Raw genomic sequence first — 72,089 nt, forward strand, 5'->3', positions numbered from 1 at the left:
TGCTACTTCGAAAGTTATAGCATTTAATGTATTTTTCCTCCATATTTTCCCATAGTACCAATTTCAAAAAATTTCAAGCGAAGTGGGCGGGGGTCTAAAATTGTCTAAATGATGTGAAATTTGGCATCTGAGCTTACTTTGACATTTGTCACAATATGAGAGGGAGGGCCTTTGAGAATTCAAAAAAAAGTTTTTTTTGCAATGCCCTAACGACCATGCGATCATTCTTCTCCCTTTCTGCTAGCATCAAGCCGTGACGTATGCATTCAATCGACACCAAGCTATCGGTGTCGCACCGATCCTATTGTGATTGAACTACTTATTTATTTTTTCGTTCCGCACACACGGATGGCTGATAGCAATTAATGACACAGCTCAGCTAGCAGAAATCGAATTTTTATCTTCTACTGTATCGATTTTGTTGGCTATTTTCGGCAAATTTGAGACTAAGAGAAACGAAAGCAATGACATTGAAAGACGGATAGGTATTCTAGAGCGAATCAGTTATAAACTTAGAACGGAAAACTAGAACTAGGCAGGCTCATATGGGCATGATCGAAAGGAAATGTGAAGAATTTTTTGCCTTCTGCAGAGTAGGAGTTGGGCGTTCCACCCAAGTCTACCGCATGGTCTATGGTAGAACATAACTCATCATCATGTTTTACCGCCGACGCCGGCAATTGCTATCAGCCATCCGTGTGTGCGGAACGAAAAAATAAATAAGTAGTTCAATCACAATAGGATCGGTGCGACACCGATAGCTTGGTGTCGATTGAATGCATACGTCACGGCTTGATGCTAGCAGAAAGGGAGAAGAATGATCGCATGGTCGTTCTAGGCGAGGATTTGTGAAGAATTTTTTGCCGGCGTCGGCGGTAAAACATGATGATGAGTTATGTTCTACCATAGACCATGCGGTAGACTTGGGTGGAACGCCCAACTACTACTCTGCAGAAGGGAAAAAATTCTTCACATTTCCTTTCGATCATGCCCATATGAGCCTGCCTAGTTCTAGTTTTCCGTTCTAAGTTTATAACTGATTCGCTCTAGAATACCTATCCGTCTTTCAATTTCATTGCTTTCGTTTCTCTTAGTCTCAAATTTGCCGAAAATAGCCAACAAAATCGATACAGTAGAACCTTGCGGCAATTAAAACATAGTAACATATAAAACTAGTTGGTAAAAAAGTAGATAAAAATTCGATTTCTGCTAGCTGAGCTGTGTCATTAATTGCTATCAGCCATCCGTGTGTGCGGAACGAAAAAATAAATAAGTAGTTCAATCACAATAGGATCGGTGCGACACCGATAGCTTGGTGTCGATTGAATGCATACGTCACGGCTTGATGCTAGCAGAAAGGGAGAAGAATGATCGCATGGTCGTTCTAGGCGAGGATTTGTGAAGAATTTTTTGCCGGCGTCGGCGGTAAAACATGATGATGAGTTATGTTCTACCATAGACCATGCGGTAGACTTGGGTGGAACGCCCAACTCCTACTCTGCAGAAGGCAAAAAATTCTTCACATTTCCTTTCGATCATGCCCATATGAGCCTGCCTAGTTCTAGTTTTCCGTTCTAAGTTTATAACTGATTCGCTCTAGAATACCTATCCGTCTTTCAATTTCATTGCTTTCGTTTCTCTTAGTCTCAAATTTGCCGAAAATAGCCAACAAAATCGATACAGTAGAACCTTGCGGCAATTAAAACATAGTAACATATAAAACTAGTTGGTAAAAAAGTAGATAAAAATTCGAGCTTGGTGTCGATTGAATGCATACGTCACGGCTTGATGCTAGCAGAAAGGGAGAAGAATGATCGCATGGTCGTTCTAGGCGAGGATTTGTGAAGAATTTTTTGCCGGCGTCGGCGGTAAAACATGATGATGAGTTATGTTCTACCATAGACCATGCGGTAGACTTGGGTGGAACGCCCAACTCCTACTCTGCAGAAGGCAAAAAATTCTTCACATTTCCTTTCGATCATGCCCATATGAGCCTGCCTAGTTCTAGTTTTCCGTTCTAAGTTTATAACTGATTCGCTCTAGAATACCTATCCGTCTTTCAATTTCATTGCTTTCGTTTCTCTTAGTCTCAAATTTGCCGAAAATAGCCAACAAAATCGATACAGCTAAGGCAACTTGCAGACGACGGGGTGGTCTCTGTTACAGGGCCCAAAGCTTGCAAAGACCATTACAAGATACCTTGGACAATTTGCTTGAGCTCTTCAGCTGGGTATCGAGTTCTCCACGGAGAAAACTGAGTTGGTTGTTTTTTCTAGGAAGCGCGAGTCGGCGTAACTCCAGCTTCTATTAATGGGTGAATCGATCAACCAGGTCTTCACATTTAAATATCTCGGGGTCTGGTTCGACTCTAAAGGTATCTGGGGATGTCACATTAGGTATCTGAAGCAGAAATGCCAACAAAGGATCAATTTTCTTAGGACAATAACTGAAACATGGTGGGGTGCTCACCCAGGAGACCTGATCAGGTTATACCAAACAACGATATTGTCGGTGATGGAGTACGGGTGTTTCTGTTTCCGCTCCGCTGCGAACATACACTTCATCAAACTGGAGAGAATCCAGTATCGCTGCTTGCGCATTGCCTTAGGTTGCATGCACTCGACCCATACGATGAGTCTCGAAGTGCTAGCGGGCGTTCTTCCGCTAAAAAATCGATTTTGGGAACTTTCATATCGATTGCTCATCCGATGCGACATTCTGAACCCGTTGGTGATTCAAAATTTCGAGAGGCTCGTCGAGCTTAATTCTCAAACCCGATTTATGTCCCTGTACTTCGACTACATGGCACAGAGCATTAATCCTTCTCCATATACTCCCAAGCGTGTTCGCTTTCTAGATACTTCTGATTCTACTGTATTCTTCGACACATCCATGAAGGAAGAGATTCGTGGATTCCCGGACCATATACGCCCGCAAGTGATCCCCAATATATTTTATAATAAGTTCCGAGAAATCGACTGTGACAAAATGTTTTACACTGACGGATCAAATCTTGATGGGTCCACTGGCTTCGGTATCTTCAACAATACTATCACCGCTTCATTCAAGCTCAATGATCCCGCTTCAGTTTACGTCGCAAAGTTAGCTGCAATTCAGTACACCCTTGGGATCATCGACACTCTGCCCACAGATCACTACTTCATCGTTTCGGACAGCCTCAGCTCTTTCGAGGCTCTTCGTGCGGTGAAGCCTAAAAAGCAATTCCCGTATTTTCTGGGGAAGATACGAGAGTCCCTGTGTACGTTATCTGAAAAATCTTATCATATCTGAAAAATATTATCATATATTTAGCCCCTCTCTTTTATTTCTCGTTTTTAGAAGTTTCCTCCTGCCTTGTGGAACCGATCAGCTCCAGAGTGCCACTATGTAACCGCCGTTGCCCTTACCACTACGCTTGCATAGAAGGAAACTGAAGCGAGAGCGACTCGAGGTCCGATAACTTTTTGAAGGATTCCCCGCGGGTCCGAAGAATACCATCCGCCAATCCGGTACTCGACGACTTACTAGACTGAGGCGCAAATTTGTTTCGCTGATCTCCCGTTTGCCCGAATGTTGCAAGTTTTGCTCTTCTTTCCCTGTCACCATACGCCTTCTCTCCCTGTCCTTGATACAACTGCTGCTACACTGAGGTGGAAATAAGCCACCCTCTGAATACCAGCATAAGCCTTCGTTAAAAAAATCAAATTTGTATTCTGTAACCCTAGTTTTAAGATAGCTGTAATTTTTACTCTTTATTGAAACTTATGTCCTTCATCTTGTAAATATAATTGTATCCCTAGTTTTAAGATATCTGTGAAATACCTCATAAATATTTGTTCTCCCTTTTGTGTACTAAACTATATTGTTAGTTTTAAGATAACTGTAAAATTTTTCGTAAAATACTATTACTCCCCCTCTTGTATATCAAACTGAATCCCTTATTTTAAAATTTTTCATAAAAAAATCTTTTGGCCCTCTTTTGTATATTGAATCTTATTTCTAGTTTTAAGATAGCTGTAATTTTTTTCTCTTTTATAAACAAAATATATCAACATTATAACCTCCTAGTTTTAAGATATCCAAAATGTAAAAACAAAAGAATTTGGCACCGCCAAGCTAACGCATTTGTGCGTATCAAATAAACGAAATGAATAAAAAAAATTTACGCCTGGAAGATGGCATGGCTTGTCGATTCTATTCTAGACCTTCCTTTTGTTCTTAAAATGCAGACTGGAGTATTTTTAATGTCCTGATCAAGTGTTTTTAATCACACAGGTTACGGCCAGCAACAGGTCTGCAATTGTATATTATTAGGAATGAATAAAACAAACAACAAGAAACATAAATCAGACTTACCCCAATGTATCCGAGAGATATTCGAGCCTAAAATCACTTCCTTACTATTAAAAGTATGTGTAGGTAAGTATTTTTGCCATTTTCTTTACTTAAAATATATGTGTTGGAAATGAAAATTATTTTTGGAACCAAAAATTTCCAAATGTTGCATTTGTCAACAATATGCGAATCGATTTCGTATGTTGAACAATATGACTATATTAAATCTTGTTTAGATTCAACAAAAAATTTTCAACTATTTTTTCAGTTGATTAAGTCGGGTATCAGACTTAAACGGTTAAAATATTTTGATTAATATAGTGACGAAAAGCTTCCCCCGAATAGTAGGTCGATTTCGAAGGCACCCGTTTTCGTCGGCCTAGTGAACATTTTCGCAATTGTCAAATTTTGTAGTAGTGCTTTGTTTCGACGAAGGATTTCGTCAACGTCAATTGAGTTCTTGACGCCTTGTCTCACGAACACTAATGCAGTTTCCTGGTTGAAAACAATCCCTTTTGCCGTGTTTGCTAATTATTTTCCACCAGCTTGTGATGTAGTATTTGTATCATGTGGCGTGTACGTACATGAGCCGTAGAAAAGTCTATGTCTACTCAGCAGACCAACTTCAAGAGACTGACATATTTAAAATCTGTTTATTTAGTATTGAACTATAGTCTGAAATTAAAGCATATTTGAGATGTTTTAGCCTTCTCATTGAACATGTTATTTTCTCGGACTGCTTTATTAATGCAAAATACTAGGGTAAAAACCTGTTTTAATCCACCTAGCGGTGCAATTGTGCCTTTCTCATTTCTCTAAACTATGGCACGGAGGCTTTTTATGTTCAACATAATTGTGGAAATGTCCATTACATTCCTAGTACACTTTGCACTTATACACAATGGCATGCCAGCCACGAACTTGATGAGCTACGTGTCGACGGTGAAACACTTGAAACAAAAAAATATCATACTCCATTAGCCTAATCAGCATTAGATCAATGTTATCTGCTTGCTAACTCATTTTGTCATGCGGGGATGGGTATGTGAGGAGGGCGAAAGTCCCATGAATGAACGACTCCCCAGCTTAAATTGGTTTGCTTTGTAATATAGTGCTGGTTTAAAGATGATGGGGTTGAAAGGGAGGGGTATGAGGTGGTGGTCTGAGGGGTGATTTAAGGAGATTTTTAAAGGAGGGGAGTGAACAGTAGAGGGGGGTGTAACCCCTCTCCGTAAACCATCAACTACGCCCCTGTTAAAATCCAGAAACCTTATGCGAGTCGAAAAAAAATTTTGGCCGGGATTAGGTTGACGTTTTTCAGAGTGATTGCATAACCTTTCTATATGAGAAAGGCAAAAATGTGCAAAATCCAAAAAAGTGAATCTTCGTCAAATTTTTTTCGTGTTTGCATCAAATCTCGACGTTTTATGCACCTTGAATACATTTAGCATCAAAAATAAAAATTCTATTTTTAATTTTTCCTATAGTTTTTATGCGAAATTTCTGTGTGGCCGCACTCTGAAACCCGTAATTCCGGAACCAGAATTCCGATCGATCCAAAATTCAATAGCAGTCGATGGAAAGGTTGCACCTTTCATTTGAGACTAAGTTTGGGCAAATCGGTCCAGCCATCTCTGAGAAAAATGAGTGACATTATTTGACACATACGCACATACATACACACACACATACACACACATACATACACACATACACACACATACAGACTTTTTTCGATCTCGACGAACTGAGTCGAATGGGATATGACACTCGGCCCTCCGGGCCGGGATTAGGTTGACATTTTTCAGAGTGATTGCATAACCTTTCTATATGAGAAAGGCAAAAATGTGCGAAATCCAAAAAAGTGAATCTTCGTCAAATTTTTTTCGTGTTTGCATCAAATCTCGACGTTTTATGCACCTTGAATACATTTAGCATCAAAAATAAAAATTCTATTTTTAATTTTTCCTATAGTTTCTATGCGAAATTTCTGTGTGGCCGCACTCTGAAACCCGTAATTCCGGAACCAGAATTCCGATCGATCCAAAATTCAATAGCAGCCGATGGGAAGGTTGCACCTTTCATTTGAGACTAAGTTTGGGCAAATCGGTCCAGCCATCTCTGAGAAAAATGAGTGACATTATTTGACACATACGCACATACATACACACACATACACACACATACATACACAAACTCCGCTAGCGAATGATGGATATCAATAGTGGCATGTCTGTAATAACATACGTACATGGAACTATTGAGAACCAGAGCTACAGGTCCAAAGCCCTGGTAAAGGAGGATGGTTGTGATGATCCGGGCCGAGATCACCACGTAAAGCAAGGTAGGGCATAACCCCAATTCCAAGGCGTGAAGCGACCCGTGCCGAGGGATGAGTGATCGAGGGGGTGAAAAAGATGCTCGATCGTTAACGGAGCCTGTGGGGTACCTGGGCAACCCCCACAGTAAGCGTCCCTTACCACGCTAATGCGGAGCTCTGGCGTGGCGGACATTTATTTCTCGCGCTACTCGTGGGACTTTACATGGAGATAAATAAAAATAAAAACAAACAGACGGAGATGCCAAACCCCTTCGCTAGAGGTGGTTTGGCGAGGTCTCCCCCCGTGGGGAGAGTAGTGGAGCGATGAGTGCTGCATCCGAAAGCACCAGTGACCCCCCAGCAGCGGTAGGCAATAGCCCTACCAATGTATCGGAGGGGCCAATAGCTGCGATGCGCAAAGTAGCGAAGCAACTCGATTCTATAATCGACTTCGCTAGCGCAAAGCAGAATATAGCCAAGGAGTTGAAGTTGAGCCTCCTGGAGCTCCGGAAAGCTGTTCGTGTCGCAAGACAGGAACAGCAGGCATATGTTGAGAGGGTGGAATGTCGGGAGAGGCCCGACAGAGAAACCCAGACAGTGGCCTCCAATAGAGAGGAAAGAGAGAAGGTCGATAGAGGTTCACAGACAGTGGCCTTTACCTTCTACGGAGCAGCCACGTCGATCGGAGCGGCGACCGAGTTCCCCTCGAAGGGAAAAGGAAAGGGCAATCGCAAGACGGCATCGAATGCGAAGCGCCCTAGGAAGTCGCCAGGCGAGGGTGCCAAAACCGACACCACTCGGCGTGCAACCGTCAAGGTCAAACGCCGCCTGGGTGAGGTAAGCGAGGGCGAGAGTGACCTCGCTGTGGAGAGCGATGGTACCAGCAACCCGGCACGACCGGGGCAGGGGGGCTCAAACCCCTGGACGCTGGTCACCAAGAAAAAACCGGCACCGAAACCGGAGGTACCGCGGCCTGCGAGGAAGGCCAAGGACAGAGGCGAAGCCTTGTGGTTAAAAACCGACAAGGACAAATACGCCGATGTCCTTAAATCGATGAAGGCGGCCGAAAGCCTCTCGGCCCTTGGGCAGGATGTGCGTAGCGTAAGACGCACCAACACGGGAGAGATGCTCCTGGTGCTGAAGCGAGGCGCACAATCAAGTGCAGTATACAAGGCCTTGGCCCAAGAGGTCCTTGGTGAGGGCGCCCAAATCAGGTCGCTAGGTGCGGAAACAACTCTCCAGTGCAAGCACTTGGACGAGTTCACGACCGCAGAAGACGTCGTCGCAGCCGTCAAGGAGCACTGCGACGTCACAATCGAGCGGGCCTCTGTGCGATTGAGAGACGGACCCTCTGGCACCCAAGTAGCCTACCTCAGGCTACTGAAGGCGGATGCCAAAAAGGTAACCGAGAAAGGGAAGCTGAAGATCGGCTGGTCGGTATGCCCTATTAGTATACCCCAGCCGCCTTCAGTGGATAGGTGCTATCGGTGCCTTGAATCCGGCCACAAAGCATACGAATGCAAAGGCATAGATAGGAGCAAGCTATGTCGTCGCTGCGGCGAGGAGGGACATAAAGAGCGGGGGTGCACTAAGGCATATAAGTGCCTTATCTGCACCGCTAAGAAGCAAGCCCATAAACATGCTATGGGCGGACCTTCGTGTCCCTTCGGCGAGTTAAATAAGAAGAAGCCGTGAGAGTCACACAGCTAAATCTTAACCATTGTGCAGCAGCCCAACAGCTGCTGTGGCAGTCGGTCTCGGAGTCGAGGACAGATGTCGCCCTCTTATCAGACCCGTACAGCATCCCTGCCGGCAACGGCAATTGGGTGTCGGACGGGTCTGGAATGGTGGCAATCTGTACAACGGGACGGTTCCCGGTTCAAGAGGTAATACACCCCTCCGCCGAGGGTGTGGCGATTGCCAAGATCAATGGTGTGTTCTATTCCAGCTGCTACGCCCCACCAAGGTGGCCAATAGAACAGTTCTACCAGATGATCGACAGGCTCTCGTCGGACCTCGTGGGCCGGAAACCGGTAGTAATAGCGGGAGACTTTAACGCTTGGGCAGTGGAGTGGGGCAGCCGCTGTACAAATAGCAGGGGTCAAGCGCTAATGGAAGCGCTTGCGAAACTCGATACTGTGCTAGCTAATGATGGCTCCGCTAGTACATTCCGTAGAAACGGAGTGGAGGCGTGGATTGATTTGACCTTTGCCAGCCCGAGTCTGGCTCCAGGCATGGAATGGAGGGTAGACGAAGGCTACACCCATAGCGATCATTTAGCAATCCGCTTTAAGATCAACTATGGTGTGCAGCATCCGAGGGCGGGAGATCCCTGTCAGGTACGCGGGTGGAAGTCCAATCACTTCGACAGCGAAGCTTTCACCGCGGCCCTGGGACTGGAGGCCAACACCGACAGTCTAAGCGGGGATGCGCTGGTAGCTGTTCTATCACGCGCGTGCGACGCCACTATGCCGAGAAAAACACTGCCAAGAAACGGTAGATGCCCGGTATATTGGTGGAGTGCCGAGATTGCAGCTCTACGGTCAGCCTGTCTCAGAGCTAGACGTAGGATGCAAAGAGCTCGCACCGAGGATGCAAGAGAGAACCGCCGTGAAATGTTTCGAGCTGCGAAATTAGCCCTTAACAAGGCTATTAAAAGCAGCAAGAGAGCGTGTTTCGACAACCTGTGTGAGAGTGCCAACGCGAATCCGTGGGGTGACGCCTACAGGACTGTGATGGCCAAGACCAAAGGGGGCTCCTCACCCCCAGAACGGTCTCCGGACCGGTTGGCAACGATTATCGAAGTACTCTTCCCGTCTCGAGCCACAAGCCGGATGGAGTTCCAAACAACGCTCTCAAGGCAGCGATCATAGCGAACCCGAACATGTTCAGGTTAGCTATGCAGAGATGCCTTGACGAGTGCCGTTTCCCCGATAGATGGAAAAGGCAGAAACTGGTGCTGTTGCCGAAGCCCGGGAAGCCGCCAGGCGACCCATCGGCGTACAGACCAATATGTCTGATAGACACGACTGGCAAACTGCTTGAGAGGATCATCCTCAACAGGCTCACCGCGTACGCGGAAGGTACGGACGGTCTGTCAAGCAACCAGTTTGGCTTTCGGAAGGGTAAGTCCACAGTGGACGCTCTCAACTCAGTGATAAATACTGCCGAGATAGCGATCCAACGAAAAAGGCGAGGTATTCGATACTGTGCGTTAGTGACACTCGACGTGAAGAACGCATTCAACAGCGCAAGCTGGGATGCCATCGCGCTCTCGTTACACCGGCTTAGCCTACCGGTGGGTCTGTACCGGATCCTGGAAAGTTACTTCCAAAACCGCGTACTGATATATGAGACCGATGCCGGTCAGAAAAGGGTTCCGATTACCGCCGGAGTCCCGCAGGGCTCGATCCTAGGCCCGGTGCTATGGAACCTCATGTATGACGGGGTTCTGAGACTGAAGTTCCCTCCTGGGGTCAAGATCGTCGGCTTTGCCGACGACGTAACCTTGGAGGTCTACGGGGAGTCAATTCCTGAGGTAGAACTAACCGCAGAACACGCGATTAGCACGGTGGAGGAATGGATGAGCGCGAGAGGCCTGGAGCTCGCTCATCATAAGACGGAGGTAATTATCGTCAACAACCGCAAGTCGGCACATCATGCAGTTATCCACACATACTGTTCGTATGTCATCGGTTCGACGTCGAAAGAAGAGCAATGCTTGACGTCTGTGGCTGGGACACAACCCCTGATACCCTTATTCAGCGGATGTGTCAATCGGTGGAGAAGTGGAACGCAGTCTCGGCTGCTACCATCCAGATTGCCAGTAGGCTACAGGTAATCTGGCGAACCGAGCAACAGACGACGGGCACTGCTAACTAGTGATTGGTTAGCCGGAGCGAAAAGGGCCAAGCGCAAAATAAGAGAGTGAATGGTCTGTTCATGCCGAGGTAGGTTGGCGCAGCGAATGGCAACCGCGTAAGGGGTAAACCCAGCCACCCCGAAGCAAGACAGAAGAGTGAGTGTATAGGCGTATAAGTGGACTGCCTCATGCCAAGACGGGAGGGTCGTATCGATGCCTCATGGCGTGGCAGAGGAGTGAAAGGGTGAGCATCCAAGTCAGTCTCACACTGCATGTTAAGGGTGAGCATAAAAGTCAGCCTCACAGGTTGGTAGAGGCTAGCACAAAAGTCAGCCTAGCAAGGAATGAAAAAGGTGAGCACAAAAGTCAGCCTCGCATGGTATGTCAGAAGTGGGGCCTAAGAAAAATGTCCCACATGGGATGCCAGAGGGAGTGACAAAGGTACAATAGAGTGGCACGATTGAGAGTGAATCAGGTGATAGGGTGAGCACCCAAGTCAGCCTCACATGGTATGGGTAGGGCGAGCACAAAAGTAAGCCTAGCAAGGAATGAGTAAGGTAAGCACACAAGTCAGCCTCGCATGGAACGTAAAAGGTGAGCACAAAAGTCAGCCTCATGTGGGAGTGTTTGAGAGTGAATCAAAGTGCGATTGAGAGAGCACCCAAGTAAGCCTCATACAGGATGTATGAACGCGTGAGTGAGAGTGAATGAGTACATTTAGTACAGCCATCCCCCCAGAAGTAATACCGAGAGGTAGTTCCTGGGAGGAATGATGGCGGAGCCCAATGGAGTTTAGTCGGTATTAATGGCTGGTCACCATTTGAGTTCGACACGCCCCCAGTGCACCCCGTGCGGTAGATTGGACCCTACCAATAGCACGTGTACTGGGCTAGGACATAAAGGTCTTCTCCATTGTAAAAAAAAAACATACATACACACATACACACACATACAGACTTTTTCCGATCTCGACGAACTGAGTCGAATGGGATATGACACTCGGCCCTCCGGGCCGGGATTAGGTTGACATTTTTCAGAGTGATTGCATAACCTTTCTATATGAGAAAGGCAAAAATGTGCAAAATCCAAAAAAGTGAATCTTCGTCAAATTTTTTTCGTGTTTGCATCAAATCTCGACGTTTTATGCACCTTGAATACATTTAGCATCAAAAATAAAAATTCTATTTTTAATTTTTCCTATAGTTTTTATGCGAAATTTCTGTGTGGCCGCACTCTGAAACCCGTAATTCCGGAATCAGAATTCCGATCGATCCAAAATTCAATAGCAGCCGATGGGAAGGTTGCACCTTTCATTTGAGACTAAGTTTGGGCAAATCGGTCCAGCCATCTCTGAGAAAAATGAGTGACATTGTTTGACACATACGCACATACATACACACACACACATACACACACATACACACATATACACACACACATACACACACACATACAGACTTTTTCCGATCTCGACGAACTGAGTCGAATGGGATATGACACTCGGCCCTCCGGGCCGGGATTAGGTTGACATTTTTCAGAGTGATTGCATAACCTTTCTATATGAGAAAGGCAAAAAGGTATTTTGGCCCACTTTAGGACATAGTTTTTAAAATTTTGCGAATAAGACATAAAGACTGCAAAGGTTGGTAAATATACTCATACACAACATCGGCTTACATCTGACCATCAATATAGATCCCTTAAAAACCTGTTTTAATCCACCTATAGGTGCAATTGTGCCTTTCTCATTTCTCCAAACTATGATTTAATAACTGGTTCGTACATTATAACATTATGGAAATGTCTTTCATTCTTATTACACTTGGTAAGTATATATAAGAGCACATTTTTGCATTCATCGAGGTATCGGTTTGAATCGGAGTTTTCTATGTGATCGCGCTCCACAACCCGTAACTCCTGAGCTGGAAGTCGGATGGAGATGGAATTTAATATCAGTTTCCGGGGACGCAACACCTTTCATTTGAGACTAAGTTGATCAAATCGTACTAGCCATTTTCGAAAAACCAATATAACCGTTATTCTGAATTTGGATGCTTCCGGATCCGTCGATGGTGGCCAGTGTGGCCAAAAAGACTTTGAATGACTGTTGGTGACCTAGATCTACAAATTCAACAGTTGTGTTTACATTTTGGAAAAAATTCACCTTTTTACATTGATCGCAGAATTCGTTAGAATCGGGATTTGCTGCGTGATCGTACGTATCACCCTGTAATTCAGGAACCAGAACTCGGATCCACACAAAATTCAACAGCAGCTGTTGGACCTTTCATTTAAAATCAAGTTTGTCAAAATCGGTTCAGAAAATTCCGAGAAACCGATGTGGACAAATCAACAAATTTTGTTTTGTAACCATACTCTTCAACTCGTAATCCGGAACAAGATGTCGGTTGGAAATGAAGTTCAATAGCAACCTATGGGAATATTATACCTTTCATTTGAATCTTAGTTTGTAAAAATCGGTTCAGCCATCTCCAAGAAACCGATGTGGACATTTTGTTAACAAATCCGCACATACACACACATACATACATACATACATACATACATACATACATACATACATACATACATACATACATACATACATACATACATACATACATACATACATACATACATACACATATACATACACACATACATACACACAGATATTTTGCGATCTCGGCGAACTGAGTCGAATGTTATATGAGACTCGGCCCTCCGGGCCTCGGTTAGAAAATCGGTTTTTGGAGCAATTGCATAACCTTTCTATATGAGAAAGGCAAAAGAATAATATTTAATTAGCTTAATAAGCATGAGTTCAATGTTATGTTCATGTGATTATAATTTGGAAAGGTTGGTGGAATGGGTTTGAACGTGTAGGGAATGGGGGGTTAGTAGAGTGGGAGTGGAGGATGCGTCAGAAATCCTTCATCTTATTTCGGTATACGGGATGGATGAAGGAAATGCGGGCGTGAGGGTGGTCCAAGGGGAGGGGAGTGATGAAGGAGGGAGGTGTAAGGGCAAGACGGGGGGGGGGGGGGCGGCGGCGCAATACTCAACTGCATATTTTGCCTTCCATTTGAGACTTGGTTTGAGAAAATCGGTTCAGTCATCACCAAAGAGCCGATTTAACTTTAATTGTGGAATATGCCCGAAATTCCGGACTTCCGGAATCGTCGATAGTGGACAATATATTCAAAGAATGTTTGATTGGCAATCAGTGATCTAGATCTGCGATTAGAAGTTATTTGGTGACCATTTCAATAGTTTTTAGCCTCTGAGGTATTACGATTGTACCGATTTATATGGGAAATTCCAGTGTATCCTTACCAACACCCCTGTAACTCCGGAAGCAAGAGTCAGAACCGAATGAAATTCAGCAGCAGTCAATGGCATTACTGTATCTTTCATTTGAAATCAAGTTTGTAAAAATCGGTAGAGAATTCGTTGGGGAATGGGTGTGATATTAGCTTAGGAACTTGGCGGGTTCCCCGGGGGCGTCATGAACCGTCATAGGTGGCCAATGTGGTCAAAGCTACTTTGATTGATCATTAGTGATCCAGACCCACAAACTAGAGTAATGTTACATTAATTTTAATATGTTTTACATCATTTGAACATCATGGTGGTACCAGTTTATATGGGAATTTGCTGTGTGACCGCACTTTTCAACCCGTAACTCCGGAACCGGAAGTCGGATCAACTAAAAATTCAATAGCAGCTTATGGGAGCGTTATACCTTTCAGATGAAACTAAGTTTGCGAAAATCGGTTCAGCCATCTCTGAGAAAATTGTGTGAGTTTAAATGACACACACACACACATACACACACACACACATACATACACACACACAGACATTTGCCGATCTCGACGAACTGAATCGAATGGTGTATGACACTCGGCCCTCCGGGCCTCGGTTAAAAAGTCGATTTTTACAGTGATTGCATAGCCTTTCTTTATATGAGAAAGGCAAAAAGGTGCGAAATCGGCAAAGTCCCAAAAAGTCAATTTTTATAAAAAAAATTTTTTCGAGATAACATAAAATCTCGACGTTTCATGCATTTTAAAGATGTTTGGCATCAAAAATACGAATTCGATTTCTGAAATTTTATGGGGTCCCCCCTTTGAAAAAAAAATGAGTTCCGGCTTATATGGGAATTTCATGTGTGACCGGACCGTTCAGTCTATATTTCCGGAACCATACAAGCGATCCGTGCGAAATTTTACAGACATCTGTAAGGATAATATAGCTATCATTTGGGACTAAGTTTGTGAAAATCGGCCCAACCATTTCCGAGAAACTGATATGAGTTTGCTAGTTATGAAAGATGGCCGCTTTTCCCGGGCACTTCCGGAACCGTCTATGGTGGTCAATGTAGTCAACGAAAGTTTGTTTGGCCGTCGGTGACCTAGAACTGCAAAGTTAAGTTATTTGAGAGACATTTTAGCGAAATTTTTACCTTTTTTGCTTCCATCGGGGTATCGGTTTGAATCACATTTTGCTATGTGATCGCACGCCACAACCCGTAACTCCGGAACCGGAAGTCGGTTGGGGATAAAATTGAATAGCCATTTACGGGGACGCAACATCTTTCATTTGAGACTAAGTTTGGTTGATTCGGTCTAGCCACCTCCGAGAAACCGATGTGACTGTCACATTGGCCACCATCATCGGTTCCGGAAGCCCCGGCGGAAGTATCCAAATTCAGTTTGGATACTTCCGCCGGGGCTTCCGGAACAGATGATGGTGGCCAATGTGACCAAAGAGACTTTGAATGGCTGTTAATGACCTAGTACTACAAATCGAAGCAGTTGTGGTCACATTTTGGAAAAATTTTCACCATTGCAGAATTTATTAAAATCGACATTTTCTGCGTGATCGTACTCATCACCCTGTAATTCCGGAACCGGAAGTCGGATCCATTAGAAATTCAATAGCAGCCTATGGGAACGTTGCAGATTTGGGACTAAGTTTGTAAAAATCGGTTCATCCATCTCTGAGAAAAGTGAGTGAGATTGTGTTCACGTACACACACACAGACGCACATACACACACACATACATACATACACACATACATACACACACAGACATTTGCCGAACTCGACGAACTGAATCGAATGGTATATGTCACTCGGCCCTCCGGGCCTCCGTTAAAAAGTCGGTTTTCAGAGCAATTGCAATACCTTTCTATTGAGAAAGGCAAAAAGGTGCGAAATCGGCAAAGTCCCAAAAAGTCGACCTTTATAAAAAAAAATTTTTTTTCGAGATAACATAAAATCTCGACGTTTCATGCATTTTAAAGATGTTTGGCATCAAAAATACGAATTCGATTTCTGAAATTTCATGAGGTCCCCCCTTTGAAAAAAAATTTGAGTTCCGGCTTATATGGGAATTTCATATGTGACCGGACGGTTTAGTCTATATTTCCGGAACCATATAAGCGATCCGTACGAAATTTTATAGACATCTATGGGGATATTATAGCTATCATTTGGGACTAAGTTTGTGAAAATTGGCCCAACCATTTCCGGGAAACTGATGTGAGTTCGTAAATTTTGAAAGATGGCCGCTTTTCCCGGGCACTTCCGGAACCGTCTATGGTGGTTAATGTAGTCAACGAAAGTTTGGTTGGCCGTCGGTGACCTAGAACAGCAAATTTAAGTTGTTTGAGAGACATTTTAGCGAAATTTTTACCTTTTTTGCTTTCATCGGAGTATCGGTTTGAATCACAATTTGCTATGTGATCGCACGCCACAACCTGTAACTCCGGAACCGGAAGTCGGATCGGGATGAAATTAAATAGCCATTTACGGGGACGCAATACCTTTCATTTGAGGCCAAGTTTAGTCGAATCGGTCTAGCCATCTCCGAGAAACCGATGTGACTGATATTCTGAATTTAGATACTTCCGCCGGGGCTTCCGGAACCGAGGATGGTGGCCAATGTGGCCAAATAGACTTTGAATGGATGTTAGTGACCTAATACTACAAATCGAAGCAGTTGTGGTCATATTTTGGAAAAATTTTCACCTTTATACATTCATTGCAGAATTTATTAAAATCGACATTTTCTGCGTGTTCGTACTTATCACCCTGTAATTCCGGAACCGGAAGTCGGATCCATTAGAAATTCAATAGCAGCCTATGGGAACGTTGCACCTTTCATTTGAGACTAAGTTTGTCAAAATCGGTTCAGCTATCTCTGAGAAAAATGAGTGACATTTTTGGTCACATACACACACACATACACACACATACATACATACACACATACATACACACAGACATTTGCCGAACTCGACGAACTGAATCGAATGGTATATGTCACTCGGCCCTCCGGGCCTCCGTTAAAAAGTCGGTTTTCAGAGCAATTGCAATACCTTTCTATTGAGAAAGGCAAAACGTATAATTTACTAAGAAATCAATAAAAGTTGTATTTTTCATTAAATACTTTTTTTTCTATTTCCGCCACCCAAATTTCATTTTGGCCCGTGGCGGAAATATATTTTGGCCATGGGAACAATTTTGCAAACATATTGTCGCCAACTTCGTGTATACTCGCAGTAATTTAATATTGGTGTAGTAAACTACCGTCACAGAAATAAAGAATAGAGAATAATCAAATTCTATTTTTATTCCAGCTTTCTCTTTTGATTCATCAATGTTATTCCTATTAATGTGACTGAATCTCTGAATAATGACTCGCCATCTCAATCATTTACCATGTATCTGTCAAGTCATTCCAATCGCATAACATACCATGGGGCCATTGGCACGTCTCGTTCTCGATTGGAATGACACTGTTAGGTAAATGGTAAACAAACAATTGAAATGACAAGTCGTCATACTAGAGATTCAACGTCTTTATTTCTATGGACCATTGCAAGATGACGTCAACTGAATAAAAATACTCGTGTCTAATATGTACATATGGTTATTTTTCTCGTAGAAGGCTATTTGCACAAATTTAGTTGATTTCTAAATCTTACGTCAGTTTCAACTACTGGTCTACTATAGAAAATGTCAGGGTGAACATCCATCTCGAGCTATTGATTTGAGTAAGATCGAATGGATTATTCAAAAGTACTGCCTTTTGACTGTATTGACAGCTTATACCGCTAGTTTGGAATATACTGGTACGGCAGCGAAAGTGTTTCAACGGAATTTCATTCAATTGTTTACGGAAGTATTTTATACATATTTTCTCGAACATGGAAGTCTATTATATGCAACAACAGTATTTATTCAAATGAGCTGAATAATGCCGCGAGCAGCAACAAACACGAGATCAACAACGATCGGGCCCAGTACCACTAAACAAACAGCCATTACCAAGAGTGAAGTAACAATGATAACACCAAATGCCTCCAAACTAACAACCAACACCATCAATAAGCTTCAGTCTATTCTCAACCACCAAAGGCATCACTCACAATACCAGTGTGCTCTCTGCTGCTACCCAAGCCAGCGCAAGCAGATGCTTTTTTCTTGTGTGCTTTGTCTGAAGAACAAAGGGAACCGTTACTATTATTCAATCAAGATGACTGAGTCTCGACAACAAAATGTGATTCTTCGGGCCAACACGGTGGCCATTGACTTCCGGTCTTTCCGCATAAGACCGAGTATTGGTGATGTGGAACATTTGCTGAAGGAGAAAATGCAGCTTCGGTTTTCAGACGTCAGTTTCATTCAGTTGGAGCACGTCAGACACGCGGTGCTGATAACGTTCAACAAATTCGCCCAGGCAAAAAAAATCATTTCGCAAAACAACTTGAAACACGTTCTGGATTGTGACACCGCAAAAATCTAGATCCCTGTGTATATGGATAACGGAAACGTGGAAGTTAAATTACATGATTTGGCACCACGTACTTGCAAAGTGGCCATTAAAAGATTCATGTCGTATTTCGGAGAAGTGGAATCAATTACGGAGGATATGTGGAGGAACTACTTTCCAGGTATTTCAAATGGTGTTTTTGTGGTGAGAATGCGGGTAGACCAACCCATTCCCTCTTACCTTACCCTGCAGTACACAACAGAAGGGGTGATACCATTATACAGCAAACTCTATGTACATATCAAGGACAAACTAACACGTGCCAATTCTGTGAACAAACGGCACATTACGGACAACCCTGCACAGAAACCGCTAAGAAAAGCTCATCTACAGAAAGAAATACCAACACTTAGTCTCCAATATCATTCCATGAGCCACAAACGGTTGCCAAATTTGTGGCTGCTGTTCAAGCAATAATGACAACTGCGAAAGCCGCTTCAAGTACCACAAACTCAACAGTTAATTCCAGCAACGAGGAAGCTACTAGCAATGGCGGAGGGTTCACGGTCGTGACCCGAAAGGGAAAGAAGTTAGGAACAACACCTGATCGCGAACATCAAGGCAGTAACCCTGATGATGACCCGGACAAGTACGAAGACGACAAAGATACAAATGACCCCCTTGATATAGTTGACGTGAATGCAAGGATTTCCCCGACACGAAAACGGATCTCCGCGCGCAATGGCAAGTCGCGCGTACGGCATCGATCTTAACATTAATTGTTTGTTATTTTTATTGTTTACATCATGTAAATATATAAAAGACCCACGGCTCCGTGAAGCTAACGCCTTGACCCGTGCCAAACGAATTAAAAAAAACACCATCAATAAAGAATCAAATGCCGATGGAAACGGATTTACAAAAGCGAGTTATATGTTCAAGAAGCAAATAAAAACATGCGACTGTTAGCATCATGAATGCAGTACCGAAGACGACATGGACGTGAGCAAAAACGCGTGACAAGACGGAACGAATGATCTCCATAGTCCGGGCGACAACACAGAATGTTTCACAGCCAAGGAAGAGAATCTTAACACGCAACGTCGAGCTGTGGCAACAAGACCCGATAGGCAGGCATTTAGAAAGTTAATTTTAATTTTTACATGGTATAAAAATCTAAAAAGTCCCACGACTCATTTATGCTAACACATCGAGCCGTGTCAAATAAACAAGAAGGAAAAATATGCGAAACAACAAGCTTTGCCGCCTACATTCTTCATTGAGTAGCAATAACGTCAAGAAACGGATGAAAAGGTAAATTGCAGAAGATATGGTAGAAATGTGTTTTATCCCTAAATCGTACAATATATTGTGGTCATAGCTTATTGTATGATCTGCGATGTAATTTTTCGTATAATTTACGCAATTTTACTTTCGTCAATTAGTTATGATTACAGTAACATGATTTGTTCAACAAAAAATGACGTATTTTAATAACAATATGTTTTGAAAGTAGTTCGCAACATTGCTACTTCCTCCAGTTTTTCCATCATTCCTGTATAGAGGTTGATGAGTTTCCACAATTTTGCGATTTATAATGGTAATATGTATCTGCAACAATAATGTTGGTATAAAATAACTGTAATAAGAGTTTTCAAGAAAACTGCGACTAGATTTTCAAAATTTTATGTAAATTCGTTTAATAAACATAAAAAAGTGATTGGGTGGCCCAAAATATGTGAGGTGGCCAAAATACCTCTGTTACCCTATGTGGCAACGAAATGAACAATAATACAAAATTTAATAATGTATGGATTTCTACGAAGGTTGATGTTTCACCTGTAATACATTTCTGTGGTAACTTTTTGCTTTATTTGGACTCTAGTTTACATTTTTTACAAAAATCTAAGACAACTGTTAAACATCCAATATGATAACATCATTTGAATAAACGAATAGGTATTACGAAACAGTAACGAATAAGAAATCGTGTCATTTTTACAGAGTACATCGCGTACTTGAGCGCTTGCTTGCTAAACGGATTACAAGAGTCTAGTGTCTGCAAGCATAAGGGGCATCTTCTGGGTCTTCGCAAGTCAGCGAATCTTCGTTGAAGACCTTTCCTTCACCGCAAGTGATTAGACGTGGATGACCATCAACACAGGTGATCAAACGGTGGCAGTCTCCAGGTACTGGGAATCTCGGGTAGGGCAAGAAACGGTGGTTGATTGATTTCGGTGAAATCGATTCCGGACATTTGAATCCAATCACGGCCTCAGGGTTGCACGTTTCTAGCATTAGATCAGGCCACTGGCATCCGTGAATACGATGATCGTACACCAGTCCTGGTTCGCAATGATCTGGGTGTGGTTCGCCATACGCACATTTGGTGTACGATGTGGAGCATTGATTGCTGTCTGGATAAATTCCGAACAAGTACTCACATCCTGGTGTAGAAATAGGAGTTTGATCGGTGGCAAATTTACGATTACCACATTCTACAGCCCAGTTATAGTTGCAGTGGTTATGGACAGCACCCTTGCCATCGAATAGCAATCCATTTTCACATGTCTCTAGAGTTAATGTCCCATTCGTGCACAGGAAGAATTGATCGCAATGGTCTGGATGAAGATACGCCTGCTCACCGTGCGGTTCCGGGCACTGTGGGACCCCGATAGCCCTGCCTAAAAAAAAAATTCGAAATTAACATTGGACCAAAAAAAATTATATCGTATTTTTAGTTTAAGATAGTCGTAAAAAAAATGTTCCTATAAATATTAAAAAATATTTGTGCATTGTAACCTTTTAGTTTTAAGATATTCAAAATGTCAAAAAAAAATTTGGCACCGCCAAGCTAACGCATTTGTTTCTATTATATAAACGAACTGAATAAAAAAAATTATCTCCATTTTTTTTCAATATATTTTCATATAGCGTTCGTTGGCACCCCTTAGCCAGCTTTAGGAAACAAAAAGGAAGCTTTAAATTTTCGATTTTTTGTGGAAGTAATGTTATTTAGTAAACCAACTATTTACTGTAGCAAGCAACTCTTGTTTAAAGAAATTAAACCAAATTTCTAATTTACATATGTGTATTCATTACAGGAACCTTAACGAACTGAAGAAATTTGTGAAATCCTAACTATTTTCTGAAGATGACTTTAACCCTTTATAAGGCCTAGAGCATGGGGCTAATAATGACCATCAGAATATATTGGCTCAAATGGCACGTTCCTCGTACATAGTCGGGGATTTGTGCCTTTTTTCCAAAAAACGCGGTTACTGGCGCCGGTTCGTCGACGGATTAACGAGAGAAACATCGATGAGCACTCTTTGGGGAACAGCCCGACGTATGCGAAATCGAAACAGTACTAATGAGAGCGTGGAATATTCAAACCGTTGGATATTCGATTTCGCCAAGAAGGTTTGTCCGGATTCCGCCCCGGCACAGAAGATCTACCGCGCCGCGTCCCGTCACGATAACGCGAACGAAACACGATTTTCGATGGTGGAGTTCTCACTTGCTCTCTTGTCGTGTAACAATAAAGCTCCAGGGCCAGACAGAATCAAATTCAACTTGTTGAAGAATCTGCCAGACTCTGCCAAGAGACGCTTGTTGAACTTATTTAATAAGTTTCTTGAGGCTAACATTGTCCCACACGATTGGAGGCAAGTGAAGGTCATCGCCATCCAAAAACCAGGAAAACCAGCCTCCGACCACAATTCGTATCGACCGATCGCAATGCTATCTTGTATCCGGAAGTTGTTCGAGAAAATGATCCTATCCCGCCTCGACAATTGGGTCGAAGCAAATGGCTTACTGTCAGATACACAATTTGGCTTTCGCAAAGGCAAAGGGACGAACGATTGTCTTGCGTTGCTCTCAACCGAAATTCAAACGGCCTATGCTAGTAAAGAGCAGATGGCATCAGTGTTCCTAGATATAAAGGGGGCTTTTGATTCAGTTTCTATCAACATTCTTTCAGAGAAGCTGCACCAGCATGGTCTTTCACCGACTTTAAACAACTTTTTACTAAACTTGTTGTCGGAAAAGCACATGCTATTAAGCTGGGTATCGAATTCTCCACGGAGAAAACTGAGCTAGTTGTATTTTCTAGGAAGCGTGAACCAGCACAACTACAGCTTCTATTAATGGTTCAAACTATAGCTCAGGTCTTCACAGTAAAATATCTAGGGGTCTGGTTCGACTCGAAAGGTACTTGGGGATGCCATATTCGGTATCTGAAACAGAAATGCCAACAAAGGATCAACTTTCTTCGTACAATAACTGGAACGTGGTGGGGTACCCATCCCGGAGACCTAATTAGGTTGTATCAAACAACGATACTGTCGGTACTGGAATACGGGTGCTTCTGCTTTCGATCCACCGAACATACATTTCATCAAACTCGAAAGAATTCAGTTTCGTTGTTTGCGTATCGCCTTAGGGTGCATGCAGTCGACCCATACGATGAGTCTCGAAGTCCTGTCGGGCGTTCTCCCGCTGAAAAATCGATTTTGGGAACTCTCACATCGATTGCTCATTCGATGCGATATCTTGAACCCGTTGGTGATTGAAAATTTCGAAAGGCTTGTTGAGCTCAATTCTCAGATCCGTTTTATGTCCCTGTACTTTGACTATATGGCGCAAAATATTAATCCTTCTTCTTACAATCCCAACCGTGTGCATTTCATAAATACTTCTGAATCTACTGTTTTCTTCGACACATCCATGAAAGATGAGATTATTGGAATTCCGGACCACATACGCCCACAAGTGGTTCCAAATATTTTTTATAATAAATTCCGAGAAGTCGACTGTTCTAAGATGTTTTATACTGACGGATCAAACCTCGAAGGGTCCACTGGCTTCGGTATTTTCAATCAAAAGTTCACCGCCTCCTACAAACTCAGTGACCCTGCTTCAGTTTACGCCGCAGAACTAGCTGCTATTCAGTATGCCCTTGGAGTCATTGACACATTACCCGCAGACCATTACTTCATCGTCTCGGATAGTCTGAGTTCTATTGACGCTATTCGCTCGATGAAACATGGAAAGCATTCCTCGTATTTTTTGGGGAAAATACGGGAGCTACTGAGTGCTTTATCTGACAAATCTTTCCAGATTACCTTGGTGTGGGTCCCTTCTCATTGCTCCATTCCGGGCAATGAGAAGGCGGACTCCTTAGCTAAGGTGGGTGCCATTGAAGGTGACGTTTTTGAAAGACCAATTTGCTTCCACGAATTTTTCAGTATTACTCATTCAGAGAACTCTCGAAAGTTGGCAAACCTCGTGGAGCAATGGGGAGCTAGGAAGGTGGCTACATTCGATAGTCCCTAAGGTATCGACGAAGCCTTGGTTCAAGGGGATGGATGTGGGTCGTGACTTCATTCGTGTGATGTCCCGACTCATGGCGAACCATTACACGCTGGATGCACATCTCCGACGTATTGGGCTCGTGGAGAGTGGTATCTGCGCTTGTGGCGACGGTTATCACGATATAGAGCACATAATCTGGGCGTGCACCGAGTACAGTTCCGCCAGGTCTCGGCTTATGGACACCCTCCGGGTCCGAAGAAGACCACCCAACGTCCCGGTTCGAGATGTGTAGGCAAACCGCGATGTCCTCTATGTCATCCCTTATATACACCTTCATAAAAACCATCAATATCCAACTTTAACTGCCCCTCTTTCCTTATCATTCTCAGAAACGCTCTTTTCCACCTGTACCATACACCCACGATGGTTTGATGCGACTCCAAGGCGACACAAAACATCCCTGTCGAATGAGCCAAAAAACACGGGACCTAAAGCACGAACATCACACGCACAACTCGAAATGTAGCCGATCAACATCTGAGCCGCACTACGAAATCGTCTGGAGAAACACCTGCCATCTTGAGAACGACCACCCGGCGTCCCAGTACATGATTCTTCCTGATGAAGGCCACCCTGATTCTGTAATCCATCCGTTGATCTCCCGAAGTCTAAAACTGAAATAATGTTCTCCCTCTGCCATGTTTGTCCACCCTACTTCCCCTGACTCTTAAACACAGAAGTAACACCCCTCCCCCCCCCCCCCAAATATCTTCATGAAGCATTTAGCTCTTCTTGCCTTTTCTAGTTTTAACTATTATATGATCTCGTTGAAAATGCCCAACTCTACTACCACATAAAATAACTAATAATTAATGTCTCCGAATCTTTACAAAATTTAATCACGCCCTCTAATTATTTCTACTTTTAAGATAGTCGTAAAAATTTTCCCCCTTAGTTAAACATTATTTGCTCCAATAATCTCATTGCTAAAAATGTCAAACCATATAGCCATAAAAACTAAATGACCCCCTAATCTTACGAATTTCAAAAATCAATATGTAATCCCCTAGTTTTAAGTAATTTAAAATGTAAAACAAAACAAAATTGGCACCTTTAAGCTAACGCAAACCTGCCTTATCAAATAAACGAATTGAAAAAAAAAAGCTCCTATGAACGAATTATTTATTTTATCTGGGTTTGACATTAAAAATGTTTTACTTCGCTATCTGAGGCTAGGTGTCATTATAAAATCTAAAATATCCTTATGTAACGAAACTATGTAAGGTTTGCACGCTTATAACTCCGCTATTACTAGATGATTTTTTAACATTTATACACCAACCTATTCCGAAATGCTTAACTTAAATAGAATTAGAAATTTCCTATTCGGGAGGTAGATTTCTCAGGCAGAGCCGTCAATAGGAAGCATCTTAGTGGCTCAATCCAACACGAAAAGTCATAAATAGATGTAACGCGTGCCTCTTTGAATCAGTTGGTTTTTTGCCTTGCGAGCAACATGATAACTAGAACGTCCGGATGGTATAAGCGGTAGACCGCAACGTTGGAATTTTCACACTCACACCTAAGTGGCTCAAACACGAAAAGGTATAAATAGAGGTGCCGCGTAGCTGTTTGAATCAGTTGTTGCTTTTATGTCAATAAAACAATGCTATGACTGTATTGTCCGGACGCTACAATCGTTCGTTTACATGCAATATTTCAAATCGAGCAGGGTGAGGACTCCTCACTGAGGAGGTCCACTCCTAACTTTGAAACTTTAATAACTTAAACTTTGCACACAGCAAAGAAACGGGTTCATTTTTTACACGGTTCAACTGTATGCGAGTTAATGCCACCACTACTGAAAATCCATAGTAGACGATATGGATTTTCGGCAGTGGTGGCATTGACTCGCATACTGTTAAACCTTGCATCCATTTTCTTGCTCTGTGCAAAGTTCATCGTGCACTCTTCATCCGCGTATGGCAATGCGATAGGTACGAGTCATGTAAACACTATGATTTAGAATGTGGTGGGAAGGGTGGGTTTAGAATGAGTTCTACACAGCAAGATGCGGACGTGTGTACACACTTAACTTTGTTCTACCGAATCCCAGCTTCACTAAATTAAAACCACTTTGCTGAACTATCAGTAGAAAAATTTTACTGACTGTTCAGCTGTGCGGAAATTACCGAACTGAACTGAGTGTGTAGGTTGCGTGGGGATAAATAAATTTATTTTTCTTCTTCTGTGTGCGTTGGGTGGGTGATACGGGTAGGGTAATGAGCTTATTGCTAGACACACTTTTCATAAAGCGGTACACGTTCAATATTTTTGTCAATACACAGTATTGACGATATTGCTTCAATACGTCAATCCCATTTGAAATGCACATTGTCAATACAACTTTTTTACACTACACGTACAATCCTTTTGTCAATACTTTCTAGTATTGATAAAAATATTGAGCTTGTAAGGGTCGCTTATTTCGAATATGCGCGCACGGTCGGACTGAACTGGCTTTGCGCCTACTGAAAGACGGATGTTAGTTGGAGATTTTGGTGGGAGTGGTGATTGATTTTCGTTTCAAAAAGTTGTGAAGCTAATCTATAGCGATTCTTGGTAGTCAACCCAAAAGTAATTGTGTACCATATGCCAATAATTTTATCAAAACTTCAACAACCATTTCCAATACGGTTCGTTCAACAAAAGAATAACCAAAATATGTTCTTTTCCACATACATTTTGACAATATACCATTCCAGAATCATACAGATATGGTGACATGCATATTTTAGAGTACGATACATACAATATTATGTGGAGACAAAAAATCTCTTCCTTTTCACATTTCAATTCTATCGCTTGATGAAGTTTTATTTTGTTACAGCCCATCCTTCTGAACAAAGCTTCGTTCACACTGAGTGGACTGAAGCTTTACCCAATTAAGCTATCGCAGTAATATTATAAGATGAGATTTTTTGGTCATGTTGATCTACAGCTTTTTTGAGTAGGGGAAACATATATACGAATAACAAAGACCACTAGAGCAATACATATGAACTCTGGCGCAAAAGTACAATGTAGTGTACAAATCTCCAATATAGGATTAGAGCTGCAAATTTTTACCAGGTTGTTTTGAACTTGAAGGAAGAACAAATCTCAAATCATGCCCTACTATGTTCAATTCGTATTTTTTTTCTTTTCATCATTCATTCAAACAGCCGAGCTGCTCAATCATTTACCATTCATTTTAGATTTCATTGATCCTGTGAATATCTCTGTACTGGGATATTGACTAGGTTTTTCCAGCAAAAGTACTCTGAACATACTTGTCAACATTTAACCTAGACTGGCTTCTACAGAGCAGATGACAACTTTGGTTGGTGAATGCAAAAGCACCAATTTGAAATGAAGACGTACGGTTTGGTTATGAAAATCCCGTCAACTTAAAAGTGAATGATTAAGGAAGGCTTTGAAATTGAATCATGGTTGGGTTTGATTGAGCTAAAAGTTGGCATTTGAAAATGAAAATTTGGATACGCGGAAGATATTGGAAATGGTAACTAAAATGAGTATGGTGGTATAACAGTTGACTTATAATTATATATCTCAGTATTATTCCCAATATGATGAGTATTATATGAATAGTTTGGAAATGGTTCAAAAGATTTCTGAAATGGTATTTATTTTTACGGGATCTGATCAGAATAAACCACTAGTCGGTTTTTATTGTTATCACAGGTTTCAAGCATGTATATCAATAAAATTCCTTAGGGTATACGGGAGGAGTCTATTACCACCCTGTTACACAATGTCGTCCACAAGATTGAAAAAGCTTTTTCACAACAGCAGTCGAGTTTAGGAGTTTTTCTCGACATTTAAGATGTTTTTTACAACGTGTCTTTCGAATCCATTTTGGGAGCAGCATGAGATCATACTTTCATATATCACGAACTGGATACACGCAATGCTTAGCGGATTGTCTGCAGATGTCCTGTCAGCACTTCTAAGGATTGTCGCCGATGACTTATTGAGAAAACTTCTCGAGCTTGAGTTTCCGACATATGGTTTGGTTGATGATTATCATATAATGATCACCGGTACTTACAACAACACACTTTTTGATTTGATGCAACAAGCCTTATGTGTTGTTGAGCAATGGTGTCTTCATGTTGGATTATCAGTTAATCCAAATAAAACAACAATGGTGCTTTTCACACAACTGTCGCAGATCAAGTTAAGTACGTTGGGGTAAAGTTTCGTTCGAATCGACGATGGTCATATTATGCGGTCGGCCGGTTTCTCATGGAATCCCTCAACAGCATTGATGTACTCGCTATCCGGAAACTTGCTTCTCTTTTAAACGAGACAATTTTTGAATTGTTCTTCCTAAGGGCCCAGAATTTTTTTTATTTTAGAAAAATGAATATCTATTATTTATATAATATGGATACTTTTTGCCTTTCTCAATAGAAAGGTATTGCAATTGCTCTGAAAACAAACTTTTTAACGGAGGCCCGGAGGGCCGAGTGACATATACCATTCGATTCAGTTCGTCGAGAGCGGCAAATGTCTGTGCGTGTGTATGTATGTGTGTGTATGTGACCAAAAATGTCACTTATTTTTCTCAGAGATGGCTGAACCGATTTTGACAAACTTAGTCTCAAATGAAAGGTGCATTCCCATAGGCTGCTATTAAATTTCTAATCGATCCGACTTCCCTTTCCGGAATTACAGGGTGGTGAGCACGATCACGCAGAAAATGTCGATTTTAATAAATTCTGCAATGAATGTATAAAGGTGAAAAAATTTCCAAAATATGACCACAACTGCTTCGATTTGTAGTATTAGGTCACTAACATCGGCGGAAGTATCTAAATTCAGAATAACAGTCACATCGGTTTCTCGGAGATGGCTAAACCGATTCAACCAAAATTAGTCTCAAATGAAAGGTATTGCGCCCCCGCAAATGGCTATTAAATTTCATCCCGATCCGACTTTCGGTTCTGGAGTTACGGGTTGTGGCGTGCGATCACATAGCAAATTGCGATTCAAACCGATGCTTCGATGAAAGCAAAAAAGGTAAAAATTTAGCTAAAATGTCTCTCAAACAACTTAAATTTGCAGATCTAGGTCACCGACAGCCAACCAAACTTTTGTTGACTACATTGACCACCATAGACGATTCCGGAAGTGCCCGGGAAAAACCGCCATCTTTCAAAATAAACGAGCTCACATCAGTTTCCCGGAAATGGTTGGGCTGATTTTCACAAACTTAGTCCCAAATGATAGCTATAATATCCCCACAGATGTCTATAAAATTTCGCACAGATCGCTTATATGGTTCCGCAAATATAGACTAAACCGTCCGGTCACATGAAATTCCCATGTAAGCCGGATCTCAAAAATTTTTTCAAAAGGGGGAATGAAATTTCAGAAATCGAATTCGTATTTTTGATGCCAAATATCTTTAAAATGCATGAAACGTCGAAATTTTATGTCAACTCGAAAAAATTTTAAAAAAAAATCGACTTTTTGGGACTTAACCGATTTCGCTCCTTTTTTTAATTCAATATTACCGTGGCTGGTTTTTCTTTTGCAAAATTTTAGAACTCGAATAATGATTTCTTTTCTTGTATATAGTTGTCAAGTCATGTATAATAAAATTGCAATATATACATTTGAAAGCTTTTAATAAATATAAGCAACTAAAAAATTTTCGTGTCCATGATTGAGAAATCATTTTTATGTATGTTGACTTCAATGATTACATTGTTTGTTAGTACATATGTTATAAGAACATTGGCCTAGTATCTACTTCCTACTTCCTAATATCTGCTTCTTACTTCAATGGTACGTGAGATAAAACTATCTTTGTGAATTAACCTTCCGAAATTGGTTGAAATTTTGAATACTTTCTCTTTGGATTTGCGATCAATACACTAAAATATTGTTATATTTTACCTTGAAAATACTAGGGTAAGGTGGGGCAAATCCAACCTAGTAAATGGTTTTGGCTGTAAAATGCTTATTTTACATCGGATCAAGTCGTTTTTTATAGCAAATTAATGGTTAGACTCCTGGACAACTTTTTGTATATAGCATTTTATTTGTATCTTGGGAATATCTTGAGATACAATCGTTTTACAAAAATGTTCATTTTTACTGTTTTCAAAAATGGTGGGGTAAACCCGACCCCCTATGTTTTTGGTTGATTTAGTGCAGATATTACTCAAATTTCATGGTTTTTCAATGATAAATCAATGAAAGTTGTGTTATTGAATTATAACATGAAGAAAATGGAGTTCAATGTCAATCTTGGAATGCTAAAATCACGAGCAGTAGCACGTAATGATATTCCCATGTGCATTGGAGCAATTGCTCGACGAATACTATAATCATCACGTTTTTGTGCCTTTCGTTCGTAATTATGAACCATTTTACATAAAAATAATAAATAATAACAATAAAAATATTTTTCAATCTGATAAATAAAAATTTTCTTAGCAAAAAAGCGGTCGGATTTACCCCAATATTTAGAGGTCGGATTTGCCCCACCGCGTCATTTTTAATTACGATGCAATTGAAAAAAAATATGGAAAAGGTTGAACTAAATTCATCTATGCACTTTGTAGGACTTAAATCAAAGAATTTAAATCCACTTACATTTATTATGCAATCACTTTAACAATCAGAAATATCCTGTAGTCAATGATGCACAAAAGTCAAATCAAAAGTTGTAAAAACACACTTTTTGTCGTATGAGCATCTCAATGTAGACTAATAAAATGCTGTCATACCACCATTACGATTATTTTCGAAGCTCTACACGACAACATTGATATTAGTTCGCGTAGTGCTTCTGATTTTCGGTAACGGAGGGGGGTCGGGTTTACCCAACGGTCGGATTTGCCCCACCTTACCCTACTATATAAAAACGTTACAATTTTTCGTATCTATCGAGTTGTGAAAAGACCTGAACAGATGAGTTTTTAAGCCAATATAGGGTTATAAACCTGTTATCATAACATTTCAGAAATTCTTGAAATCCGCGAAACAATACTTTTGTTTATATTATTATAGTTTTTGCTCGAGATTCTTCACTCACCCTTTTCTTATTCAAAATTGTATGTTTTTCGGATTTCTCAAACCATTTGACCACTCTTTGATGTATTTAGATCCTTTTTTGTCGATTAATCATATCGAAGTACTTCCCAGCATGCTTGCTACATCTTGGACGGAGAGGTTGAGGTTCCCCTTAAAAAAACTGTCCACTCTTTTCGTCGTTTTTGCGACCTCCGGTTCTTGATTCCTCCCGATTCTAGTCGTCCTGGCTATTGACCAATGTTGTCCGAACACGTTATTACGCTGATGACAGATGATTTGGCCACACTTAACAATTTCGGAAACTTGACAAGTAATCGGATTTTCGCGAAGCGGCGCGAGAAAAATGGGCCCGTTGTTCCGCTAGCTTCGATGCCATTTTCCCCATTTAAGAGAAACATCAAAATCGAACTGTAGGCATGATACTACACGCATAATTTTTTAAAATAAAGGATGTACCTTTTTAATGTGCGTGGAAAAGGCATAAAGTTGAAGTTTATCGATTTTTGATCGTATGTCTTCAGCAAATTTTTCTAAAATTATTTGACGGCGCCGGTGGTTAAGTGGTAAGCGTGATCGCTACTCATTCCAGTTGTCTTGGGTTCAAGTCCAGCCGAGGTCGTTGAGATTTTTCATAGGTGAAAAAATTTGTGGTCATGTCTTCCTTCGGAAGGGAAGTAAAGCCTTTGGTTCCGGTCCATGAGTTGATGAATCGATATCTCGTCCAGATAAGTGGAGTCACCTCTCTGGCGTTGGTAAAGAAGAAGTAGAATCCAACTTCTATACTTACTAACAAATATCCTCCTCCCGTGATACTTGTGGAGTGCGCAGTAGTATATACGGCCTCTAGCAAAAGCAAGTATCGAACTAACAATTCCTTCCCTTTCCTTCCACGATCTACGTTCGGGCCTGGCCGGCGCCGGTATTGATCAATAAACACTTTAGGATTACCAGGAGTTGCACATTGAAAGATGTTTCGCTACTCCCAAGCATAATTATCTACTGATTCCCTGTGCAACTTCAGCTAGTCCAGATCGATAACGGAATAGCAGCCAGGGGTGGCCGCACAAGCTCAAGCCCAAGCTCAACCTCAAGCAATTTTTTCTAAAATTATTCCTTCTACTACTTCGCTAAAGGTAGTATGGCTCTATTTTGAATGCTCAAATTTTTTTTTATGATGGAGTTCCAATTTTTTAAAATGAAATTGTTTTATTCAGCTTTATTGCGAGTAAGGCATGATGAGAATGAAGGTCATTTAGAATTTGACTATTTTTGCATTGCCGATACAAACAAATGTTTCATCGTACGAGATATACATTCAATCGGCATGCTAATTATCAATTTCAACGTTTTTGGCAGACATGTAGGTGCGCGCCCAGAGGAACTTGTATAGTACCCGGCCATAAACTGGTTATTGACTTAATATGACAAGAGAAAGGGAGAGTGAAAAACTATACTGTTTTTTTTCTTTTGCACAATGTGCTTAATGTGCGCAAGGCCTCTCGGCGATATTTAGAATGGTTCACTCGTTCACGTCACGCAGAATCTGAAGGTTAGCCGTACTGCTAGGCTACCAATACATATTTGAAAGTGGAGTCGCCGTTTACTAACTACACGTTGTAATTTGCTCTAATCGAAGGTGGGGTTAGAAACACATGGTTATAACCACGTGTTACCTACTAATTTGACTGCACTTATGGAGCCGTAATTAAGCACATGCCATTTTTATTTTTAAATTTTATTTCACACATCCAAAGCTGCATGTAGGCAACTTGAACCATATTACCATGTCAGTCGCAGCAGTTTCATATTTTTGAACCGGAGTTTTGCTTGAGAAAATTATTCAATCAATGAATAGCAAATAGTGCTCTGATTGATGTTTGTGAAACTATAGGCTACTGGCGTGCAACGTTGCACATAAACAGTTAATAATGGACTGTTTGTGCACAGACAGAGTGAATTGGAAAGACCATTCAGTTGTGCGGCTACCTATTCCCATCGAATCCACTATAACAACCTTCAACCGGTATTTACATCTCAAGTTTCCGATGCGTTTCCGTGCTATGCCATTTGAATCGAAGCAGATCCACCCAATTTAAAAAAAAATGTAAACATAACCGGCTAAGCGAAGTTCGAGACGTGTTTGGTAACTGACACTATTGCCGGTATGTGCAACTTGTGCAATGTGTAGTGATGGGAAATGTGCTGGCCAAATAGGCGCCCGATCGGATTATGCAGTCATGAGATTTTAATTTACTTGTGAAAAGACTGGTGGGGTACTGTTTAGCAGAGTTACAAATAATCGAAGCCCTTTTTTGACGGCTGAAAATGAACCTGATGCGACTCGCACTGAATGGAAAAAATATTCATTCAAATATCACTAATTATCAAGGAAAATGTTTTCAAATGCCGGTAAAGCATATGAAACAACAATCATCATCGTTTACATTGTGCCAGGGCCTACTTTGATGCGTTTGATTCGTTGCTGCACGGTCGCTTCGTGTAATAATCGGAGACGAATGAAAATCTGCATGGATGAATGGGCGGTTTGTTCGTTTGACGTTTTCAGCTGCGTTACTGAGTATTGAAAATGAATGTGGCTGAATATGATCAATTTTCATTCAATGAATTTGAATATTTTTAACTCTGCTGTTTAGTATAAGTATTTAAAGCAAGTTGATTTAGTATTGGATTGTAATTATTTATTATTTGGGGAAATGTCTCCATCTATAGTAGGATAGATGATATTCCCAAACCTGCCAATTTGTTTTCAGAAGTTACATACAGCATGTATTCCATGTTATTCGAAGAGACGTGTCTTATTGTATAATGCCATCTTGTCATTTCCATTGTGGGAAGAGAAGGGTTCAGAAATAGGAAAGTTAACCGAAGAACTTTCACACATGGAGCACACCACATCACTAATTCTACTTTTACTTATTACCATAGTAAAATAAAATACACTCAGGTTCTTTTATACGCGGGGGCAGGCCCGACGAGAGGGGGGGTCAGGGGGGGCAACTACCCTGGGGCCCGGGTCTGTTTTGGGGGCCCGCATTTTTAACTGAATTAAATTTATTTTAATTTAATTGTTGAAGTTTATTGTTTCTGTCGACACTGCAAATGTATTATATAATTACGTTCCAATCGTTCCAATGGTTTTCTGAAGTACGTGAACGTAACCCAATTAAATTCATTTAACAGTGCAATTGAACCATTCTGGTTTCATTTATCGCAAGTGTTTGTCAAAGTGTACAGTATGAAGTTGTATACAATTTATCATATTCTTAGCTAACTGTTACTAATAAAGGTTGGATATTTTCGGAATGGGGTTGACGAGTAAATGACGAAAATCTATGAATGAAGCGATTTTGAAAACCAAGATGGCGAATTCTAGTTAAGACATCTCTATAAGGGATCATCCATAAATGACGTAGCATTATATGGGGGAGGGGGAGTATTGTATTTTGTGATGATGTGTGACGACAGGGAGGTAGTGGATCAGGTCATGCGACGTAGCTTTTTTAAAGGGGAATAACTAACATCGTTTTTTATTTTTTTTAATTTTACGTTGACAAGGGGGGGGGGTAATTACCGTCAAGCTACGTAATTACCAGGGGTGGTACTTAGAGGTTTGTGTAGAGATATAGGTATATTGATTTGTGATGCGGATGATATGATTATAGAAAACTTTTCTCAACCAGAAGACGCTATATTGGCCTTCAAAAGGGCATCGCTCATCTATTCGTCAAACCTGCTTAAAAATACCCTCATAGTTTATACAGATATTGTTCGAAATAGCTCCAAAGTACCATTTCTATCATCTACTCGTCAAGCCCGTTTCAAAAATTCCCAAATTGTTGGGGTTATCGAGATTATTGTTCAATCGGAAGTCTCCATCCTGGATTTCAAAAGGTATTAAATTTCCATTTTCATCATGTACTTGTCAAGCCCGTTCCGGAAATACCCATATTGTTAGGGTAATCGATAATGTTACTCAACCAACGAATTTTAATAAGAATGTGAAGTGAACTTTTTTTACGATCTAAATCCCAAAAAACGAACTAATTCAATTTACGAACCTTTGACTTGGTTCGTAAATGGAGGTTCCAGTGTACACATTTGATGCAGAAAAATATGGGAATTTAACTAGATACTTATTCTACCCATTAGTTTCCACCAAAAGTCGAAACTCTTTCTCTCACAACTCTCTGTCTCAGTCTTTCTAACAGCAGACTTCGCTGTTGGATCACAGTCATCGCATTCAGAATGTTTTCTCTCTGAATGTCAGCGCAAATGTAACATGATTCCAAAACCGATTTTACCATGTTCAGAAACCAATAAAGAAAATTCGTTCAGGTCATAGTGACAACTGCAATAGCTGCATCCAGTTCCTCAAAATCAACAACATGTACCAACAACAAGAAACAAGGTAGCATCAGTAACGCAAAATTTCACATTGAGTTGCCTATTTCTGAATAATTTGCTGAATTCAACATTCAGTTTCAATGCTTCCCTCATTAATTCACTGCCAAACTGACCGAAGCATTCATTTGTTATTATGTGGACAGTTTGTAGGCAGTTTTTTTACATTTTCGAGCATAACTGAACTGCATAATCTATATCTGGTGCACTTTTGCTTGATGATCTCAGAGCTAGTATAGAAACAAAATTCAGTTTGCTCCTGAAACCGAATATATGCGTTGTACCGAAAAAGCGAAGAACGAGGGAAACAAACAAACCTTCGATTCATCGCGGCGGGCATGAATTGAATTTTGTTTCTCTTTCAAGCTCACAAAGAGATGTCAATTTTTCTACGCTCGGATTCTGGGCAGCATTAACGATGGTAGCATTAACGTGCGTCAAGGGAGCATGAACGATGGTGATATGGACTGTATGGCAATGCCGCAAAAAAGGTTTCCAATCGCAATGGCAAATCGGACGCAAGTAATTCTAATGGCCAGCCACAAATATTCCTTTATTATTTTTATTTTTTCCATCTATTACTTATTTAAAATACTGACGACTCTGTTAAGCTAACGCATTGAATCGTGTCAAATAAACAATATTCATAAAAAATAGTTTAATTGAAACGGTTGCATCCGTATAGTTTCTCTAATCGATATTGAAATAAGAAGTCATATATGGTAGGGCCCGTCAGTACTTCAAACCCTGGGGCCCGGCGCGGCTCTCGACGGCCCTGCTCGTCATCCTACTGACGAGGTACTAGAAACCGTTGTGCTGGACGCGGAAGCGACGGTCAACTCGTGACATCTAACTTATGTTCCGCTAGACGACGTCGACCAGGAGGCCTTCACACTCAACCACTTCTTGCTTTACGGTGCTCAAGGTTTCGTCTAACCAAGAACAGCGTTCGCAACTGAGGCAACAACACTCCGGGACAGCTAGAAGTTGTCCCAGTACTTAGTGAACCAATGCTCCAGGGGTTCGTGAGTATCTGTCGACATTGACCAGAAGCACCAGGTGGTTCCAACCGACTAAACCTCCGGAACCCGGAGATATTGTGTATATAGTCGATGAGAATAAACGCAATGGGTGGCTACGAGAACGGATCATCAAAATGTTAGCGGGAAAAATGGACAAGTCCGGAGCTACCACGGTTGGATGTTCGGTCGGACCGTAAGGCGAACGTGGAAGATGGATCTCCAGAGCTACACGGGCGGGAGGATGTTGGAAACCGCTGTAAATAAATGAACCGAAACGCGAGTTTCGAAGGCTCCCCGATTGAGAAATGTTACTGAGATACGGAAGCACAGTATAACAAAGACGAGAGCAGAAAACAACGCGAAATTTAGACTTTGTTCGAACATTATTTCCATGGAATTGAACACCTTCAAGCAGGCCCGACGAGAGGGGGGGGGGTCAGGGGGGCAACTACCCTGGGTCTCGGGTCTGTTTTGGGGGCACGCATTTTTAACTGAATTTAATTTATTTTAATATAATTGTTGAAGTTTATTGTTTCTGTTGGCACTGCAAATATACCACAATCAACTACGTTCCAGTCGTTCAAATGGTTTTCTGAAGTACGTAAACGTAACCCTATTAGATTCATTTAACAGTGCAATTGAACCATTCTTGTTTCATTTATCGCAAGTGTTTTTAAAAGTGTTCGTAAAAAAAGGTTGAATACGCACAATACAGTATGAAGTTGTATACAATTTAACATATTCTTAGCTAACTGTTACTAATAAAAGTTGGATATTTTCGGAATGGGATTGACGAGTAGATGACGAAAATCAATGTATGAAGCCATTTTGAAAACTAAGATGGCGAATTCCAGTTAAGATATCTGTATAACCCAAAATATTGACATTTTCGAAATAAAATAATCATAGAATAGATATAGATATAGTGATTTGTGATGCGGATGATATGATTATAGAAAATTTTCTCAACCAGAAGGCCTCCAAAAGGGCATCGCTCATTTATTCGTCAAACCCGCCTAAAAATACCCTCATAGTTTATACAGAAATTGTTCGAAATAGCTCCAAGCTACCATTTCTATCATCTACTCGTCAAGCCCCTTTTCAAAAATTCCCAAATTTTTAGGGGTATCGAGATTATTGTTCAATCGGACGTCTCCATCCTGGATTTCAAAAAGGTGCCAAATATCCATTTTCATCGTGTACTTGTCAAGCCCGTTTCGGAAATACCAATATTGTTAGGGTTATCGATAATGTCGCTCAACCAATGCATTTTAGTAAGAATGTAAAGCGAACTTTTTTTACGATCTAAATCCCAAAAAATGAAAACTTTTTTATACGAACTAATTCAATTTACGAACCCTTGGCTTGGTTCGTAAATGGAGGTTCCAGTGTACACATTTCATGAAGAAAAATATGGGAATTTAACTAGATACTTATTCACCAAAAGTTGAAACTCTTTCTCTCACAACTCTCTGTCTCAGTCTTTTTAACAGCAGACTTCAGTGTTGGATCCGAGTCATCGCCTTCATAATGTTTTTTCTCTGAATGTTAGCGCAAGTGTAACAACCCGATTTTATCATGTTCAGAAACCGATAAAGAAAATTCGTTCAGGTCATAGTGACAACTGCAATAGCTGAATCCAGTACCTCAAAATCAACAACATGTACCAAAAACAAGAAACAAGGCAGCATCAGCGGTGCGAAATTGCACATTTAGTTGCTTATTTCTGCTAAATTTGCTGAAACAATATTCAGTTTCAACGCTTTCCTTATTCATTCACTTCCAAACTAACTGAAATTTTATGAAGAATCGAATGGTTGAGTGCAGAGCAAATATAAATTCTTCCACCAACCAAAGCATTTATTTGTTATTATGTGGACAGTTTGAAGGCAGAAGTTCTTTTACATTTTCGAGCATAACTGAACTGCGTAATCTATATCTGGTGCACTTTTGCTTGATAAACCCTCTCAGAGCTATCTTAGAAACAAGATTCAGTTTGCTCCTCAAACTGAACATATGCGAACATGAATGCGTTGTACCGAAAAATCGAAGGACGAGGGAAACAAACCAAACATTCATCGCGGCGGGCATGAATTGAATTTTGTTCCTCTTTCAAGCTCACGCAGGAATGTTAATTTTTCTAAGCTCAGATTCTGGACAGCGTTAACGATGGTAGCATTAACGTGCGTTAAGAGAGCATGAACGATGGGAATATGAACTGTATGGCAACGCCGCAAAAAAGGATTCCAATCGCAATGGCAAGTCGGACGTAAGCCATTCTGATGGCCAGCCACAAATATTCCTTTATTAATTTTTATTTTTTCCATCTATTACATGTTTAAAATACTGACGACTCTGTTAAGCTAACGCATTGAATCGTGTCAAATAAACAATTTTCATAAAAAATAGTTTAATTGAAACGGTTGCATCCGTATAATTTCTCTAATCGTTATTGAAATAAGAAGTCATATATGGTAGGGCCCGTCAGTACTTCAAACCCTGGGGCCCAGCGCGGCTCTCGACGGCCCTGCGCGGGGGATACAGGCCGCGTAAACTAAAACCGCGTAAATGAAAACCGCGTAAATTTCAAAATCCACGTAAATGAAAACCGCGTAAAATTCAAAATCCGCGTAAATGAAGACCGCGTAAATTTAAGAATCGGCGTTAATGGAAACCTCGTTAATGGATACCGCGTAAATTCAAAAATCCGCGTAAATGAAAACCGCGTAAATTTGAAGAACCGCGTAAATGAAAACCACGTAAATTTCAAGATCCGCGTAAAAAACCGCGCAAAAAATGCGTAAAAAACCTGAGTATAAATATACAGCCGCATCGCTGCAATTATCAGCGCGATTCAACCTTACCTTACTTACAGCCTAGTCACAAAGACACTCCTTAACACCCAAGGAGTAGAAAGGAGCACCTTTTTCTCTTATTTGATAATAAATCAAAATGAACATGACACAAGTCTAACAATAAAGCGGGTGAGATTAGAGACAATTGTATTTTACAGCCACTTCGCTTAAAGGGGGGGAGGGTTGTAAAGGGTTTCAGCGTGAATAAAAAACACTCTCTTTCGCGAATTTTTTTAGAACTTTGCGTGAAACGAATTGGATCAAAACTATTGAACATTTTAGATTATCATTTCAATAACATGCTGTAATTTTTCTATGCAAAAATATCAACAAACGACTCGGTGCCACAAAAGATAACCCTTTTGTCCTAACAAAAAAACGACTCGGTGACGAAGCTTTTTGTAGAACGTCTCTAGAAAAAAATGATTTGCGGTGTTACCTGCCATTCAAAAACTATTTAGCCGATTTCTTTCAAACTTTGCATACACATTCTTTGTGAAAAATACTAACCCCTACCGAGTTTTTGAGATAAATCTTCAATTAAGGGTTTTTTACTCATGTAAAAAAAAATTCCATTTTTCACGAAAAATTCCCGCCTTTTTACGAGTAAACACCCCCTTAAATTAAAAATTATCTCAAAACTCAACGTAGGGTTTAGGTATTTTGACCATAGAATGTGTATGCATAGTTTGAAAGAAATCGGTGATACTATATTCACACTACAGAGTTAAAACACGTTATAATAATTAGCAACAAGAAAAATGTCATCAAGATGGCGTTAAAACACGTTTTATCTCGTAGTGTGAACGTAGTATTAAGTAGTTTTTAAATGGCAGACAATTTCAGTTTTTAGTTCTCTGCATGTGTTATCAAAAACATCGCGAAACATAATGTTCAAAAACCTCTCAATCGATATAATATCAGAAGAGAGTGATAAGAGTTATAAAAAATGTCTCATCACACTGTTAGGTGGATTAAAAACGTTTTTCCTTAGACAGTGGGCTTGATTATAGTTATAGTTGAAAAGAATCTATTTGAGCAAAAAAACTATACATTGTATGCTAATCCTTTACCAAAATGGACGCGAATGAAAATCGATAATATAAGTAGTAGCTTTTTAGCTTATAATTGGGAAAATTTGCATGCAATGATCTGTTTGTCGATGTTATACAATGTAAAAGCTCGAAAAAATCTACGGCTTGGAACAGTTGTCAAAACATAATAAGAAATATCAAAGCATTTCGAAAATTCAATAATTTGAGTACATAGCTTATTGAACACGAACCAAACCACCGATATCGTTGGTGGAAGCAGACTGTCGACGCTTTTTCCTACCTGAAGATGCTACATTCATAAAGTCTGTTCTATTTAGGATTTGGCCACTTTTTTAATTACTAAAGCGCCTCCAGGAGTCGCATAAATGCCAATGTTACTTACGATTAAGTCAATAGTTAAAGTACTATATCCATCAGATCGAAAGTTTTTGATTAAAATACAGTACGATGCTCAATACAAGAATAAGTTGATTTCAAATGTTCAAATTTTTCCTCGCGCTTATGGTGCCTTCAGTCGTTTTCAAATCGCCTACGTTCATACTGTTTCTAGTTTTGCTGACATTCTACATGAGACTACAGCTGCCATCGATTGTATCATAGACATTAACGATGTGTCAAACTAAAAGCGACAAACCTGTTTATCATTTTGCATAAGAAATCATATATGATGGCTAATGGCTTTTTGAAATCCACTGCACCCAGTGCGAAGTGTTGTCCCAACTGATGGTTATTCTGGTACGTTCGCTAAGTAATAAGGCACTGGAATAACTGTTCACCCGGATAACATAGGGACTGATAAGGTGTTTCTAACCTTGTGCTTATACGGACTAATTTCCTTATGACATTTTCAAAAGTTCACGCAAACGTTCGCAATTACCACAGTCTAATGAGATTGCATTTAATTTCGTATATCGCTGTATAATGATCAAAGCTTAACGCAACACCGGTTGGAGTGTGAGAAATAGGGTGTGTGGTTTCATGCCTATTTGCCATTACACGTCTACATTTTAGTAAAATTGGAGACTCGTGCGGGAGATTACTGGAAGAGGGTGATAATTCAAACAATGCTGCTAGAGTACTTAAAATTCACAAATCAAAACCCTGAAGGTGTGCGAATATTAAAATTTCAACGATAGCATATTTGGTTTAGCATATTGATTTGAAAACATGTGCAATTTGTTCCAGAAATTTGATACTTACACAGCGCGACTAATCCCAGGCTGACGATTATTCCGATTGTTTGTTTCATCCTAGCGATATGATGTCTATAAGTTTTCCACAATTCCCTTAGTTTTGTTGTAATTCACCACTAGAATGTCGCCACACTGTAGCGTTCACTACTGTTGAGTACACCGTGGTGGCCCGCCTTTTGAATCACTAATGCTCGCAAAATACAACCACAGAGTTTGCTGAACGACGGTGGAGGTAGACACTATACTAAGACTATTACGACATTTACAGCACGAGCGCGAAATGAAGCAGGAGTTATTGAAAACGCGCGCGCTACAGAAAACCACTACCGCGAGGCTCGATGTCTGTTTACGAATAAACCGTACCCAAAGTCTTTTGACCAGTTTTCAGCAATTCAACTTTTGATTTTTTCTTCTGTTTCGTTTTTTATTCATCCATCAACCGACCTGTGTTTCAGACGGCCGGACCAGAGCCTCCGATCGCTCTCGGTGACGAAGAGAAGCATGTCGAACTAACAACGAATTCGAGACTGAGTTACCGTCACTGTGCGCGATAATTTCCTTTTTAAGTTATATTGTCTGCTACATAACGTTGCTTCGATGCTTTACAAAATGTAGTTATATTGATAAATACTCCGTTGAACCGACTACTATTATCTTTTCTTTGCATCAAGACTCTTTTTTGCGGTTCAGAAAACAAAAAAAAACCTCTATTAATTATATAGGTTTATATACAAATATATATGACCCTGCTCGTGACATGAACAGGGCCGCCGAGAGGGGGGGGGGACCAGTGTGTTTCCCCCCGGGCCCGGAGTTTAGAAGGGGGCCCGGATTTTTAACAGAAATTAAAATTTCGACAAATATTTTTTCGACAAAAATTAATTTGAGAATACAATTAAAAATTCAATATCTTGTGTAACTGGAATGGCGAAAATTCAAAACTACTTCATATTTGATATCAACTATGTTTAAACCAACGTAGGGTAGGAGTAGCGTAGTTGGTAAATCGATTGCCTTGTACGTAGCACACCTGGGTTCGAGCCCTGACCCCGCACATTGGATTAGAAATTTTCATCAGAGATTTTTCTAACCCGAAGAGGCGAATGATCTAAAGGTTAAAACCTCTATAATCGAAATAAAAAAACGCTCAGCGCACTTTTTCTAAATTTTACATTTAGTTCGTTGTTTGAATTTATTTCAAATTTCATTTCTAGTACTTTTTCTATTCTTTAAATAATATCCATTTTATTCATTTTTTTCGTGTTAATATCTTCATTTTTGTGTTTCTATAGTATGTCTTTTTTCTACTATTTTTTGTTTTCCATTTTGTCTGTTTGCTCCGTTTTTGTTCAATACTTCCAATTTTCTTTACTTTTTCGTCTTTTCATCATTTAAATTTTCCAGTTTTTCAAATTTTTCTGGTTCGTCAATTTTTTTATTTCTCTATGGTTATTTTATTCATGTCTTTTATATATACTCCTCTAGTTTTATGCATTCTTAACATTTTATTTATTTTTCTATTGCTTTAAATATGTCTTATTTTAATTGTTAAATAAATTGTATTATTCTTGAATTATCAAGTTTTTCAGTTTTATGCATTTTTTATATTAATGTTTGTATTCTTTTTAGTAGTTTTTTTTCATTTTCATTGATTCTAAAATTTATTCCTACTTTCCTATCGATTTTTCATTATTTTCATCATTTGTTTAATAATGTTCGACTTTTTTAATCTTCGTATGTTTTTCTAGTTTCCTGTTTTCCTTTATCAATTTTTTATAGGTTTTGTTTCGGTTTTTCTCGATTAAACATTTTTTGACAATTAATGTTTATTTGGTTGATTTTGTTGTTTTTAGCTCTTTTGTACATTCTTTTAATATTTAGTTTTACTATAGTTTTTTTATCTTTTGCCTTTGATCACTGTTTAGATATTTTTAATTTTTGTGATTACTACATTTTTAATCTTGCCATTTCCTTACTTTTATAAATACTATTAACAAAAATGGCGCTTTTCAAAGTCACCAAAACTGTCGAAGAGGTATTAAAAACTCCCAAAGTTTAAAAAATTCATCTTTTATTACCTTCATTGGCACTACAAACAAATAGAGCAAAAAACGGTACATAAATATAAAATTTCAGTGTACTATACATCAGTGAACCCAAATGGATTTCAAACATTGACTTTTTTGTACTCAGACAATACAAAGTGGTAGGGGCCCCGTACGTTGGACCTCCCGGGCCCGTAGTTCCTCTCTGCGGCCCTGGACATGAAGTAATCCAATGATAAACGAAAAATGATAAATGACAAATAACACATGCTGGGAAGTAGATCGCAGGTTTAGCATTCTGCTTGCAGCAGCTTGTTCTCAACTGGATCAGTTAATTTGTTCCATTGTTGCAGGGTACAAAAACTACTCTGCTATACTTTATCTGGGCGATCCATCTCACTCGTTACGCTTAAATTGTTTCCTTTCATGCTGGATCGGTTCCAAAAACCATTATTAGCGGGTTGCTGTCCGATACTCTGACGACATGCGCAGCATGTCATAGTCGAGCAATCTTTGCGGCGCATGTGGTAGGTGATTTGATAGACATGGTTTCCCCTGGCACTGAGGTACGGGGATCCTAGACAAAAAATATATTTACTCTCAGTAGGATCATCATTTTCAGCCTGTTTTACACTTGTAATTGCCCTGTACGCTGTAAGTCTGAAGAAACCGAAGCACAATATTTTTAAATGAGATGTCAAATTGTTATCATGGAAATAGCACACGTAACTAGTTAAATGGCGCAAGTGATTCAAAAGTTTATCAAGCTAGTTAATAACGACATTGATCACATTTCTTCAACGTGGGTGGTAAATGAATTATCTGCAGGTCTAAAAGTGCCTCGGGTATTGCAGTGAACAGCGTGCTATTTAATACGGCTGGTGGGTAAGACGTTTTGTCGGATTTTTTTTATTCATTTCGTTTATTTGATAGGCACAAATGCGTTAGCTAGGCGGTGCCAAATTCTTTTGTCTTTACATTTTGGATATCTTAAAACTAGGAGGTTACAAGATTGAAATATTTTTGTTTTTTTTTATGAAAGAAAAATTTTACAGCTATCTTAAGACTAGCAATAAGATGCTATATACAAGACAGCGGGCAAAAGATTTTTTTTATGAAAAATTTTAAAACAAGGAATTCAATAGTAATAGTTTTTTACAAAATATTTTACGGTTATCTTAAAACTAACAATATAGTTTGGTACACAAAAGGGGGAACAAATATTTATGAGAAATTTCACAGATGTTTTAAAACTAGGGATACAATTCTATTTACAAGATGGGGGACAATAGTTTTAACAAAGAGTAAAAATTACAATTATCTTAAAACTAGGAATACGGAATACAAATTTGATTTTTTATCGGAGACTTATGCTTGGTCAATTTTTTATCGGAGACTTATGCTTGGTATTCAGAGGAGGGCTTATTATTTTTGTCGGATTTATCGCTTGTTTCTGAGCCAATCACGTTAGTTCTTGCATCTAGCTATCCGTTCGACATAGCGTAGTTGTTTAGCCGATTGCCTTGTAAGCTGCTCACTTGGGCTCAATTTCCAATCCCGCACATTGTGTAAGAAATTGTTCTAACTCAGAAAAAAGGCGAATAACCCTAAGGTCAAAACCTCTATGATCGAAATAATACAATATCGTCGGTTGATAAAATCGGGTCTTCACCAGTGTTGCCACAATTAAATCAGTACCAGGAGTTTAAAAAAATCGGATCGAACTTCTGGTGGGTTCGACTGGGTAATGTAAATATCACTTCTAGCTCAGCTTCACGCCGCCACATTGTTTGCAAACTATCTCAACATTTGCCTGCTGTTGTTCTAATCTGTACGGCTTTACAAAAATCTGTTATAGATAAATATGTACTTGTGGCATCGCTGGTCTTCGCTGTATTTTTAAAAATTTTAAAAATCTAATTTTTATGCATAATATAATATTTTCAAGTTCCACAAATACGAATTGGTTGTATTCTGTTTCACTGTTAAAATGGAGTTTAGTTTTGTCAGCAGAATAGTCCTGAACAGGAAAACATTTGGACCCACAAGAAATTAATGTTCATGACAAGTAGTGGAACTGGGGGCAAGACGGACATTAGTTAAGGATATACTCAAATATAACATAGTAAAAGCATTTTTTGTCAACATAATACATAATACTTTATGTTGTAGTTCCATATATTGGTTTTCGAATTTTAGAGAGATTATGTTACAAAAACCAACAAGAAACTTTTTTAAAAGAAATAGAAAACGAGAAAATTTTTGCTCTTTTTCCAGACTGCGGGTGAAACGGACTTATGGTAGGGGTAAGACGGATATGTTGGAGGTATGATGATCGCAATCACTTCGATTGAACAGTTATTATACAAAGCTGGTAAGTTATACATTACATGTGGTATTGGCAATATCAGTTCCTCGATTGCACATAGACAGAGTGCAGACCTGCACGAAGTCGTCTACCTTTTCCAGGTTCTAGGAACTCCGTATTTAGCCTCGGTCGCATTTAGGTGCATCCTGCAAACTACTGTCAGCTAGCTGGACGGTTCTCTACGTTTGATCACTAGATTTTTATTTCTATACGCGTGACATTCCTATAAGTATGATTAAAGAGAATTAATCAAGACTGTCCGCCTGTCCCCACCAGTACACATATTTTTTAAACGTTTGCACTTTTTTACTCATATATCACCTTACTTGTTATTTTCCTCGAAGAAGTCATTTAAGAGTTACATTATTTGCAATAAAAGAAAAAATATCCAAAAAATTGATTTTTCAATCGATAAACTTAAAATCAGAGACTTAAAAATTACATCCGCACGAAAATGCACTATTTATTATCAATGTTTGCTTAAATTATACGCGTTTAACAATATTCAAGGCCTACTGAGTAGAGCTTCCATTTCCCGGGATATAAAAAAAAAAATTAATTCCTGTCATTACAGAATAACCGTCCAAAAATATATATATTTTTTATTTTAATCTTAATCATTCACCTCTTCCGGTTAGAAAAATCTCTTATGAAAAATTTCTAACCCTATGTGCGAGGTCGGAACTCGAACCCAGGTGCGCTGCGTACAAGGCAATCGATTTACCAACTACGCTACGCCCGCCCAGAGTCGGATAACAAAACCTTCAGTATAAAACCGCAAAAAAAAATATATCCGATTCTTACAAAGTAGACTTTTAATATTGAACTGTACGATACACGGATGCTCCTGCGTACGATTTATTTAATTTTAGCCGGTTTTTTACTGGAGGTTCAACTTTTCCGAATTTTGCGAGTGAGAAATTTTTATGTGATTCTTATGCTGAAGGATCTCTGTTCGATTTTTGCGCTTGAGGTTTATTTCCGATTTTTACTTTTTAATATATTTGAAATGAGATTTACGAAGCATATTCTGTCCTTGGGACTTTTATTTTCGGTCGCTCATTAGATACACGCAGAGAAATGTATATTGAATTCCAAAATAATCCGCTTTGAATTCAAAAATATATTTTTTTAAACCAGGGCCTAATAGCATTTTTTTTAGATTCAGCATTTTTTTAGATTTTAGAATATTTAATTTTAACTTTAAAAAAAATGTTTGTTGTTTCTACTAGTAAACTTTTATAGGACTACGCGTAGATTTAAAAATATTTTTATTTAAATCTATAATTTTGTTTTGTTGAAACAACGATTTTTTTTTTGTTATTTGAAATATGCTCTTCTTTTTAAAATAATGAAAAAATCTATTTAATCCAAAAAACATTTTTCGTTTTGTTTTTAAAACAGGTTTAGTAAATATTAATATTCTGATTATCATTTTTCTTATATCCGAAGCTGCTCATATTTTGCGCTGATTCCTAATTTCGCTCATTGTGATCAAAACCAAGATTTTCAAAACATAAACTACAGAAAATAAGTAGCTTTTAAATTTTTGTTTTGAATTTTGCGTTTAAATCGTGAGCAGAATTAGAAGCCCGTGCGAAATATTGTAGCATCTCGTTATAGATAAAACGCAGGTACGAGATATTTGGGTTTTAAGTGATATTTATTATATTTACATAATTACAGTGTCTAAATAACAACTTTTCATTTACTTTATGCAGGTTGATGGGGTAAATATCAAGATTACCAATATTAGCTATAACTCGTCTCTCGGTTGTTTTGTAGACTTCAAATGACTGCAAATGATCAATAAATTTACGAGATTGAACACAAAAGCATATCAAAATGAGTTGCTCATTATTATCCAAAATTATTTTGTCCAGCTCATAAATGTTAGTCAGCATCACTCGCTGTTTTATATTAAAATATGCGTTGTTCCTGAAAATCATTCCGTGCTTCTTAAATCTATCTATGCATCGTATAGCATCATCAGTAATCATACCGTAAGCACTTAACAGATGTTTGTATTCTTCACACAGTGGTAATGATAATATTTTCGATTCTCTTAAATCTATTACTGGTTCAAAAAAACTTTTTAAACACGTCGGATGCAAATTTGAAACCTGCTTTAATTGCTAGAGATTTACACAAATTTATCTTGTTGTTGGTAGCTCTACTATACTGTTTTGAATCGCGATGCTTCGCTTCTCCTCGCATAGCCCATTGATGCCGAGGAGCACCCGATTGCTTAATAAATGTAGCATAATGCAATAAATTGTGGTGTTTGGGCTTTAGTGTGTCATTAAATAATGTTAAATACTGTGAATGATGATTATCTACTAGCTTTTTCAATACATCAAGGTATTCAATTGGGATTTCACGCAGCATGAGAATATGGCAGATTTGAAGCAACAGGCAGAAATGTTTCCAAACCTCATCTTCTTCCGGCACTAACATTCCTGTGATGAGGGGGAGGAAATGTACAAACGTTTTAATTTCACTGGCAGTCATTTTGATTTTACTTTTGGAAATATTAATTTCTTTAATATCACTTGGAATATTGGACGAATTAAGGTTTCCAAACACAAATATGTTTTTTCGAAAATTCAATTCATCGAGGGAAAAATGTTTTTTAACGTTAATGAAGTAGTTCAAATAATGCCCTAATCCGTAAACGCACACGCCTTCCCAAAGATCGTGCATCAAATCAAAGTATACGTTGCAGGTAATATGGAAGGAAGGAATCTCATTAAAAATACTATCTTTTTTCACACCAGTGAGTGATACGTCATCTAAACTCAAATCTTCATCGTAACTTTTTACTGTTCTGAACGTTTCAGCATGTTCTACAGTATCATTTTCCCTTTGAGTTCGGTTTCTTTTGCATAGACGACAATAATAATTGGCTCGAACGGATCCAACTAGATCTAAAATACCGGAAAGTCCTAAGTTATCACCAGTAATAAACGCTAACATGAAATGAATTATTGTTTTTTCTCCTTTAAAGGTTATCTGTAATCCTTTTATCTCTAATTCAATGAGTATATCCACTAGATTACGAAAAAGATAATTGTTGTCAAATTCTTTTCTATCCTCTGATAATATAAATCCAGCAACATGAATGTTTGACAGTTTTGTTAACATGTGCGCAGGCAAACAAGGGACATAATAGTACATCCCGCAAATGGAGGTCTTAGCCGCATGTGATGAAACAGTATCTACAGTTGTAAAATCGTCAAAGAACAAATTCAAGGGTACTATCCACTTATTGCCAGACTGCATTGTGCGCTGTTTCCAGAGACTACCATCAATCATCGTTCTGATGTATCCGTCATTTGAAGGCGTTAAGCTCTGCAGTATAGCGTCCATGACACCATCTGATTCCATGTACTTCCGTAGTTGAAATGTTAGAGGCATTAGGACGGCTAAATAAATAAATATTTCAATTACCAACAATTAACTAAAGTAAATTATGTTTTACCTGTTATGGGATCATTGCTCAATTCCTGTTCATTCCGTACGATACCCGGACGCAATTCGTTACTAAGCACGAATTCTCTCGGTTCTGCATACAAATCATTAGCTTTTAATTGTTCTACAAATCTGTGCTCTGTTTCACTGTTATGCATATTACTTAACATTCTATCAAGCATCATTTTCCCTTCTGTTGTAATACATCCTGAACACTCCATCGACTTTACTATGTTACAAAGTGGATTTAAAAACATGTTTTGAATATCTTGTCGCACATCAAAAACAACTTTTCTTGGAAGAGTGTTTGCGCTTAAATATTTTAGATTAAAATTTATTGAAGCGTTTTCCATTTGTTTGATAATCAGGTTTAGATTAATAGTACTTGATGCGTGCGTTCTTCTATCGGGTGGATGCGCATTCCCCGGGTCGCTATCGATTTCCTCAATTGTGATATGCTTTGTCGTGGTTGATTCGGTATGTGCAAAAGAAATGTCGTCGTTATACTGTTGTGATGCACTTTCATTTATCGCCTTGTCGGTTTTCTTAAAATGTTTGTTCAAGTGCCGAAAGAATGATGCTTTAACGCTATATTTTCTAGTGCAATCGCCGATGTTGCAGTCATATTCGTCCAGATTTCCATGATATTTGTTGAGGTGGTCGTGTAAGCGATGGATCGATTGCGATTTCCAGGTACATCGTCGTGCTACACATCGAATCATTGTTCTTGCTGTAGCTGGTGTTGAAGTTGAATACTGTTGCGTAGCGAATTACACAATGCCACGACATGCGTTTGTTCACGGGGAATCTCAAAATCGAACAACAGATTTGCCAATAAGTTCCAAACCGATGATGACTGTCGTGGAAAAGGAATACCGTACGACTTATAAATTTTTAAGCACACATCAAGCGCTTTTGGAAAGGTCGGGAGCTTGTATGAGACGATATTATTCCAAACTGAAAAGGTTGTAGGATTTTTTGGATCTTCCGCGTGAACCACGATAAACGGAACTAAATCGACACCTCTCGCCTGTGATGTTTTAAAGATTTTTGCAAGTGTGTTTTGAAGCTCTGTCAAATCCTTGATCAAAACTGCGACGCTTTCCCTGGATTCAATTATGGACGGTTTCCAACGTTTCTTTCCCGGTATCCTCAGGATAGGGCTTGGCAAAATGTGACTCAACAGCCAGATGGTTATGAACCCGCGTCCATCTATTAAATACACATGATTAATTAAATAAACGTGTATAGATTCTTACCTATTTCTGGATAAACATGTAAAAAGTGCATATGCCAAAAATAATCGGTGGCGAACAAAATCGAGTTAAAAAAATCAGGAGCGTATATGCGTTATTATTACATGTTTTTCCTCATGTATAAACTTCAACTTACTATTAGATATTTCTTCTGCTTTCAAATAACTTAATAATTTTTTACCCACGGCATCAGTTACTTCTATTTCCAAAATAGGAAAAACTTGGTTTAAAAATGATTCCCATCGATCGAAAAGAAGCTTTTCTTTTTCCGGAAAACGTTGTTGGAAATCGATTTGGATCAGCTGATAAGCTTGGTGGTGTCTCAATACAGGATACTCAGCTAAGACAAAAGCATTGTTTTGCTTGTCGCTTAACTCGAGCAATCTTGGTTTTGTTGTTTGCTTCCACTTGTTCTTTATTTCGTCCCAGTCGTCCTGGTTATGAGTAATCCATTTTTTGGTCAGTTGATATTCCGTTACTGAAAAGCAATATTATTATTATTATTGACAATCACATCTGACTGATGTGAAAACTTACAATCATTATCAGTGATGTCGCTCGTGGATCCTAGATTTACAGATGCTGTAACGGCGGCTTGACTAGCAGTCTTTTCTTGTGCAATACTCAGTTTTTCTTCCTTGTAATTGATGTTGCGATCTCGAAGGGTCCCTTTTGCAAGTTTTCTCAGCTTTACTCGCCGTCCAGAGTCATCAGTTGTCCATGAAGGTTGATACCAACTCTCCTGTAAAAAGAAAATAAAACAAAAATAATTTTGATTGTTGTGAATTGGCCATCATTTGTTTACCTGTGGTTCACTTGGAAACAGTAAACGTAGCTCGACCGCTCTGTCTTGTAATTCGGAGGGAGTTAATTTCGAAAAACGATCCTTAAATCCGTCTACAACGATTTGTGTAATGGTGCGCTTGTCAAATCTTGTCAAAAGTTTACTCTTCTCATATTTTGCAAGGATTGCCCTGCCTCTTGCTGATGTTTGTAGCAAATATGTTGCTGTACAGGCAGCTCTTGTTATGTCAGTGGTTCTTACGCAGGACGTAGGCGGTATAGGTGGCGGTGCTGATTCAGCTAACGGCGGAAGATTCTACATAAAAAAGAAAAATTGCTCATTTGCAACATTTTGTTAATTTCAGTTTACTCACCAAGCTTTTTCTCCATTCATTCATACCATGGATGCATTTCGTCCTTTCCGCTAGAAAAGGCTGCTGTATCAGCTCCTCCACTTCCTTACGTTCTATTAATTTTAGAGTATCAACAGTGTATCCGTTTTCTGGAATATCAACAAATATTATCCGTATATTAGACTATTAACAATTAGTTTACTCACCTATGAAAGCACTCACTACCACATCGCACAAATCAAATGATTTTAATATTTTAAAAATGTCTAAGTCATCTAATAGTAGCGTCTCGAACTCGAAATCTGCACTCTCGACTTCCTCCGATGCGTCCATTTTTTCATTTGCGTGATGTAACAAAATGGCGGAGATCGAACCATACACGGTTAGCATTTTCAAGAAACATTTTTAAATCTAAAACCAGTATTTTTGATTCAAATGGTATTATTTTAGAATCAATAATTTTTTTTTTGGTTCAACTAAATACTTGAATTTGAATCAAAGTTTCAATATATTTAATTCGAATATTCCCTTTTTCTTTGACAGATTTTAGAATCAAAATGCAGTATTTTTTGTTACTAATGTCAATATTTTAGAACCAACACTGTCTGGTATTTGAAACAAAAATATATATTTTTGTTTCAAAAAAAAAAAATTTGGATTTGATTCGAAGTCGCAAAATATTTGATTCGAATATGCCTTATTTCTCTGCGTGTAGCCGAATAACGCCACGATTCTCCACGAGAGAGTAACTTTGGATCTTAGCTGTTTGTATTAATTTTCAATGGTATCTGTAAACTAGTTTATGCAAACCATTTGAAGCTGTACCTTGTTGTTCGTACTGTTAGGGATTGTTGGCGCCTACAACGTATAGTGCAACTCTCTGTGGATTTGGGTGCAGAAATAAACTTATCATTAACTTGGCAAAATGCCAAGTTAATACGTTACGCTATATTTTATGCCCTGTGCAGTCCGATTAAAGCATTAACAATACGGTTCTTACAAGAATTGACCTGGTGTGTGATTTTGGAGAGGAGTTGAACGCGAAACTAACGTCCAACTTATTATTTAAAAAGCAACACGTCATTTGGGATTTATTTCCAAGAATACTGAAGACTTCAAAGATCCGCATTGTCCGAAGGCACTGTACCATTCACTCGTCCGCCCAATTCTCGAAAATACATTAGTGATATGGTTCCCGTATCAAGAAACGTAGTGTATTAGAATTAAACGAGTGCAGAAACGCTTCGCGTGCATGGGGCTGAGCAATCTGCCGTGGGATGACACAGTTTACCTACCACTGTATCCGGACAGGCGGCAACTACTTGGAGTCGACACGTTGCAAAATACATCACCAGTAGTGATCGCACAACTGTGGTTCAGAAGTAAATTTTCGAAGTTCAAATAGAACTGCGAAATACAACACTGTTACTGTTTCATCAAAGATTCCATCGAGCGTTGTTTGGATCCAACGAACTGATTGCCGCATACATCTGAAAATTTACCACAGTGGAAGAGTTTTCCGATTTTAACTTATCCGCTTTGCCGATAAAATTAGTCCATCTAATGTTCTATTTAAAACGGTTTTGTATTTCACATATAGAAAGGTTATGTAATCGCTCCAAATATCGCCCTTTTACCGCCGGGTGTCATAAACTATTCTACTCAGTTCGTCGAGATCGAAAAATACGGGTTAAAGAGTGCAGTCACACGGCAAAACTGGCACCACTGTCATGGCCAAATGATGCAATATATACTAAAATGCTTAGATTTGCGAGTCTAGATCACTAATGACTAATCTAAGTAGCTTTGACCACTATGGCTGCCTATGACGGTTCTTGATGCTCCTGCGGAACTTGTCAATTTCTTAAGGTAATGGCCCATCTATCACTCAGTGAAGCCTTGACCAATTTTTACAAACTTGATTTCAAATGAAAGATATAAATACCATTGACAGCTATTGAATTTTATTCAGGTCTGACTTTTGGTTCCGGAGTTATAGGTTGGTTAGTAAGGTCACACAGGAAATTACTTCGACTTTCAGATCTAGATCACTGTTGGTCAATTGTTACTTGCCGGACCTGAGGGGTCGCGGTTTGTATTGCCGCTAGTCCTTGGTCAAGCCACGGGGACCGTTTGGGGTGGGCTCCGAAGGCCTCTTTTCTTGACTAGCTCGAGCTTGAGGCACGGAGGCTTCAGGGCCGGCTCAATGTCACTCTGTCCCAATCAGAAGAATAAACACGGTCTTTTTCGCTTTTTTAATTATTTATTGTAACTTACAATTTTGTGTGTGAGTGTAGGTGTATATACGGCCGGCCGGCGAACGCTGGGACGAAGCGGGAAACGGTCGGTTACTGATGCGATGGCTATTACGACGGGATGCTGGTGCGAAGGTCTGCTGTTGGTGTGGCGATGCTACACGTGGGCTGTTGGGTGGCTGGGTCAGATGCGATGCCACTTTCTGGCTGGCGCGTCGATAGGCGATCACTGCTGTTTCTAACGGTTGATCTTCGGCGACAGATCGGCGGTTCAAGGGCACTCTGGCACCTCGTGGCTGGACTTAGCTCCCTGCTGATGACTCGGAGGTCTCGATGGAACCTCGTGGCTGGTTCAGTGTGCTCATGGGAACTTTTGACTTGCTTTTAGCGATGATGGTGCCACTATCGACTATGGGCCGTTCAAGGGACACCACGCCTCGGACTATAAGCCACTCCGATGGCTTTAGGATCTAATATAATGGGTCCTGCAAGCGGATAATGTTGTCGAGGGAGGGAAATCTTATAAGCTTGCTACTGGGAAAGCTCTTATTTTCATTTCATACCTGATTCCTTCTGGGTGTTTATTTAATTAACCTTGTTTCACTCCTCTATTAACTTTACTATTCACTTTTATTTCAATATTTCCAATGGTTTATCTTCTTTTAGCTTTAAACTTTGATGTCTGCCTTTCTTGACGTGGTGAGCAAAAGTGCTTCGTAGTCTGTTCATCCTAACCCAGTAGCTTCCCTCTCACTCGCAATTTTCCTCTCCCGTTAGTCATTATTTCCTACTTTTCCATAGTTTCCCAATCCCGAGCGTTTCCTGTTTTCCTAACGTATGTGTAAAGTGTGTTTTGAGTTCGTTTGTTACATATGACCGCTTAATTATTTATTGAGACCGTTTAGATATAATTTACTTACGCTCGCTTTAAATTTTCCTCCTAAATATATTCACTATTCTATAAAATATTTATACATAAAAAGAATTGTTATACACATATTATCCAAGACGCATAGTTCCTCCTAACTGTTATGTACCAATATATACATCATGGCATCATAAGCCGCGCACGTTCGTATCGAACTGCAGTATAACAAACTCTCTTGCTCGTGTTTTGCTCTCATAGATTGTGCTGGTGTATGGGGCAAAGCGTGCAAATGGTAACACAATCAAAGATTCTTTAAAGGTATTGTCTACTATCAACAACTCTGGAAGTCCCGGGCTTCGGGCATATTCCCAAATTAAAGTCATATCAGTTATTCGGTGATGACTGAATCGATTTTCATAAACCATGTATCGAATGGAACGTAAAAAATGCGGTTAGGTGTTGCATCGTTTCCCTCCCCCCAATACCTTCCGTTAACCCACAGACCTTCATCATCCACCCCCTCCCCACCAAGCTTTTCCCAACCCATTTCCCTTAAGCTTTTCAAAATACGATCACATGAAGATAATATGAAACCCATGCTGATTAAGCTAATAAAGTATTATTAATTATTAAATTAAATAGGGTGTCTGCGTCGAATTTCGTGGTAGTCGTGCGATCGTGCTAAGAGTAATAAGAATGTAATAGACATTTCCACAATTATATTGAACATAACCAGCTAATGAATCATAGTTTAGATAAATGATAACGGTACAGCCGCACTACTAGGTGGATCAAAACAAGTTTTTATTATATGTTATGATGTTTTCCCTTCGCTCATAAGATTTATTGTCATTTATGATTAAACCTACCAGTTGTTTGTATCTGTTACTGAAAAGATAGCGTTTTTTTGAGAATAGCATGAAAATGTTCACGTCAGATAGGGTTTTTCCCACCCTTTCTGTCTATTTAGACTATAGTCTGATGAACATAATTCTGTTATGCAAATAAATAAATGAATATGCATATAAAGAGAAGGAGGAGTTTGTGTTCTTGAAAAATGAGCGGAAATATATTTATTGGGGAAATTTGCTTCTTTTTTTTTATTCATTTCGTTTATTTGATAGGCACAAATGCGTTAGCTTGGCGGTGCCAAATGCTTATGTTTTTACATTTTGGATATCTTAAAACTAGGAGGTTACAATGTTGAAATATTTTTTTACAAAGGAAAAAAAAATTTACAGCTATCTTAAGACTAGAAATAAGATTCAATATACAAGAGAGGGCCAAAAGATTTTTTTATGAAAAAATTTAAAACAAGGGATTCACTTTGATATACAAGAGGGGGAGTAATAGTATTTTACGAAATATTTTACGGTTATCTTAAAACTAACAATTTAGTTTAGTACACAAATAGGGGAAAAAATATTTATGAGAAACTTCACAGAAATCTTAAAACTAGGGATTCAATTCTATTTACAAGATGGAGGACAAGAGTTTCAACAAAGAGTAAAAATTATAGCTATCTTAAAACTAGGAATACAGAATACTAATTTGAATTTTTTAACTAAAACTTATGCTTGGTCAAGATATTCAGAGGGTGGCTTATTTCCGCATCAGTGTAGCAGCAGTTGTATCAAGAACAGGGGAGAGACAGGGAAAGAAGAGCAAAACTTGCAACTTTCGCTGGAACGGGGGGGGGGGGGGGGGGGGGGAGAAGGGGGATCAGCGAAACAAATTTGCGCCTCAGTCTAGTAAGTCGTCGAGTACCGGATTGGCGGATGGTATTCTTCGGACCCGCGGGGAATCCTTCAAAAGTCATCGGACCTCGAGACGCTCTCGCTTCAGTTTCCTTCTATGCAGGCGTAGTGGTAAGGGCGACGGCGGTTACATAGTGGCACTCTGGAGCTGATCGGTTCCACAAGGCAGGAGGAAACTCTAAAAACGAGAAATAAAAGAGAGGGGCTAAATTGGGATATTTATCGTTTTTATGAAAGTATAAATAAGGGACATATAGGGGAAATCACGAGTTGCCAGCATATCTCGGACTGGGACATTGGGTGGTCTACCTCGGGCCCGAAGGGATTCCTTTAACTGAGACCTGGCGTCACAATACCCGGCGCATACCCAGACAACGTGTTCGATGTCGTGATAGCCCTCGTCACAAGCGCACAGACTACTCTCCGCAAGCCCAATACGCCGCAAATGCGCATCCATGGTGTAGTGATTGGACATAAGTCGGGACATTACGCGAATAAAATCCCGACCCACATCCATCCCCCCGAACCAAGGCTTCGTTGATACCTTTGGGATAATCGAATGTAGCCATCGTCCAAGTTCCCCGTTGCTCCACGAGGTTTGCCAACTGTTGAGCGTCCTCTGACGACAAATACTAAAAAATTCGTTGAAGCAGATTGGTCTTTCGTATATGTCACCATTTAATGCGCCCGCCTTTGCTAATGAGTCGGCCTTTTCATTGCCCGGGATAGAACAATGAGAGGGGACCCAAACAAAGGTAATCTGATAAGATTTTTCAGATAACGTACACAAGGACTCCTGTATCATCCCCAGAAAATACGGGAGTTGCTTTTTAGGCTTCACCGCACGAAGAGCCTCGATAGAGCTGAGGCTGTCCGAAACGATGAAGTAGTGATCTGTGGGCAGAGTGTCGATGATCCCAAGGGTGTACTGAATTGCAGCTAACTCTGCGACGTAAACTGAAGCGGGATCATTGAGCTTGAATGAAGCGGTGATAGTATTGTTGAAGATACCGAGATTTGATCCGTCAGTGTAAAACATTTTGTCGCAGTCGACTTCTCGGAATTTATTATAAAATATATTGGGGATCACTTGCGGGCGTATATGGTCCGGGATTCCACGAATCTCTTCCTTCATGGATGTGTCGAAGAATACAGTAGGATCAGAAGTATCTAGGAAACGGACACTGTTGGGATTGTACGAAGAAGGATTGATGCTCTGTGCCATGTAGTCGAAGTACAAGGACATAAAACGGGTTTGAGAATTAAGCTCGACGAGCCTCTCGAAGTTTTCAATCACCAACGGGTTCAGAATGTCGCATCGGATGAGCAATCGATATGAGAGTTCCCAAAATCGATTTTTTAGCGGAAGAACGCCCGCCAGCACTTCGAGACTCATCGTATGGGTCGAGTGCATGCAACCCAAGGCAATGCGCAAGCAACGATACTGGATTTTCTCCAGTTTGATGAAGTGTATGTTCGCAGTGGAGCGGAAACAGAAACACCCGTACTCCATCACCGACAATATCGTTGTTTGGTACAACCTGATTAGGTCTCCTGGGTGAGCACCCCACCATGTTCCAGTTATTGTTCGGAGAAAATTGATCCTTTGTTGGCATTTCTGTTTCAGATACCTAATGTGACATCCCCAGGTACCTTTAGAGTCGAACCAGACCCCGAGATATTTAAATGTGAAAACCTGGTTGATCGTTGCACCCATTAATAAAAGCTGGAGTTGCGCCGGCTCACGCTTCCTAGAAAAAACAACCAACTCAGTTTTCTCCGTGGAGAACTCAATACCCAGCTGAAGAGCCCAAGCAGACAAATTGTCCAAGGTATTTTGTAATGGTCCTTGCAAGTCGGCAGCTTTGGGCCCTGTAACAGAGACCACCCCGTCGTCTGCAAGTTGCCTTAGCGTGCATGAATTGGCAAGACAATCGTCAATGTCATTCACGTAGAAATTGTAGAGCAGGGGACTTAGACATGAGCCCTGGGGAAGACCCATGTAGCTAAATCGCGATGTTGTTAAATGGCCATGCGAAAAGTGCATGTGCTTTTCAGACAACAGGTTTAGCAAAAAGTTATTTAAAATTGGCGAAAGACCATGCTGGTGCAGCTTCTCTGACAGAATGTTGATAGAAACTGAGTCAAAAGCCCCCTTAATATCCAAGAAGACTGATGCCATCTGCTCTTTGTTAGCATAGGCCATTTGGATTTCTGTAGAAAGCAAAGCAAGGCAATCGTTCGTCCCTTTGCCTTTGCGGAAGCCAAATTGTGTATCTGACAGTAAGCCATTTGCTTCAACCCAATTGTCGAGGCGAAACAAGATCATTTTCTCGAATAACTTCCGAATACAGGACAGCATTGCAATCGGCCGATACGAGTTGTGGTCGGAGGCTGGTTTTCCTGGTTTTTGGATGGCGATGACCTTCACTTGCCTCCATTCATAAGGGACAATGTTACCCTCAAGAAACTTGTTAAATAAATTCAACAAGCGCCTTTTTGCTGTGTCAGGCAGATTCTTCAGCAAGTTGAATTTGATTCTGTCTAACCCTGGGGCGTTATTGTTGCACGATAAGAGAGCAAGTGAGAACTCCACCATCGAAAACGGTGTTTCGTTCGCGGTATCGTGAGGAGACGCGGCGCGGCACGTTTTCTGTACCGGGACAGAGTCCGGACAGATCTTCTTGGCGAAAGCGAATATCCAACGGTTTGAATATTCCACGTTCTCGTTGGTACTATTACGGTTACGCATACGTCGAGCCGTACCCCAAAGAGTGCTCATCGCTGTTTCTCTCGTTAACCCGTCGACGAACCGGCGCCAATAACTGCGTTTTTTGGCTTTCATTAAACTCTTCATTCGCCTTTCTAACGACGCGTACTGTTGATAGCTAGCGGGTAACCCGTCTTCCCGGAAGGCCTTATATGCACTGGACTTTTCCGCGTACAGCTCTGAGCACTCTTTATCCCACCACAGGGTGGGAGACCGTCCATGGGTATTCGCGCTGGGTACTGGTTTAGTCTGAGCTTGATTCGCACTGTCGAGAATCAAGCCAGCCAAAAACCTGTACTCTTCCTCCGGAGGAAGTTCTTGAGTGGATTCGATTTTAACGGATATCGCGGTCGCGTAACTCTTCCAATCAATGTTCCGTGTGAGGTCATATGAGACATTGATTGTTTCCGATGGTCTTGAACCGTTAGCAATTGAAATCACGATAGGCAAATGATCGCTACCGTGGGGATCAGGGATCACCTTCCACATGCAATCTAACTGTAGCGATGTCGAGCAAAGCGACAAATCCAACGCGCTTGCGCGTGCTGGTGGTGTAGGAATCCGCGTCATTTCTCCCGTGTTTAAGATGGTCATGTTGAAATTATCGCAAAGATCTTGGATTAATGTTGATCTATTATCATCATGAAGACAGCCCCATACCGTACCGTGCGAGTTAAAGTCTCCCAGAACTAGCCGCGGTGCCGGTAAGGATTCCGTGATATTACAAAGCGTTCGGTGCCCTACCGAGGCTCTAGGAGGAATGTAGATGGAAGCAATGCAAAGGTCTTTACCTTTGATTAAAACTTGACAAGCGACAATTTCAATGCCTGGTGTCGAAGGGAGGTTAATTCGGTTGAAAGAATAGCACTTTTTGATCCCCAAAAGTACTCCTCCATAGGGGTTTTCTCGATCCAGACGAATTATATTAAAGTCGTGGAAGTTGAGATTTATATCAGAAGTTAACCAAGTTTCACATAATGCGAAAGCATCACATTTTAAACTATTTAGTAAAAATTTAAAGGAATCGATTTTCGGGAGGATACTTCTGCTGTTCCACTGTAGAACAGTGATCGAATCGGTGACCTCGTTCGATGACTTAGCCATCGAAGGATACGATCGCTGCAAGGAGGGGCCATTTAGTAGTCAACTGCTTCAAAAATGTTTGCACTATAGGGAGAAAACGTATCAGAAGGCTTTTAAGAGGATCAGTAACATTGAAAGCTGTGAAAATTAAGTCCACTATGTCAGAAAATTTCATTAGTCCGCTACTTGACTGAGTATCTGTTTGAAAAAAGGGGACACTTGGGGTTTTGGATGTCCCTGGAAGTGGTGGGTACTCCTTGTTAGAATTAATATTTCCAAGTCCTGGAGCAAATTGCTTCGGCTTTTGTGCATCACTTCCGTTGGATTTATTGGTTGTAGATGGCGCACTCTGAGTGGACGACACCTTGGCACCCTTACGAGGCAATGTAGGGGAGGCTGGATTTCTCCTCTTCCTGGATTCCCCTGGGTTAACCAAAGATGTTCCCTCTCGTGGGTCGTCAGATTCTTGCTCAACGTTAGCCAAACCAGCATAGGGATTTTCGGACAGGACAGATGGCGAAGCATTCTTTAGCATTTCTGCATAAGAACGCCTTGAGCGTTCCTTAAGGGAGCGCTTAATTTTATCCCCGCGCTGCTTGTACGCAGGACATGATTTAAGAGCATGTGAAGGGCCCCCGCAGCAAATACACTTTTCAGTTTCTTTGTCGCAAGAGTCATCCTCATGCTCTCCTTCGCATTTGCCGCATCGTTTCTTATTTCCACAATATGTGGCTGTGTGGCCCAACTGCTTGCAATTGCTGCAGTTCATGACCCGCGGTACGAACAGGCGAACTGGTAGGCGAACCCTGTCAAGGAGGATGTAGTTGGGAAGAGAGGACCCGGCGAATGTCACCCGAATCGAGCCTGATAGAGAGTAGGTAGTCTTACCTCCCTCGGTGTTTGCGGTATACAATTGTTTGCATTCCAAGATCTTAATCTGTTCAAGTGAGGGGTCCTTAAAGCAGCCAACCCCGTGCTCCAACAGTTCTTCGCATTTCAGGCCCGGTTCGGACACTACCCCATCGATTTCACAGGCCACACAAGGCACGTACGCTTTAAATTCCCGCGTAAAGCGCTCACAGCAAGCAATCGCGTTTGCTTGGCCGAGATCACTCACTAGAACACGTATCTTGTTTGCCCGAACACGTGTTATCTGAGTTACGGCCGGGTAATTAGCAGTCAGATCTCGAGAAAGTTTTAATATATTAACCGGTTTCTCTCCGGTCCGAAAATATACCACCCATGGCCCAGAGCAACCTTCTGGGTACTGCTTTATACGGGGAGCAATGCGAGTATTAGGGGGATCAGGGACTTCCATGATTACATCAGATGGTATTTCGCCCTCGGCCATTTAAGCACGAGGGCAGAGCGTTATATAAACGGGAATGTGTCTTATTATTTGATTATAAGGTAGAGTAAAAGTAGGGAAAAGGAAAGAAAGAAAACTAGGAAAAAAAATAAAGCAAAACTTATCTGCAAACAACGTCGATTGTTCCGCACCAGCGAAAACAATGTACTGGATTTACTGCCGGCACCAGCAGAATGGTAGCTAACGAACGAACAAAGGATGACCTTGAATCACTGAAATTTACACACCGAACACTACTGTGAAATATAACGATCCGTTCCGTTCAAAGGTTGGGAGACGTATGAAATTTGCTTCTGTTATCTTTGTCTTTGATTTAGCTTCCCAGTTGTTTACGCGTTACATATTTTTGAACACTTTTAACTCGCACTCGCGCCGTTGTATTTTGTGCAACACCTTCCGAAACTCTAGCGAAATCTTCTTCCAGCAGCACCAGGTGCTTAATCGGGGAGCCATTCGAGCGACTGCCGGAGGGTTAATGATGCTAGGTTTAATCTAATGTCGTTCATAATTTTTAATTTTTCATGAACAAGATTCCATATTTTCTCCAGTTATTCAGATTGTTGAGCATACTATTGCATTGTATAACAATGTGACAGTAGAAGTCTTCAAGAAATTCGATATTTGCAATACCATTTGTCGAAATACTGTCGATCACAGCATAAACATTGATGAATGACATCACTGAACATTTCGATGTGAAATCAAGACTGAGAGACAATATGTGAGTTGCTGTGTGAATAGAGCATTGGGGAAAAACAAAAGAGCTGCTTTTTTAATCGATGCACTGAACTTATTTCTGCAAACAGAGAAGGAAAGTATGACCACTTTATCGACAATTTACTTATGGGAGTCGGTTATATATGATCGGTGTTAAGTCAGACCGGACTAAGTGACAATATATTGATTTCGAGAAAAGCGAGTTTGAAGTTTGAATCGCAGCACCCTTTACGTTATAATTTGAATTTAATTTTTGCCATAATTCTTGTTTATTGTTACATATTTCAAATCTGATAACAACCGTATGTAGCTGAAGAAATTCTTCATGCAGAGCTATCATTATCTCATTTTTGGATGTTTTTTTGTTTGTTTTTTTTTCAATGGAGAATGCAATTTACGCACTAATCCAGTACACGTTCTGTTAGTAGATGCCAAGCTACCACATGGGGTGTACTGGAGTGTCGGGCTCTCATGATGACACCATGACTAGGTAATACCGACTAAACTCCATTGGGCACCGCCATTATCCCCCCCCCCGGGAATTACCTCTCGGTATTACTTTTGGGGGGATGGCTGTACTTGATGTACTCACTCACTCTCGCTCACGCGTTCATACATCCTGTATGAGGCTTACTTAGGTGCTCTCTCTGTTACACCTTGATTCACTCTCTAACACTCCACATAAGGCTTATATTTGTGCTCACATTTTTCGTTCCGTGCGAGGCTGACTTGTGTGCTCACCTTTTTCATACCTTGCTAGGCTTACTTTTGTGCTCGCATCTAACATACCATGCGAGGCTGACTTGGATGCTCACCCTATCATCTGATTCACTCTCGATCATACCACTCTACTTCACCCCTGTTGCTCCCCCTGGCATCCCATGTGGGACATTTTTCTTAGGCCCCACTTCTGACATGCCATGTGAGGCTTACTTGGGTGCTCACCGTTTTCATACCTTGTGAGGCTTACTTTTGTGCTCACCTCTGACATACCATGTGAGGCTGACTTTTGCGCGCACCCCTAACATACCGTGTGAGGCTGACTTGGATGCTCACCCTTTCGCTCCTCTGCCACGCCACGAGGCATCGATAGCTAAGTCCCAACATACTACGCTACGACCCTCCCATCTTGGCATGAGGCAGTCCACATATACGCCTATACACTCGCTCTTCTGCCTTGCTTCGGGGTGGCTGGGTTTACCCCTTACGCGGTTGCCAGTCGCTGCGCCAAACCTGCCTCAGCAAGAACAGACCATTCACTCACTTTTTCTGCGCTCGGCCTTTTTCGCTCCAACAAACCAATCACTAGTTAGTCGTTCCCGTCGTCTGTTGCTCGGTGCGCCAGATTCCCTGTAGCCTGCAGGAAACCTGGGTGGTTGCAGTCGAGACTGCGTTCCAATTCTCCACCGCTTGACACATCCCCTGAATAAGGGTATCAGGGGTTGTGTCGCAGCCGCAGACGTCAAGCATTGCTATTCTTTCGACGTCGAAACGAGGACATACGAACAGTATGTGTTCGGCAGTTTCGTCCACACCTGGGCAGTCAGGGCAGACGGGGACCTCCGCGTGCCCGAACCTGTGGGGGTACTGTCGGAAGCAACCATGGCCTGACAGGAATTGTGCCAGATTGAAGTGAACTTCCCCATGGGGTCTGCCCACCCAGCTCGATATGTTAGGTATCAGCCGGTGGGTCCACCTACCTTTCGAGGAGTTATCACACTCACGCTGCCATCTGGCGACCGAAGCCACCCTGGTGCGCTCGCGGGCTCCTCTATTTTCACGTAGCTCGAAGCACTCCTCATCTTCCCGGATGACCAGCCCGACTGGCATCATGCTCGCTATCACGCAGGATGCATCGTGTGATACCGTGCGGTAAGCAGATATCACTCTGAGGCACATCACGCGGTAGGTGCTCTCCAGTTTCTGTAGGTAACTGGTTACCCTCAGTGCTCTTGACCACGATGGGCCGCCATACCTGATACGGCAACGCCTGCCAGTAGCCTACGTCTACTGGCGCACACCTTTGAGCTGTTGGACATCATCCTCGATAGAGCCGCAACAGCAGTCGACGCTCTCTTGCATGTATAGTCGACATGGCTGCCGAAGGTCAGCTTGTCATCTATGATGACTCCGAGAGATTTCAGACTCCGCTGCGAGGTGATCACGACTTCTCCCACATGGATAACTGCATGTTGTGCCGACTTGCGGTTGTTGTCAATAACTACCTCCGTCTTATGCTGAGCGAGCTCCAGGCATCTCGCGCTCATCCATTCCTCCACTGTGTTGATCGTGTGTTCAGCGGTTAGTTCTACTTCAGGGATTAACTCCCCATAGACCTCCAAGGTTACGTCGTCGGTAAAGCCGACGATCTTTGCCCCAGGAGGGAACTTCAGTCTCAGAACCCCGTCATACATGAGTCCGGTCTGACGTAACACCGACCATATGTACATATATAAAGAGTAGAACCGGGTAAGCTACTCAATTGAATTTCACTTGCAATAGTCCGGCTGCAGCAAACCGCAATTCAATATACAATAGCGTACATGTCAAAAAGATCAGTGTCATGGCTGTCGAGTTTTTATAATTTTGGGGGGAAAACCCAAGGTTTTCCCGGTTAAAAGGTTTTTGCTTTCTTATTTAGAAAGGTTATGCAACCACTCTGAAAATCGCCAATATAGCCTCGGCACGGCGGGCTGAGTTCCATATTTCATTCGACTCAGTTTGTCGAAATCGGCTGTATGTGTGCATATGTTTGTGTATGTCAAAAATGTCGCTCATTTTTCTCAGAGATGGCTGGACCGATTTGCATAAACTTAGTCTGAAATGAAAGGTACAATCTTCCCATCAGCTGTTATTGAATTTTGTGTCCACCGGAATTTTGGTTCCGGAGTTACGGGTTTTTTGAGTGCGGCCACACAGTAATTTCCCATATACACTGGTACTACTATGATATCTTAATGATGCAAAACTTTTCAAAATGGGTGCAGAATTACTTGTATTCGCCAGTCTAGATCACAAATGACATACCAAAGTCGTTTTGACGACATTGGCGACCTACGACGGTTCCTGAGTTCATAGGAGTAGAAACTTAATAATGTTCAAAGGGGGAGTAAAGAAAAGTTTAAAAATCGAATTTGAAATTGGATGCAAAATGTCTTCGAAATGCATGATACGCTGAGATTTGATGTAAATAAAAAATGACGAAAATTTAAAAATAAAATTTGCTATTTTTCACGCAAAATTCCGCCATTTTATGAGTAAAACCCCCCTAAATGAAAAAAATCCCGGAAAGTTAACGTAAGGGTTAGGTATTGTATACCTAGAATGTGTATGCAAAGTTTGAAGTAAATCGGTTAAATAGTTTTTGAATGGTAATTAACACCGCAAATAGTGTTTTTTCCAGAGACGCTCTACAAAAAAGCTTCGTCACCGAGTCGCTTGTCGATATTTTTGCATACAAAAAGAATATTATTAAAATGATTTATTTTTCACGCTGAAACACCTTCCACCAATCTCCCCCCCCCCTCCTCCTTAACTAAGTGAAAACAAAACCGATTATATATACTTTCTAATAAGAAGTTAAACTGCACTTTCTAATATCAATCGGCATTGTTTTTTTATTTCGCATAAAAACGTGTATTACAACTATCAGTGATGCCAATTTTCATTTTCAAATACCAACTTTCAGTTCAATCTACCCCAACTATGATTCAATTTCTGATCCCCCTCCCTCAACTCCCCTTAGAATAAAATTATACCCCCAAGGGTCTTCTGGACCTTGGCAGGTTTTCTTCAGGCGGAAAGGAAAGCCATTAAACCTTGTCCAAATTGCACGGGATCTGACTTCACGATTTTCTGCTGTAACAGAGATCGTGAAAGTAAATAAAGGCAACCTTCGAGTTAGCATTGATAACATTAGACAAGCTAACGAGATAGTAACCTGTGAACTCTTCACGCGTGAATATAAAGTTTATATACTTTCGCGCGATATAGAATGCGATGGAGTCATCTCCGAACCCAGCCTCACTGCCGAGGATATACTTAAGCATGGTGTTGGTTGTTTCAAGAACACCCTGCTTAATAAAGTAAAAATACTCGATGTTAAGCAATTGTACTCAGTATCAATTGAAGAAGAGAAAAAAGTTTACCGACCATCCTATTCATTTCGTGTAACTTTCGCTGGGTCTGCTTTGCCTAGCCATGTTCTCATTAATAAAATTCGTCTCCCCGTTCGCCTTTTCATCCCTCGTGTGATGAATTGCCTCAATTGTAAACAGCTTGGCCACACAGCCACTTACTGTTCCAATAAGGTACGGTGTGGCAAATGTGGGGGGCCTCATCAAGAGGATACATGCAATAAAAACTTAGAAAAATGTTTACATTGCGGAGAAACTTCACACGAGCTCCTTGCATGTCCCATATATAAAATGCGGGAGGAGAAAATTAAACGATCCTTGAAGGAGAGATCTAAGCGCTCTTATGCAGAAATACTGAAAAATGCTACTCCTGAACCCACGGTCCCAGAAAACAGATACGCTATTCTATTGCCGAAAGAGTCTGACTCTGACGAAGCGTCCGAAGGTACATCATTTGTTTTACCTAGAGGATCCAGGAAAAGAAAACAATCCTCTTTTCCCAAACTGCCAAGCAAGGGCCTTAAAATTTCTCCTCCAACAAATAAATTGCGGCCAAAGCTAAAGAATTCCGATGCAATACCGAAGCCAGTCCCTCCCGGTTTTGGTAATGTACAATCCAAACAGAACACCATTACTGGAAATAATAAAACTTCAACTTCCTCCGAGCCTCAACCGGGGATAGGTTTATTGAAATTTTCTGAAATTGTTGATTGGATTTTCAAAGCATTCAATATTTCTGAACCACTAAAAAGTATACTTTCAGCGTTCCTCCCAACAATTAGAACATTTTTAGAGCAGCTGATTGCTCAATGGCCCATCCTTGCAGCGATTGTATCTTTCAATGGGTAATTCACCTCCTCCAATGAAAGATTCCATCACTGTTTTACAGTGGAATTGCAGAAGTATCATACCTAAAATTGACTCCTTAAAAATTTTGCTGCATAATTTGAAATGCGATGCTTTTGCTTTATGTGAAACATGGCTTACCTCAAACATTAATTTCAACTTGAATGATTTCAACATTATTCGCCTAGACCGAGACACCCCATATGGAGGAGTGCTTCTAGGAATTAAAAAGTGCTATCCTTTCTATAGAACTAACATCCCCTTGTTTGCGGGCATTGAGGCTGTAGCTGTCCAAACGAATATTAAAGGCAAAGACATGTCTATCGCTTCTATATATATACCTCCCAAAGCTCAAATTGGACAACGTCAGATTTTTGAGGTAGTGGAATCCATGGCTGCTCCGCGGCTGATACTGGGAGACTTCAACTCGCACGGAGTATTGTGGGGTTCCCTCTTCAATGATAATCGATCCTCTTTGATATACAATGTTTGTGACGAGCTCAATATGACAGTTTAAAATACAGGCGAAGCAACACGCATTCCCAGACCACCCGCACGACCAAGTGCATTAGATCTATCTCTATGCTCGACATCACTTCGGTTAGATTGCACGTGGAAGGTTGTACCTGATCCTCACGGTAGCGATCATTTGCCAGTCGTTATTTCAATTAACAGTGAATTAGGCCTCACGAATTCAATCAATGTACCTTATGACTTGACACAAAATATTGATTGGAAAAAATACCAATTTTTAATTTCCACTTCTCTTGTTTCGACGGAAGAGCTACCACCTACCGAAGAATATGAATTTCTAGCGGGTTTGATTATTGAAGCAGCAGAACAAACCCAAACGAAATGCAATCCTGGTATGATAATGAACAGCCGGCCTCCTAATCCCTGGTGGGACAAAGAGTGCTCGGATGCATATGAAGCTAAACAAGTTGCTTACAAAGAAATTATGAAACGGAAAGGGTGTACACGTGCAAACTTTGAAAATTATTCGATTTTACAAAACAAATTTGACAGTCTCCGTCGTGCCAAAAAGTCTAGTTATTGGAGACGTTTCGTTGATGGCTTGTCAAGAGAAACATCAATGAGTACTCTTTGGAACACAGCCAGAAGAATGAGGAATCGAAACGTAACTAATGAAAGCGAAGATTTTTCGAATCGCTGGATATTTAATTTTGCCAAGAAAGTTTGTCCAGATTCTGCTCCTGCGCAGAAAATCATTCGCGATGCTCCCACAAGTAACGATTCCATAGATTCGCCTTTGACAATGATGGAATTTTCAATTGCACTCCTCTCATGCAACAATAATGCTCCGGGTCCAGACAGAATTAAATTCAACTTGGTGAAAAATCTGCCTGACCTACCAAAAAGACGCTTGTTGAATTTATTCAATAAGCTTCTTGAGCAGAACATAGTCCCGCACGACTGGAGACAAGTGAGAGTTATCGCCATTCCAAAACCGGGAAAACCAGCCTCCGACCATAACTCGTATCGACCGATTGCAATGCTATCCTGCATCAGGAAATTGTTGGAAAAAATTATCCTACGACGTCTCGACAATTGGGTTGAGGCGAACGGCTTGCTATCAGATACCCAGTTTGGTTTTCGGAGGGGAAAGGGAACGAATGATTGTCTGGCACTACTTTCGTCAGAAATCCAACTAGCTTACGCAAAAAAAGAACAAATGGCGTCTGTGTTCTTAGACATAAAAGGAGCATTCGACTCTGTTTCCATTGATGTTCTCTCAGAGAAACTACATCAATGTGGTCTTTCACCAATATTAAATAATTATTTATACAACTTATTGTCAGAAAAGCACATGCATTTTTCATATGGCGATTTGGCAATATTCAGAATAAGTTACATGGGTCTCCCACAAGGTTCTTGTTTAAGGCCCCTTCTCTACAATTTTTACGTGAATGACATTGATAATTGTATTGTCAGCCCATGCACTCTAAGGCAACTTGCAGATGATGGCGTGGTTTCTGTCACAGGACCAAAAGCCATAAATTTACAACAACCACTGCAAGATAGTTTGGATAATTTATCAAGTTGGGCTTTGAAGTTAGGCATCGATTTCTCTACGGAGAAAACAGAGTTGGTTGTTTTTTCAAGGAAGCGTGATCCAGCTCAGCTTCAGCTTCAGTTGGTTGGTAGAATGATAGCCCAAGTCATGACCTTTAAATATCTCGGAATTTGGTTCGATTCTAAAGGTACATGGGGAGGCCACATTAGGTATCTGATAAAGAAGTGCCAACAAAGGATAAATTTTCTCCGAACAATAACCGGATCTTGGTGGGGTGCTCATCCAAGTGACGTGATAAGATTGTATCAAACAACGATACTTTCAGTAATGGAATATGGGTGCTTCTGTTTCCGTTCAGCTGCAAACACTCACATTATTAAATTGGAACGAATACAGTATCGTTGTTTACGAATCGCCTTAGGTTCCATGCAATCGACACATACGATGAGTCTTGAAGTTCTAGCGGGAGTTCTTCCCTTAAAAGATCGATTCTGGGATCTCTCCTCTCGTTTACTTATACGATGTGAGGTTATGAATCCACTTGTAATTGAAAATTTCGAAAGACTTGTCGAGCTTCAATCCCAAACCAGATTCATGACAGTGTACTTCAATCACATGTCACAAGAAATAACGCCTTCTAGTTATGTTCTGACATGTGTTAATATACTAGATACTCCCGATTCCACTTTATTTTTCGACACGTCCATGCAAGAGGAAATTCGTGGAATCCCGGATCACCAGCGCTCTGTGGAGATCCCTAAAATATGCATAAGTAAATACCAACACATTGACTGCCATAAAATGTTCTACACTGATGGGTCACGAATCAATTAGGGCACTGGCTTCGGTATTTTCAACCATAACACCGCGATCTCTTTCAAGCTTGCAGAACCTGCCTCTGTTTACACAGCCGAACTAGCAGCAGTTCACCATAGTCTGGAAATCATTGATACTTTACTTCCGAGCCATTATTTCATCCTCACAGATAGCCTCAGCACAATTAAGGCACTACACTCATTAAAGCTTGATAATCACGCTCCGTTCTTTTTGAAGAAGATACGAGAATACTTAACCAAATTAACAAATAAATCTTATCAAATTACCTTAGTGTGGATTCCCGCTCATTGCTCCATACCGGGTAATGAGAGAGCGGATAATTTAGCCAAAATAGGGGCGCTGGACGGTGACATCTATGAAAGACCTATTGCCTTCAATGAATTTTATAGCGCTTCTCGTCAGAGGACGCTTACTAGTTGGCAAACATCATGGGACAATGGAGATCTGGGACGGTGGTTGCACTCAATTATCCCTAAAGTATCAACGAAGGCATGGTTCAAAGGGTTGGATGTAAGTCGAAACTTCATTCGTGTGATGTCTAGACTCATGTCCAACCATTATACGTTGAATGCGCATCTCCGCCGTATTGGGATCGCAGAAGATAATCAATGTGCTTGCGGAGAGGGTTACGAAGACATTGAACATGTTGTTTGGTCTTGCATTGAATATCGTGAAGCCAGATCCCAATTAATAGACTCCTTACGAGCCAGAAGAAAACCACCCTATGTACCTGTTCGTGATATCCTCGCTTTACGAGATCTTACATACATGAGCCATATTTATCATTTCCTGAAATCAATAAATATTCAAATATAATTATCCCCACAATGTTTCTAGTTTTTTCCCTTGCTACCCACAAACAATTTAGATTTCTTCGCAGTTAGTTAAGTTAGATAAAACGATATAAATAAAGAAAAAAAAACAAAGATTACAGAAAAACTATCAATAGGTTTACAATGAAATTCAAGAAAATAGATTATAATTAAAAACATTCAAAATGATGATTATCCTCAGTGTTAGCATTAGAAAGTGATTTTTTTTATAACGTGATAGTCTTAAGAACCTTTGTAACATGTTATGTAAAAAAAAACCCCGGCGTAAAAAAGCTTTTGCAAATGCCGTGTCAAATAAACGTTTTATGAAAAAAAAACTATGATTCAAATTCAAAGCCCCCTCAATCATTCACTTTCAAGTTGGCGGTGATTTTATGAGAAGACCGCAAGTCTTCTTTTCAAATTGATGCTTTTTCATTCACCCACCAAAACTGTCATCTCCTCTGTAGAGGCCAGTTTAGATTAAATTTTGACATGTTTTGCGTTTTCAAGCATACATAAGCAGTAAGAAGTATGTTCAGAGCAGTTTTGCTTTCAAAACTTAGTTAATACCTCTGTAGAGAGATTTACACTATGTCAATATAATTGAAACGAGGAGAAAATGAATGAGCAGATGGGCTGGTTGAATGATGCAAACGAACAACTGCGAATTAAACATAGTGGGGCATGATTCGAGATACATTCCTCTTTCAAGTTCAAACAAACCTGTTAAAAATTAGTTAATACTAAGTTGAACCGTGCCACAGTGGCGTAACTGTATCAAATCCATGGCCAAAATTATTTCACGTGTTTTTAGCTTTGTGTCTGTATTAGGGTGACAATAAAACGACCATTCTTGAAATCACTAATCTACAATCCCCCTAGCGTCATTCCAAATCATGAAAAAATGACACTGTCCAAATTTGAGCGAAATCGGTTAACCCTAACCCCTCCCCCAAAGAGCTTAAAGTTTGTATGGGATTTTTGGCCAAAATGTATGGGGAAACACTCGCAGTTCACAAAATCGCCGCTAGAGGTCGCTGTAAAC

The 72,089-nt window shown here is 40.4% G+C and overlaps 1 protein-coding gene across 1 annotated transcript; it reads right to left on the reverse strand.

The window, feature by feature from the left end:
- Positions 1–20,153: 20,153 nt before the first annotated feature.
- LOC131675937 (protein obstructor-E) lies at positions 20,154–41,747 on the reverse strand. The gene is made up of 2 exons (XM_058955065.1): positions 41,288–41,747; positions 20,154–20,988 (listed from the first exon to the last, which is right to left on the reverse strand). The coding sequence occupies exons 1-2, from the start codon at positions 41,334–41,336 to the stop codon at positions 20,357–20,359; spliced, it is 681 nt and encodes a 226-aa protein (XP_058811048.1). The 5' UTR covers positions 41,337–41,747; the 3' UTR covers positions 20,154–20,356.
- Positions 41,748–72,089: the final 30,342 nt, after the last annotated feature.

Source organism: Topomyia yanbarensis, chromosome 1, assembly GCF_030247195.1.
Source record: "Topomyia yanbarensis strain Yona2022 chromosome 1, ASM3024719v1, whole genome shotgun sequence".
Taxonomy (NCBI): domain Eukaryota; kingdom Metazoa; phylum Arthropoda; class Insecta; order Diptera; family Culicidae; genus Topomyia; species Topomyia yanbarensis.

Coding starts and splice junctions, on each gene's coding strand:
- LOC131675937 (XM_058955065.1), bottom strand. CDS start 41,336: ATGAAACAAACAATCGGAATAATCGTCAGCCTGGGATTAGTCGCGCTG. Junction 20,989..41,287: donor CCTGGGATTAGTCGCGCTGT/GTAAGTATCAAA, acceptor TTTTTTTTTTAG/GCAGGGCTATCGGGGTCCCA.